The sequence below is a fragment of the Trichosurus vulpecula genome, chromosome 2 (assembly GCF_011100635.1).
Source record: "Trichosurus vulpecula isolate mTriVul1 chromosome 2, mTriVul1.pri, whole genome shotgun sequence".
Taxonomy (NCBI): Eukaryota; Metazoa; Chordata; class Mammalia; order Diprotodontia; family Phalangeridae; genus Trichosurus; species Trichosurus vulpecula.
Genome location: NC_050574.1, coordinates 163,372,941 through 163,436,271, shown reverse-complemented (window position 1 = coordinate 163,436,271; position 63,331 = coordinate 163,372,941). Strand labels below are relative to the sequence as shown.

Below are 63,331 nucleotides of genomic sequence, written 5' to 3'. Positions count from 1 at the left end.
ATGGTAGAGAGGACATTCCAGGTATAGAGAACAGCATGCAGAAGACACAGAAAAAGGGAAAGCACCTGGCATATATGAAGTTAGTCAACAGTCAGACATTGAGGATTTAGCACTGGGTCTACAAAGAAAGGCAAAAGATAGTCCCTGCTTTCAAGGAACTCACAGTCCAATGGGGAAGACAACATGCAAATAACTATGTACAGACAAGCTATACAGGATAAATTGGAAATAATCAACAGAAGGAACACACTAGTTTTTAAGGAGGATTGAGAAAGGCTTCTTATGAAAGGTGAGGTTTTAGCCAGGATTTAAAGGAAACCAGGGAAGTCAGGAGGCAAAGAATTTTTGCTGGAGTCACCTGATCAGTGTTTTGTGTGAGGAACAGCAAGGAGACCAGTTTCACTGAACTGAGTTTGTGGGAAAGAGTAAAGTATAAGACTGGAAAGGTAGGAGGGGGTCAAGCTATAAAGAGCTGTGAATATCAAATAGCTGATTTTTATATTTTATCCTAAAGATAAAAAGGAGCCACTGGAGCTTATTGAATAGGGAGTGCCATAGACTTGCACTGTAGGAGTCAGGAGGGAGTGGCATAGTCAGACGTGCACTATAGGAAGGTCAGTTTGACAGCTGAGTGGAGGATGTATTGGAGTGGAGAGGTTTGAGGCAGACCAAAAGACTATATAAATAGCCCAGATATGAAGTGATACGGGCTTAGAATAGGGTAGTGATAGAGTCAGAGGGGATAAGGGGATGTATATGAAAAACATTACAAAGGTAGAATTGATAGGACTTGGCGACTGGATATAGAGAGGTGAGAATGCAGAATCTAGGAGGATACCCAGGTTGTTAACCATGGTGACTAAGAAGATGATAGTACACTCAACAGTAACAGAAGAATTAGGAAGAGGGAGGGAAGGATCATAGATAGTCTGGATTTGCTGACATGTAGAGTATATGAAAGAAGTAACAATAGAGAAGACAGGAAAGGTAGGGTAGTGCCAGATTGTGGAGTTTGAATACCAGACAAAGGAATTTGTCCTTTTTTCGGTAGGGAGCAGAGCTCCATTGCAGAAATTTGTATACAAGAGTAGCAGGATGATCAGATTTTTGCTTAAGTCAGGTTAATACATCATCCAGTGAAATTTGGATTGGAGGGAGCTAGATGGTGGAGAGATCACTTAAGAGGTGGTCCAGGTGGGTGGCAAGTAGTTCCTTTAATAGGGTGATAGAAAGAAAGAAATGAAAAGGAGGTAATATTGCAGTGAAAAGGCCTGCAGTTTGGCAACTTATTAGATAAAAGAGGTGAGGACAGGGGAAGAGTCAAAAATAACACAAAAGTTTTCTTCCTTTAGTGACTGAATAAATGGTGGTAGAAACATTGATAGAAACAGGAAAGTTAAAAAGGAGAATGCATTTTGTGAAAAAAATGAGAGAAAGAAGAACCCAAGAGTGGCATATGAGAACAAACAATGAATTTGGAGTCAGAGGACCAGGTTTCAAATCCTACCTCTGTCACTAACTGCCAGTATGACTTTGGGTGTCATATAACACCCCTGAGCCTCATCTGCAAAGTCAAGGAGTTGGATTAGATGGCCTGTAATGCTCTTCCCAGCTCTAATCTATGGTCCTATCCTAACTACTAAGGCAGAAGGCAGAACCTTGGGTAATACCAATATTAGGGGTTTAGGAAAAGGAAGGAGAGACAGAGAAATGATGATTAGAACAGTAGAATAAAATTGGTTGGTTGGTTGTCCTTCATGCTAGAAGAGGACCAAAATGACATTACTATGTCGGGGTCAAGGTACAGTGTGTCCAACTGGCTAATCAGACCAATATGAGCTCTGAAGGCTCTACTACAGGTCGGGCACAAATAGTCCATATGAATATCTGGAGTGGAAATATCTCTAAATTTTCACATCTCACATTTCTTTTGAGTTACTGCAATAAGCACAGCACCTTCTTTGATGTGGGCACATCATGCTGGGTGGTCCTGTGGCAGCATCTCCCATGTCAAAAAATCCATCCCAAAGTTCTTCAGAGAGACCTTGAGTGTCCTTGTATCACTTCTGCTCACCATGTGAGTGCCTTCCTTGCATGAGTTCTTTGTAAAAGAGTCTTTTAGGCAAACGTACATTTGGCATTTGAACAACAGGGCCAGCCTCTTGGAGTCATACTCTCTTCCCTGAACATACCCTCCACCCCAATAGAATAAGAACCAGGGAATTCAAGGGAGAAGAGAGTTTTGAGAAAAATGGAGTGGCCAAAAGTATCATGACATAGAGACATCTAGGAGTATACAGAATGGGAGGGCTTTTAGGGTTTAGAAACAAGAAAATCATAGGTGAGCCTTGAGCAGTTTCTGTAGAATGATGGGGGATGGAAGAAGTTATATTGGAAGGAGGTTGCAAAGAGTGGGGTAATGAGAGGCAGGATTTTGTAGTCAAGAAAGGAATCTAGGAGTTTGGGATCTCAAAGGTTTTAAGTACTGATGAGAAAGTAGATGCAGCAAGTATAGATTATACTTTTTCAAGAATTTTGGTTTTTGACAGATGAGCTGGTAGCTCTGGGTAGAAAGGTCAGTTTAAGAGGATGTGTGTGTGTGGAAAGAATGAATAAAGCCAAAATTTTGAAGTGCGAAGGTGGGAATTTAAGGGACCTGTCTTTGTGGTGGAATATGAGGCATGGTTCTCTAAATTTGGGTGGTGGGGCTTGAAAGAAGGAAACGAGTCCCTGCCTGGGAAGAACTGGATGGGAAATCTTTAAGTACTATAAGATGAAGATGAACAGATTTAGAGGAGAGAAATGAATAGGACTGAGGAGCATCAATGAAGGTTGTGTTGCATAATTTCATAATAGAATCATAATTTTGTGATTCTCTCCTGTGAGACTTCAAGCCCTGAACAGGAGCAGAGAATTCTGATGGTAATGGTTATTACTATAAATTGAGGATTAGTAGGTACTATTGAAAAATTTTTTTGAAGGGCAGGAGGTGGGGGAGGGGAGGGGAAGGGATTTTAAGGTTATGGCAAGTGAATCACTGAACTAGCTGATCCTTTATAGCATCAACATTGGGTTAGGGAGCAAGAGAAGCTGGAGTGGGGGAAAGAGATTCAGAAAAGAGGGAAGGTTTGGGGAACCCAAGAGCATGCCGAGGACGAAGAACAAATTTAGAGGAGTGAATTGAAGGTGGGTTGTGGTCAGAGAGAAGAATTTTGGAATTCAGGACCTTTTAGGGGTAGGATTTTGGGTCATAATGAAGTTGGAAGTGGAGCCATGCAGTTATGTTGTCTTGAGCTGGGATAGAGATGGAGGCTTACTGGAGTTGAGAAACTTAAGGAGCTGTGAGGATAGTTCATTAACATGAATGCTGAGTACACAGGAATGATGGCAGATTGTCAGGAGGAAAGGAATTTTGTGAACCAACTTAAAGTCATTGAAGAAGGTGTAAATAGGACCTGGAAGTCACTAGATATTAGCAATGTGGAAGATGAGAGAAGGTGATTTAAGGAGAAGCCTTTAGACTATTGGCTAGTGTTACCACTTCTTTTATCTTGTATGTCTGGACTTCTAAAAAAATACCACAAAAGAGTATCTCGTCCTTAAATACTTGGACTATGAGATTCTTTTTCTATATTTTCTACTTAGTGAACAAAGACACCTTGCCCAAGATGTGAAATGAAAAAAATAGTGGTTTTATACTGTTTTGAAGAAAAGGAACTGAAACAAAAGGAAACAAACCACTTACCATATGAACTAGGTATGTGGTCAAAAGATCATAGCTTACTAGAACTCTGTCTAGGTCTTCCAGATAGTTGTTAAAGTTAAGTGGCTTTCCACTTTGAAGTTAGCCAAGTTTAGTGATCTTACCTGCAAAGTTTTGGTTTATGTGGTGAAAACTTCTTGAATCACTTCCTCTCAATGACTCCAGCATCTTCTATGGAGAAATGGCCCAACTCCAATACTCTCAATGGGAGGTGCAAATACGGTAAGATTTATAATCCTCCTTGTCATTTTACACCATTGAAAACCAAGTGACAGGCAGTTGTAGATTAGGGATTCTGTTTTCCAGTCTGGTGAATTTTTCTATTGCCTTGACCTTTAGCCTTTTTCTTTTAAATTTAAATAAGTATAGACTTCCCAGTGGCTAAGGATAAGTTTGAAATAGGCTAACTTCCATTTGTGATGAAAGCAGCTGGAAGGAGGGGTGATATGTGTGTGTAGAATGACCTGTTTTCTGATATGTCCTGACAGGGCTTACTAGCGTACAACATGGACACAAGCATCCTGGAACATGTTAATTATAGCATTTCTTCTTAAGCATGGTTTCTAAGCTATACTATTAATCCTAAAGCTACAGGAAAATTAAATTACATTATTACGAGGAATATCACACGATATCCCTACTTAAAATAACAGTGCCCCTCATCTCTAATCTTCCTTCTTCCCTAAAGCTTAGTAGTTACTCAACTAGGGAAGGGGAAGTGTGTGTGTGTGTGTGTGTGTGTGTGTTTAGGTATGAGGCAGAATGTGGGGTTCAAAACAGTTATCCGTGATGAAAATCATCAGATCATTTGTTATCAGTCACAGACCATTCTATAGCAACCAACTGTGTGTTAGCATTCACCTTTGAACTAATGGAACTGAGGATGTAGAGGAAGGGAGGCTGTCTGGAAAAGGCCTTGGGTATGAAATCTATTCATATATGTTTAGATTAGAACAATGTAGGAAGGGTGGCATATTGTTACTATGAGCTTATACATTCTTAAAAGCAAAGAATTAAATGAAAATATTTGGTCCTCATTGAAATCAAAAAGGTAGGGTGACGGGGGAAGTTACTAAGCACAAGAACCAGTGTTTAGAAAGATTTTAGAAATATGAGACTGATTGTGATTTATCAAAAAAACTAATGAACCAACATATGAAATTGACATCGGCTTTTATCAACTATCTCATTCTAATTCAACAATTCACAGCCCAGTTTTTTTGCATGTTATTTAAAATAATTTTATGAACTGCAGGGTGGCTCCCTTCACGTGATATTCAAGGCATATAACATTTTCAAAACAAAAATTTGATTCATTTTAATTTGAAAAATAAATGTTCTATATACCATACTACACTATGAGGTTGAGGGCAACTCCCCAATACTTGGAAATCACCTCGTCAAAGGAATAGAATTTTAGGGGTTGGAAAGCTCTTAGAGGTCTACCCTAAACCCCTCAGTTTACAGAGAAGGAAACTAAGGTAATTTGTTCAAAGTCACAGATCAAATTGATGGCAGACTTGGGGCTAGAACCCAGTTTTCCTTTTCTATCCATTGCTCTTTCCACTAAAAACCTGCCTCAGATAAGAAGAGAAATGTACTATACAAGAACTAAAAAAAGTTATGATTTTAGCAGTGTGGGGACTCTGCAGAGTCCCAGCCTATGCATCTTGTTAAAGTAGCTGACAGCCTGGACACCAAGGGTAAATACAAAAACATCTTTAATGATAGGCAGCAAGAGGAAGGGGAGGTAATGGAAAAGACCTCTCTTTTCCTTATGCAGATTTTGCCTTATGTAGCACTTGTTATGGGTTAGCAAAAAGGTTATTTGAGGTACTTTGGGAGGATGTGCTCCTAGGATGTGGTATCAGATGTATGTGGTGGGAGTGTCAGCTCTTGATGGAATGAAATAAGGAAGGCACAAGCTGTGGGATTGATTTAACTCAAATCTGGGAACTAGATGAGCATGCTTACAGGTTTTTAACTGTAGAAAGTGGAGCTTGAAGAATACACAAATCTTAAAAGGATATTGCTTTTATGTTGATGATTAGTATGCATAAAATTTAATTCACCCCCTAGTTGGACCTGTATTTCCTGGGCTTTTGTGTATTGGACTCATACTTTGCAAGGCTGCTTCTTTACTGCACTTGCTTCCAAAAGTTTTTCACCTGCACACACTTTACAGTCAAGTACTCACATCACAAAATTCCTGGGGCTTCATGGCTTGTCTGGTGTTTTGCATGGTTGTTCTTGGCACTTTGACAGCGCACTAGCCATTTGGCCTGGCATCCTGTCAAGACCAGAACGACATGCCAGAGAGGGAATTAGGCATGATGGGGAAAGAATGAGGCTGTGGTCACCACTAGAAAATGAAACCCAGGAGTCATGGTTCCTCTCTTGCTCCCTTAAGCTGGTGAGATGCTGTGCACTTAGTAAACTCTTAATAAATATTTGTTGCTTTAGTCTTAACATCTGTGGTGCCCTAGCGTCCTGGCACCCAGAAGGCAGGAGTGAACAGCGGTGAAACGAGTTACCTTAAGCTCCCTGTCCAATGTGACTTCTGACTTTATCTTCAGCCTAGTCTTGTACTGCAAACAGCACATCCCGGTCCCCCTCCCCTGCGCCCCAGTCCCTCCACCCCCTTAGGCCAGAGAAGAAACAGATGTCAGTGTATTTCATTTGGGCAGTGGTGGTCGAAGTCCTGCGCGCTACGGTCTGCCTAAGCATTACCAAAGAGGTTCTTGGTCTGGTAGACCGAGCGTGTTTTGTTTCCTGTGAATTTTAATTAAATTCTCAGCAAACAAGAGTAAGCAGTCTTGAGCATTAAAGGATCAAACCAGGCCTTGAGCCATGCACCGCAGGGGAGGATAATTGAGGGGCTACGTACTTTCCCCGCATTCCGCACTGTATATCCAGGGCTGCAAGCCATTCACTTCGAAAGGGAGGGTCTAAAAGGACCAGAACACCTGGTTTTCGTTCTCAGCTTTTTGAGCTGCTTTAGGTCAACCTAGAATCAGAGGAGCATTCAGGAATATTTCATGCTTTGAGATCCGTGGGCACTAGGTCCTGTGCCTAGCTAGCATTCTTATTCTCGATTTCTTCCCTCTCCGCCTAGGTGAGAACAAAGCAAATCAGAGTATATGCTATACTTTCCCTCCTACTCGGGTGGGGAGTGCTACTCTGGGGACAACATAGCCTGGAGTATTCCTGTCAGAGATTTCTTGATTTTCGATGCTTTTTGACCAGGGAAAGAAGGCAGGGTTCAGCCACTACACAGACCTACTCTCCCAGTGGTAGCCCCGCCCCTTGCCCCCAGGAAACTGTTGGGGGCGGGGAAGGGGGCGGTGCTGAATAACCTGTGCCCAAGGCTGACTGCGTCTTTGGGCTTTTGCGGCTGCTCTGACCGTGCTAACTAAGAAGACCCAGGCTGCTAGTGACGCCCACTGGCTCTACTTGAGAAGGACCTCCTTCTGGAAGTCCTGCCTAAGGAGGCGGGAGGGGCATTTTTTTAGTTCAGGGTCCGGTTCCACTACTTATGTATTTATAGAAAGCAGCAGCTCTCTACATAGCACCCACCACCACCATTATGACTTGGCGGGGGAATCCTAAGGACCAGGTTCCGCCCGTTGAATTATTGACCTGTTCTCAATTCTTTCTCTCTTTCTGATCTCTTTCTTTGCTCGAAGTCTGCCGCCCCCTCCCCAAACCCCCGTTCTCAAGACTCCGACAAACTCCTGAAGTACTGGCGAAGGAGGACCAGGAGTAAATATTTCAGCAACTCAGGACCCTTTCCCAGGGCGACACCTCCTTGGTGTCAAGGATGTCACCACCCACTTGCCCTCTCTATTTGTTTTTACCCTCGAGAGACCATGGGCTTCGCATCGTTGAAGAACGAAGGAGCGCCACTTCGTGGCTGATCTAGCCACTCGAACCCTCGAACCGTGACCTCTCCGCCCCTTCGAAGGCCCCGCCCCTAAGCACCCTCCCTCCTCACTCCCCGAAGTCCAAGGGACCCGAATCTGAGCCACCGCCCACAGCGTCATTTAGTGTCTGTAGCCTTGGCTGGTATTCTGGCTCCCGCGCTAGCGCAAACGCAACACCTGTCTTAGGACTCTGAGACACTGAATGCTTTGGAGATTGGGAGTGCCATGGTCCCCCCGCCTGGTCCTCCATGGTCCCTCCAGCTTTTTCTCCTGGGGATGACCACCTTCGGTGAGTTCGACCTTGTGGGAGCCCCTGGCTTGGAAGGAAAAGTGTGGTTTCAGTGGACATTGTGGTGGGGAGAGGAAGGTTTCCTTTACTTTGGACGTTGATGTGGGAGGGAGATGAAACTTTTGAGTCTATTCTCATGTGAAAGAGAGAAAGAGGAGGTACCTTTAGCCCTTCCATGGCATGACAGTTAGGACAGCCTTGGACAGGAGAGTGAAAGAGCCCAGTTGGGGCAGTCAGAGGGATGGGGGTGGGGTGGGGGTGGGGGTGGATGGGAGGGCGTGGTGGGGGGAAGAGGGAGGGAAAAGGTAGTACATCTAGATACTCTCAAGGGTTAGTAACCCCATTCCTCCACTCCACCCCACTTCATCTTCAGTTATGAGTCTGATGAGCTGAGCTGATCTGCTTTGAGCTCCAGGATGAGAAACCAACTATAAAGAGCTTAAGGGCTTAACCGCACCCTCACCCACCCCGTCGGAGAAGGCAGGAGCTGGGGGGAAAATACCCCCCCCCAAACCCCGAGAATTATGTCTTTTGGAGTTTCATGCTAAAGTACTTCACCATCCTAGCGACCCCTTCCTTGGGCCTCCTCCTCTTCTTCCCCCACCCCACGCTGCTTCCTGCCCAGAGAACCAGAGGTTGCACCCTCGGGAGCGTGGCAGTGAGGTTATTTGGGACACAGGAAGTGTGTGTGGGGGGGGGGGGGCTGTTCATAGCGGATAATGGGGCTGTGCAGCTTGCTACCCTAAGAGGTTCCTCACTCTGATCTCTGAAGGGATAAAGCCGTCGGGTTTGAAGGGAGGAGGGAGCAGTGGAAAACGAGAGATACTCCTTGGGAGTAAATGCTTGAAGATCCTTCCTGCTCGATCTACTTTTTGGGAAGGGTGGCGTAACAGAACTCGTTCTCGCAGCTACGTCTGAAGGAGGATGGAAAGCTTCCAGACCCGTTATTCAACGTACCTTATCTCCTGACGCTCTTTCCCTCTCCGGGCTGATTATTTTTGGAGGGGTGGAGCAGATGGCAACCTCTGGTGTTGAACTGGAGTGTGAGCGAGCCAGAGCAAGTTTAGGGTCCAGGTCAGTTTCCCCATCATTATTATTCCTTATCACACTGGTCTCCTTTAAGGGAGGTTCAAGGAATAAGAAACAAAAACAAAAAATGCTGTGGTTGAAAGTCCAAATGCTCTCAAAACTTTTGAGGGCAAGAAGTATTGGGATGGGGGAGCTTCCCTTCCATTACGTTCTAGTTTGGTGCGGTTCCTGAGTGTCGGAGCATTTGATTTTCGGGCTCCCTTGGTGCGGTTCAAAGAGCACTTTACTCATATACTCACATCAACAAAAGACCCCGCCTAGTCTTTGAGTGAGTTTGGGTCTTTAGGAAACAGTAGTTGCTACTGATGTGGATCGTCGGGCTTTCTCAATTTCTCTTTGTTTCTCCCCCAATTTCCTTTTGGGCTACTCAGACAGAAAGGAAAAGCTGCCTCCGGCCTAGATAAAGGGGAGTGAGGAGAGGGCGGCTGGATAGCAGAACGGGGTTCATACTCTGCTGTCCTACTGCTACCCCTTTCCAATCCTCACCTTTCTATCCCTGCACTACATGTTACCTACTTGACCTTGAGGGGATTTGCCCATCCCAAACTGGCAAGGGGCTGGTTAACAAGCCCCTTGGCAGATGGTGCTCAACTCCTCTGGTCCAGGCCCAGCTCTACTTGTTCGTTTTGTTCTCCATGACTCTGTATCGCTGCCCTTGGGGCGTGAGAAGCCAGCAGGGGGAGGTTCCCAGAGAAGGAGGGAGACTAAAAATAGCCAGGGGATGGTGGAGGCTAGGGCCTGGGCTGCCTGCTCCCCCATCCTTTCTTCGTTCCAGAAAAGAGCTCCCCTGCCCTGGTAGGGTCCTTACTTTGGCCTGATCCCAATGTTCCCTCTACCCTGATAATAACCCCTCGACACTCCAATTAACATCTGGCCAATGCAGGGCCATTAGAGTGGAGGAGTCAGAAAAAAAAAACTGCAAAAACAGGCTATCTGGGTAATTTTATTTTTTCCTCTAGATAGATTCTTAGGGGCAGGAGGTGGAATGAAAAGGATGAGTAAGTGATGGGCCATATCTTCTTAGAGACCCTGGAAGAGTGTGCAAACACTCCCATTCTCTCCAGACCCCTTAAGACCTCATCACTTTTGAAAACTTTGAAGTTGTGAATCCAAGCTCTGGAGAAGGATCATACATCAGGATTGCTGCTGTGATTGGGTTGCTCTCTAGGGACTGGGGGTAGGGAGGGTAGACAGGAGAATGAGGGCCCTGCTGCTCCCCTTCCAACACATACACAAAGAAATAGAGGCCAGTGATGGTTCTGCTGTCTCAGTTCCAGAGTTAAGAGCTTCCTCTGGGAGGGAAGAAGTTTAAGGCTCTCCCAAAGTACCGAAGTTAGGGATTCCAACTTTCTCTTTACCCCCAAGCAAAGAATTGGGGGTATATAGAAAGCTTTTTGATAAGCCTTCCACCCAGCCACAGCTATGTCTTTCTACCCCTTCCCAGCTAGGGATAATTCTGGAAAAGTATAGTCTCTTTCCTCTACCTTTCACCTCCCGATAGCAAAGAAAGGACAGTAGGGAGAGATACCAAAGGCACGCAAGTGGAAGGGACCAGCCCAGTAAAGGGAGAGGAGGTTTAGCTACTTGGCCGGATAATTTTGGGGTGGGGTGTCTCCGGTTTTGTCCCCCCCTTCATTGTTTCCCTACTTATCTCTAAGGCCTTTGTTTCCTGTCCAGCTTGTGGAGACATTGCCAGGAAACAGGGGGGGTTGGTGGTGGGAACACTGGAAATCCAAAGAAAAGAGGTGGGTGAGGAAGGGGACCTACAAACAAATAGGTGGGGGAAGGGTGCATCCTGCACTATAGTCACTTCCTCCCTATCTCAAGGGAATATTCAGCGCATTTTAGAGGGTGGTTATGGTTAATCCTAGATCCTAAAGCTTGTTGCCTATGGCTATGTTCTAAGCCCTCTTTGTCTTCCAAGTTTTGTTGATTTTGGCCTTCTTGCGGTCCCTCCAACTTGGTACTCCTCTGAACTTTGTGCCTTTTTACTGACTGACCCCCAGGCCTAGAACACTTTCCCCCCTCACTTCCTTCCTAGCTTCCTTGGCTTCAAGACTGCTAAAATCTCACATACTCCTACTGGAGGCCTTTTTCTGTCTTGGCCATGCTAGGGCCTTCCTTCCAAGACTACCTGCCACCTACACTATATCCATCTGGTTTGTTCATAGTTGTTTGCATTTTGTTTCATCCATTAGATTTTGTATTCTGCGTGGATGAGGAATTTAAATGCTTAATAAATGCTTGTTTTACTAAATTACTTGATTTACTAAACCCAAAATAGGCTAAGGATTAGGAAATGTAAATCAGACCAAGGCCAAAAAGTAGCTGTGGGGTTGTAGAAAGAGTACTGGACTATCACGTCTGAAGCCTTGACCTTTCTTCCAGCTTTGCCATTCACTAGCTCTCTGAACCTATTTCTATACGTGTAAAGAGTGTTTGACCTGTAGTCAGGAGAGGCCTGGACTGGATGACCATGGGCAAGTCACCTGACCTCTCTAAGCCTCAGTTTCCTTATAGGGAGAAAAATAGCACCTACCTCATAGAGTTGTCGAGATAAAATAGGATATTATATGGAAAGTTCTTTTTAAATCATGAAGCCCTCTATGAATGTCAGCTACTATCATTAAGTCACAGACATGTGATTTCATCTGTGTGAAAATGATTACTATCTATAGAGACAGATAAATGGCATTGTGCAGTAATATGGTAGTATTGGACTTGGGGTTAGGAAGACCTGAATTCAAATCCTGTCTTAGTCACTTGCTAGTTTTGTGATTCTGGGAAATTCATTTAACCTCTTTCTGTCTCAGGTTCCTCCTCTTTAAGTGGGGATAATATTAGCACCCACATCCCAGGGTAGTTGTGAGGATTAAAAGTAATAACATGTAAAGCACTTTGAAAACCTTGAAGAGATTTATAAATGCTAGTTATTATAATCCATAGTCTCAGAATTGCCTGAGGCTTAGAGGTTTTAAGTGACTTCTCTCTACTTCGGTGTCAGAAGGGAGCCTTGCAATTTGAAGACTTGAGTTCGAGCCCAGTACCCTATCCATCCTGTCATAATGCCTTTCAGCTATAGAATGGGAGAAGGAAGTTGGTGAGGACTACTTCTAAGAAGACTCTTGTCTCTAAAGTTCAAAGATTCAATATTTAAAACCCAGGCAAATGGCTAGAGCAGATTCCAGGGATGACAGGCTGTATACTACCTGAAGTTTTCAGAGAGCTCAAGCAATTTCTGCTTACTCTTACCTTCCCCCACCATTCAAAATCCTGAGACTTAACCATACATAGGGCTATGTCAACACAGCCCAGTTTGGGAATGCAACTGGGATAAAGTTCTGCACCTGGTTTCAAGAACCTGAGGTTTTTCTAATTTCTGCGTTCAGACACTGGGCAAGTCAATCTCTTGAAGCTTCAGTTTTCTCATCTGTAAAATGCAGCTAATAAGAGCAACTGCTATATTGTAGAAAGGGTCAAACAACATAAATTAAGGACAGCTCTTAGCAAACCTCAATTTCTATATAAATGTGAGCTATTTCTGTTGTCTCCTCCAGTTCCTCAGGCTGAGGTTCCCATAACAGATACCCCCAGTTCAAAGGACAGAGAATTTCTGAAGCTGTTCGAGGTAGTTCCAGCCCCAGAAGGGTTTGATCTGAATCCTCAAGTCTCCACTTTTGAGGGGAGAAAGATCCAGTCTCCATGATGGGGAAGGCAAGGGCTCAGACCCAACAGGTGCCAGGCACTGGAGTCACACTTTCCTTTCCCACCTGAGAACTTCAGAAAGAGCCGCTGAGTTAATGGGTAACTGGAGCACCCCCACCTACGTGGCCTTTCCCTAAGTACAGAGCCGGTAGAGAGGAGAGCAGCAGTAACCCAAGTGATGGTGACTGGTCAAACTCCCTCACCTAACTCGGGTAACCTGCCTGTTACTTTGGTAGGGGAGCAAGTGGCCTAGGTCTGAGCACTTTAGTAGTGCAGCATGGGAAGAAGCTGCAAGGGCAAATACCCCATTCCTACAAGTGAGTGGGAAGGGGAAGTGTAGGGAAGGTGTAGAAGCAAGGGATAAGAGGATGGTAAGTACTGCTCATTTTTGCTCTGAAAACAAGAGGGAATCGAGGCCTAGTAATTCTCTTTCCCTCCCTCCCTGCCAAAGAGCTTTGAAATACCTCTTCTTAGACCCAACTGATGCAAGGCCAGCAGAGAGAGGTTCTCAGAGCTTAACCCATTCACTTTTGCAAGCACGAGCGTCATCCCGTCTCTCTATAGAGATCTATACTCAGCGATGCGTGGGGCAGGGAGGGTGGGCAGGAGAAATGATATTTTCCCCCTTACTCTTTCTCCTTGCCCCTGCCTAGCTCCTCAGTGATGTCCCTCTATTCCCTCCCACAGTGTCTGTCTCCGGAGAAGCCCAGCTGGAGTTTCACGTGGGATCTCCCAGGGTAGAAGCAGTGGAAGGGGCAGAGGTGGTGCTCCCTGCATGGTACACGCTGAACAGGATGATGTCTTCTCCTAAGCCTGAGGCCTCCTATGTGCTATGGTTCCTGGACCAAAGTGGGAAGGAAATGGTGCAGGTGAAGAAGAGGGGTGTCCCAAGAGAGGGGGCAGGGATTCATTTAGGAGAGACTTTGTCGGGGAGCTGAGACAGTGATGAGACTACTGGGTTGGGTGGGTACTTACTCCAGGACTCACACATTATTAGAGCTATCAAGGACCTTAAAGACTGTTTAGTCCAACCCCCTTATTTTACAGTGAAGTTGTTTGTCAAACGAGGAAGATTGAGCTAGTAAGATTGGTGGGGTATTAGTATATTAGCTACTTGGGGTAGAGCGGAGAGTCATAATTGGGACAAGGCAATTAAGCACTTAGTTCAGGGCACCAAAATGTAACATTCGTACCAGTAGCACATAAACCAATATAAAAATTATCCCCCCCAACTGAATTTGTTTTCATTGTTTCTTGCATTATTTTAACATAATGAATTAAAAGCTTAATTTGAAGGCTGCTGGCCTGATGGGCTCCTTGAGTGCTCAGTAATGGGGCCTTGTGATCTCTCTACCTTTCTAGGTGCTGTCCTATATTGAAGGAAGGTTATTAAGTGAACCCCGAATATCCCTAGTACACACCATGCCCTCCAGAAACGTATCTCTGAAGCTAGTCCAGCTCCAAGAGCAGGACTCTGGGCACTACAGATGCTCTGTAAATGTGCAGGACCAAGGAACTCCTATGTCAGGTGTTGGCAGCTTGGAACTTGACGTTCTGGGTAAGTGAATAGCGCTCCTAACCCCTTGAGTCTATCTCCCTCTACCCCAAAATGCATGAGAGAGATATCCCCCAATGTAAAGTACTATGTAGATTTCAACTACTGTTGCTATTGATATGCAATCCCATTTTCATCCCACCCTCACTTCTCTCCTCTCCTGTATTACCCTTACAATTTGCTCTCTCCCAAAAGTGCCTAAGAGAACTATGGATTTAGGGAAGGTGGGACAGCATCACTAATCTTTTCCTATCATAAGTAATTGGTCTTAGTCTCTCACCTGATTCTTTATCTCCTCAGTGTCCCCAGCTGCTCCATCATGTCATCTCCATGGTGTTCCAAGAATAGGGGCCAATGTGACCCTGACCTGCCTGACCCCAAGAAGTAAACCAGCTGCCCAGTACAGGTGGGAGCGGCTCCCCCCACGGGTCCAGTTCTTCTTCTCACCTGCAGTAGGTGAGAAAATTTGGGAGAACTGGGGAGTTGAGGTGCTGGAAATAAATATTGAGATAGACTGAGGGCAAAAAAGGGAAATGGTCTAGGCACTGTCAGAGTGAGAAAGATTGGAATCGAGCCTTTCCTGATTCCTTTAAAAATTTCTTGTATCATTTTGTTTGACCATACTCTAAAGTATATTTTATGTATTTATGTACATGTCTTACAGACCACACCAGATTATAAATACCTTCAGGGTCAGAATGTGTCCTCTTTTTGTCCTTTTAACTCCAACACCTAGCCCATGAACAATACTTGCTTGTTGTTTGTTGAAGAGGGGCAAGAGGACTTGAAAGGAGGGGGAAGAAGAAAAGAGCTCAGGAGATAAGGGGGATGATGGAGGTATTCTGGGAGTAAATTGATAAAGGTGTAAGGTAAATTGAGAGGAGAGTGTCACTACTTTAGTCTCCTTCCCCTGAACCAACATTGTGGGTATACATGTTCATGGTGGTGAGATGACAGATGGGAAGTTAGGAATGAATCTGAGAAAAGTAAGGCATAACAGGTGGAGTCCTGAAAGTATAAACATTGGAAGCAGAACCTAGGAGGTTCTAGGTGCTATATTCCCTAGTACTCTCATGGGAAGTGGACATTGAATCCAAAGGAAATGGACAATTCTTTGGGAAGAGGTATTTATGGGCTGACCACTTGAATTATGCCTGCAGATAGCACCCGTGGGTCTCTATTCCTCACCAACCTCTCAGCCTCCATGTCTGGAGTCTATGTCTGCAGAGCCAGCAACAAGGTGGGCAGTGCCCAGTGCAATGTGACCCTAGAGGTAACTTCAGGTCAGTAGGGATGATGTGGTGGCTACTAAAAGGGTGGTCAGTGTTGGATGACAGCAAGGAAAGGGGGAAGTATAGGGGAGAAGGTCAAGGAGCATGATTCTGGGATGAGTAATCGAAGCCTTTACTTTTATCCAAAATACTGAAGTGCCAATCACTGAGTGCATATATCCTAATCAATGCCTTCTTCCACTCTTCTTCCTATTAGGGCAGACTATATGCTGGGGTGGTGGTGGTGGTGGTGGTGGTGGTGGTGGAGGAGGAGGAGGAGGAGGATGTTTCAGGAAAGGCCAATTTTATGGAGAAGTGTTGATTGGATATCCAGCTCTGACTCCTAGATTTTTCTAGGGCCAAAGGCAGCAGTGGTAGCTGGAGCTGTGGCGGTCACCCTGTTGGTCCTGGTGGTGTTGGCTGCACTGGTCCTCCTATACTGTCACCGGGAAAAAATGCAAGAGGAACCAGCCAATGATATCAAGTAAGTGTCTTCTGGCTCTTGCAACAAACCTTTGATCTCTTTGCAATTCCAATGGAGCCTGGGAATCCAGCCAACTCTGGAAGAAGAGGAGTAGAGTCAATGGCTGTGATCCCATTTACGTCTTATGGCCAAAGGTGTAAATTTCTTTTGGGAAAGTTTTGAAGAGGTTGTAGTAGGAGGATCAAATGATGGGGAAAGTTACAGAAGTAAGAGCCAGTCCCCAGAGTCCCTGATCTTTCTGACCTGTGATTATGCCTCCTTTTAAACTCAGGGAGGATGCTGTTGCCCCCCGGACACTGCCCTGGCCTAAGAGTTCAGACACCATCTCCAAGAATGGGACCCTTTCTTCTGTGACTTCAGCTCGTGCTCTCAGACCATCCCATGGATCTACCCGACCTGGTGCACTGACCCCTACACCCAGTCTCTCTAGTCAGGCCCTGCCTTCCCCAGGGCTACCCAGGACAAACAGGACTCACCCTCCCACAGCATCACCTACTCTTGGAGGGGTATCTTCTTCTGCTCTCAGTCGGATGGGTGCTGTGCCAGTCATGGTGCCTGCCCAGAACCAGGCAGGCTCTCTGGTATAATTGCCCACCCTTATCTTGACTGAGCTATCTACTGGTTTGCCCTTTCTACTAGCACCTCAAGGGTGATTGCCTGTGCTGGGGGTTAGAATGCTTTAAAGACAACCGTACTACAGGCATGTAGCCTCCTTCTCTCCCCACCTCTGATTTTCATCTCCTCCTTTTGGTCTGGACCTGTGATTTCATTGGTACAGGGAACTTCCACTGTGGAAACTCCCTCCTCTGATGCAAATAGATAACTCATCTAAAACTTATCATTTTAGAGTTGACTGGGGCCACTGAAAGGTTAAGTGACTTCCCCAGAGTCACACAGTTGATATGTATCAGAAGTAGGACCTCAATCCCTGTTGTCCTGACTCTAAGGCTTGCCTTCTATCTATTGTCCTAAGATACCTCTCTGACTCCTAGTTATTGCGGAGAAAGCCTGTTTTCAATAGGTCTCATCATTATTCATTCAGAGAACTGGTTCTAGGCAGTAGAAAGCCTTAGGAAGTGAGCCTGGGTTCAGGGGTGGTTTAGACCTCACATATTACTCCAGAGTCAACCCCTCAGCCTGGTGACTGGAGCTGAAATGCTGTCAAGATGGGCTTATGAGGGCAACAATGTGATGGGGCTTATCTGTGATCACTCCACCTTCCCAAGATCCTTCTGCTTATATCCTCCCTGTGATCTTACCTCAGACTCAACTGAATTAATAACCTTTCTTGGTTGGATTTTCATGGGGGAAAGGGTGGGGTGGGAGGAGTGTAATTTTTAGAAACTACTTTGTACTGACCTTTTTTTTGTAAATGTCAATAAAGATAACTTTTATTTGTATGGAAAGCGAGAGTCACATGCAATTTTCAAAGTGGCTGCCTGTAATTGGAGCTTAAGGAAAGAATTGGTAGGATACTGTTCAATCACTCCTATGCAGGTCTCATTCTTATAGCATCTATAGACTATTAGAGCTCATGGAACCATGGAAATTTAACCCAGCCTTTCATTTTATAGAGGAGGAAATAGACCCAGAGAAGGGATGTGCCTTCCTGAGGATCATACAGTTAGCTAGAGGAAGAGACTTTTAGTTAGAATAGAACCCAAGGTCTTCTACAGTTCAGTCAAATATCTTTCCATGGTAGTGACACTATGGCCGCCTCTCTTATCTCTTCCCCATCTTTTCCCTTTCAGCCTTCTTGTCATCCCAGGATGGCATCAGCCACCCCCAAAAGAAAAAAAATTTGCATAAGCAGGGCACAGAGGCAATCTGGATCCCTTACTTCTTAATGTTCTTCAGCAAGAAGCCAAAATGGATATTCCTCCTTCTGGAGGTCATCAAGAGAGAGTGGCGTTGGAAACACCATTCCAAACTCCTGTTTCAAATGGAGCAGGTTGAGGAACCTAGTTCAAACTCCCCTCCTCTTGTCCCTCTAGTCTTTCTTTGTCTGTGATACCCTATTCCAGTGCTATACAATGACAATTTAAACATTTGAGGCATGGGATGGACAAGGTGAAGGATCAGCTAGGTTCACACAGGAGTGGAAGTAGACCATGTGGCTCTAGGAGACATTCAGTAACCTGTTTGTCCTTTCCTCCGCCTTTCTCCTTCCCTTTATTCCTGCCTTTGTCTATAGGGAATGGCCCTGTCAGCCCTAAAGGTTGGCTTTTTTTCCTCAACATCTTGGATCAAATGACCTCTAGGTTTCAGTTTCTCACCGTCATAGGATTATAGATCTTGAGCTAGAAAGGAAGTCTTTAAAGCCTATCTAGTCCAGCTATATCATTTTATAGATGAGGAATCTTAGGCCCAAGACCACACAGATTATAAGCTTCAGAGGCAGAATTTGAATCCAAACCCCCTTACTCCAAAGACAATGCTTTTTAAAAAAATTTCCGTGGAGATATTTATCCATATTGCATATGTATTTCGAAAATGAGTCAGGAGGAGAAAGAAACTGTCTTTTATGGCAGCAGGGGTCACTAAAGGTCTGGGGAGGGCCCAGTGGCTATCTATGCAACAAACAGTGCCAAACTGGCACTATGTCTGTCACATATTACCTCCACCAAGATAGTAGTTCAAGAATGGAAAATGTTCATTTGTGTATTAATTTGCATGTAACAGTGTTATTATTTCTCAGTGTCAGAATGAATAGGAACCTCCTGAATCTTTCCTCTGGTTTCAGCTCCTGCCCCAGCCTCCAGTCCTTTACTCCTCATTGTCCTTTATACCTGTTGTTTTGTAGCATGTTGACATTGGGCTTCTTTTTTTGTGGACCCAGCCTGGCCTGAGGCTGATCCCAAGTTTGGACTTCCCAAGGTTTTTCTGCTCTCCCCAACGCCTTTCTTTCCAGGTAAGGCACCATTTCCTGAAGGTGCCAGGGCCTCTCCCCCTTGTTTGCTCTTTGTGTTAGTCAGTCCGGCTTACCTCTGGTTACAGTCCTCCTTGGTATTCTCCTCCCACAAAGCTACACAGAGAAGGACAGCCCAAGGCAGCCATGGCTTGGCTCCCTGAATCCCTAGTGTTTTGGACAATGCTGACCCTTATCTGCTTGATCGGTGAGGAGCTGGGGGCTGTTGGCTGGTAATGTGTGTTGGAGGCAGTGATTAGAAGGGAAGAGAGAGAGCAGATTCTGTTAGCTCAACTTCTACAGTTCGGCATCACCCCCATGACACTTCCCTTCCCTCATCTGCCTCAGAAGTTGAATAGCTAGAGGGTCCCAGAACTGGGGAAGGATAGTGGCTAAACCAAGGCAATTTTTAAAGGGGGAGGATTGAAGTAGGATGGGGACAGGTCTCCTGAAAACTGAGGTTAAATGACGAGTGGGTGAAAGTGAGTGGACTGTTGAAGCCCTGAAGGTAGGAGAGACATTTGACAAGACTATGAAGGACTGTGGGATAACAAACACACCTTCATACCTGGCCCAGGCTTGATCTCTTTTACCCACAGAGCCCTCCCTTCCTCCCAGAAACCTTTACCTTAGGTTTCAAGGAGTTGTGTGTACGTGCCAACGGGGGAGGGGGGGAGGGGGGATGGGGGGGGGTAGGGTGGGGGTGGGAATGACCCAAATCGCTTGTGCTGGAGGGGAGTGGGGAGCAGAATATTCTGAGAGGTTCTAAATACCAGTCTAGACACCAGATTTACACTGCTTTTGGAAGAGGGGTGGGGAGTTTGGATGGAGTATAGGGGTTTGTTTGCCCTGGTCTTCCCTTCCCGCTTCCATCCGCCTTGGCTAGGATCTGAAGTCTCTCCCTGCTCCCCTTGGGGTTCCCCCAGCCCCAGGATGTCCTGTGGAAGTGAAAGTGCCGATTGAACCCCTGAGCAAACCTGCTGGTGAAGCTGCAGAGCTGACCTGTAACTATTACACATCGGTGGGAGAAAACTTTGCGCTGAAATGGAGCTTTGTCAAGCCTGGTAATCCCATCTCTTCAGCTGAGACTGTGAGTGTGAACTGGGAGGTCTAAAGTCTCCTCCAATCAGATGGGGGTGGAGGGAAGAAGGCAGAGGAAGGCAAGTATCCAGTGTAGAGGCAGCGTCACAATAACCATTGGCGGAGGGATGTGGGGATGTAACTCCTTTGAATCTGCTTAGGTAAAGGCAGAAAATAGCCTCTAGATAGAGAGAACCTGCAGGTCCTCAAATGTTGCCCTTTGACTGAATCCAAACTTCACAGAACAAATCCCCTTAATAAAAGGCTGTGTTCTGTAAAACTTGGACTCAGTCAAAAAGCCACACCCAAGGACCCAGAAGGCCACATGTGGCCTCTAAGCTATAGGTTCTAGAATATGTGGTCTTCCCACCCTGATAAGACAATTTCCTGTCTGGAAAGGAGTCACAAGGAAGAGACTCCAGGAGACCAAACCATAAATGCTGCTGGAAACCCCCTCATCTGCTCCTCCCCCTCAAAAAAAAGTTCTGAGAATTCCCTTCCCCTCTTACCAACCCTTACCTGTGACCTAAGGGCACATCTTTTGCCTTTCCCCTACTTTGAGAGAGGTAATCAAGGCGGTCCCCCCAAGCCCCACTCCACTTACTCTAGCATTAATCTACAGCCTACAAACCTCTCCCAACATCCAAAGATAATAGAAATCTAGGAATCCTGCAGCTTCTGTGAGGGGACATGTTGGCTGCAAAGTCTCTCATGTTAGTTCCTATTACAGCTCCCATGATAAGGGCAGGGCCACTCTACACAAAATTGATAAGTAGAAGTTTATCTCTATAACTATTCACCTTTCCTTTCATAGCCTTTCCCCTGATTGGCTCCATTGCCTCTTACCTACCCTTTCTACCCTAGACATAGCTCATGCTGCCCCAAGCTCCTCCTGTCCCAGAGAAAAGTGAGTCAATGGAATAATTTAACCAAGCTGTTAGTGACTTAGAAGTCAGGTATCCGATTTCTATGTTTATCAGGAGCATATCCATTTTAAGACTTCACCTAGAAAGAGAAATCCTTAAGACATTTAATAGCAAAATTTTAGGCACTATGGGAGGGAGAGAGTCCTGGTTCCTGACTTTTGGAAAGGGGTCACAGAAGTGATAGCCACAAAAAAGCCATGTGTAATCTCCCTTTCTCCACCACTTCCCAAGATCCTCTATTTCACCAATAAGGAGCTATATCTGACGGGTCCCCAGTCGAAGAGGGCCACTCTGCTTCAGGATCCCCCCACAGGAGGGATAGCCACACTTCAACTGACAAATATTGAATCTTCAGACACTGGAACCTACCTCTGCCAGGTCAACAACCCACCAGACTTCCATAATAATGGCCTGGGGCTGGTCAATCTCACAGTGCTGGGTAAGGATAGGCCATGATCTAGCAGGCCTATACATACATATATACACATACACATACACTAAAGGACAGTTCTCTTCCACTTCCTGCTTCCTCCACTATGTCCTCAAGGATGAGGAGGCAGAACTTGAATCCAGGGCTTCTGATTCTTAGCATGGCTCTTTGTCCACTATTTCATAGGCACCACAAACTCAATTCACTGTAAATAAATCATTAACTTCATCATCCCACCTTTCCCCTCTCCTACCCAATCACCCTGTTTCCTATTTCTGTGAAGAGAACTATTATTGGTTTAGTCACCTAGTTTTGAACCTTGAGGGTCCTCCTTGATCTGTACTCTCCCTCCACCTCCCCTTTCCTCTACTTGCCAAGTTGTGTTGATTTTTACCTCCACACCAACCCTAGAATTCATTTCCGTCTTACTAGTCATACCATAACCACACTACTTCACCTTTCACTATTTCAATACTATCTCTAATTCCTGTCCCTGCCTCCATTTTTTTCTTTTCATCAATCCATCTTCCACAGAAGTACCAAATCAATACTTCTAGAACAGATCTTACCGTGTCACTTCCCTGGTCAAAGGCTTCTAGGGACTGACTACCTACTGCCTCTGTGACAAAATATAAACTCCTGTGTTTGTCATTTAAACTTCTTCACAATCTGGCACTCACCTACGTTTCCAGATTTATTACACATTACACCCCTTCAGGTACTCTACAATCTAGCCAAAGAGGCCTATTTAGTGTTTTTCATACAAGACATTCCTTCTATTTCTGTTGCCTCCTCTGGGTGGAATATTCTCCATTCTTCTATCCACCTCTTAGGATTCTTAGACTCCTTCAAAAGTCAGCTCAAGCACCACCCCCTATATGAAAAATTTCCTGATTCTTCCTAGCTCCTATTTGTCTCTACCTTCCTCTCCACCCTCCCACAATTATCTTGAATTTGATTATATGTATGTTATTTCTCTGTTAGTGCCAGGAGAGAATGTAAATTTCCTGAGGGCAGGGACTGACTTGTTTCCATATATAGCAGGTGCTTAATAAATGCCCAGTTGATTAACTCTCACTTAAAACACTTCCTCTGCAGTACCCCCAACCAAGCCCACATGTGGACAAAGTGGGCAGATCTCAGTAGGAGGGGGTGCTGCATTGACCTGCAGTTCTTCAGGGGGTGCCCCCCGTCCTGTATACACCTGGGTTCGGTTGGGTTCTGCTCCTACACCAGCTCCAGGCAGCTCGGTGCAAGGTAAGTATTTGGGTGGGGTGGGGGTGGGGGGGGAGGTGGAGGGAGGAAAGGAGAGTGGGGTTGTGGGAAATCAACCTTGGGATATTGGGGTACTGAGAACCTAGAATGGCAAGGTCTATCCATAGGATCACCAGAGAAATCCAGGAATCTATGTGGCCAAGTGTTCTGGCCCCTTTCTTGGGCTCCAGCACCTTGGAAAATCTCTGATAACCCTTTTATTTGCTACCCTATGCCAGGGGTGGGGAACCTGCGACCTTGAGGCCACATGTGGCCCTCTAGGTCCTCAAGTGTCTCCCTTTGACTGAATCCAAATTTCACAGAACCCCTGCCCTATGTTCTGTTAAGAGGCAGCATAAACAGGACATTGGACTTTGAGTCAGAAAGACCTAGAGTCAACTCCTTGTTTTAGATGCTTACTAGCCATGTGATCCCAGACACTTAACCCCTCTGTGCTTCTTATTTTTCTCATTTTTAAAATGAGAGGGTTGGGATTGACAGCCGATAAGGACCCTTCTAACCCTGAATCTACGATCTTATGACTGTTAATGGAGGTGGGGAAAAAGTAGCAGCAGTTGGGAAAGGCTGTGGCAGGGCTAGGAATATAAGGGATCAGTAGCACAGTAGAAGATGATAGAGCAGACAGCCCCTGTAGCTTATACCGATGAATTGCATTCTGCCCTTGAATGCCCCATACCACCCAGTTTTTCTGCATCCTATGGATGTAGCTGCTCCATCACTTCTCCCCTCTGTTTTTCCTAGATGAAGTCTCTGGTCGGCTCATCCTCACCAACCTTTCTCTCACTTCCTCCGGAGTCTATCGATGTGTGGCTGCCAATCAGTTAGGCAGTGCTTTCTGCGAACTGACCCTTGCAGTGGCTGGTATGGGGATAGGGCTCTGACTTTTTCATCTTGAAAGATACAGGACTGGAGTGGGGAGGCTTGGGCTGAGGAATACTGTTAACAGTTATTCAAGATGGCTAACAACCAAGGTCTTTCTTTGAGTGTCCTGTGGGTTTTGTGTCTTCTCAGACCCTTCCAAGGGCAGGATTGCAGGGGCTGTCATAGGTGTCCTCCTGGGATTGCTGTTCTTGGTGGTAGGTGTATTCTGCCTACTGAAGTTCCAGAAGCAGAGGATTAAGAAGCCAAGGGAGATGTATGGGGGCAATGACCTTAGGTGAGGAAGCTGGAGGTGGGAAGAGGAAGGGAAAGGGTGGTGTCAGGTTAGGGTACACCAGAGGCAACATCCCTACCACATATTACCCTCCCACAGGATTTTTAAGGACTGGTAAGAGTCAAGAAAGGCATCTGAGCTGGATATTTAGCCCAGGAAAATTGAAGGGAGACAATAGGCTTGAATCTGGGTCAGGGAATTGTGGTGTGGATCCCAAACCCGGGGCATTTTCGAACTGGGGAATTGGTCCTGGGGTCATATATCCATATATTGAAGGTAGGGGGCTGAAAGGGGAAAGTTTAGATGAAGTTGAGGTAAGAACTCTCTCCTTTAGCAAGAGGTGTTAATTCCAAGGGTTCAAAGGGAGGGCTGGAAAACAGAAAGGATGATGATCTCTGGTTTTATTTGAGGATTTGTTGCTCTTCCATCAGAGAGGATGCCAAGGCCCCAGGGGTTTATGACTCACCTCCCCAGAGAGGCAATTCAGATGTTGGTCTGCTGGAGAGGTCCCCTTCTGCCAGCACTGTAACCACCACCAAGTCCAAGCTCCCCATGGTTGTTTGACAACCTTCTATACTCTACTGACTCTATCCCCAGGGACTTGAATTTATAATTAAAATCCTAGTTTTCAGGACCTATCTCTGGCTTTTTTCTTTAAGGTGTAGATGAATGTATGACTCCTCTAGGGGATGGAATGGGCCTAACTTCTAAGGAGCCTTGTAGCCAGGGAGTAACTATCTACAGAGGGTGCATGAAGAGCGTGCTCAGGGAGTCAGCCAAATCTGTCTGGATCATTAGGTGGATCCCTCCCGCACCTTTTTGGTAGAGGTTTCCAGACACATTTTGGTATCCAGGCCATGCCACTTACAAACTGTTGGGCTGTGTCACTTAAACCTTTCTGACTTTCAGTTTCCTCCTCTGTAAAATGTGGACACTTGTACTACCTATCTTGCAGGGCTGTCAGTAAAGTTCTTTGAATTTTTTAAAGTTCTAAATCCGACTGGGGCTAGTCCAGTCCAGGGCTTTGCCTTTCTGTAAACCCATCCCAATCCCTTACCGAGGGTAGCCCGGAACACTTGGACATTCCTCTTTATTGTTCACATTCCAACCCAGAGCGGTCACATGCACACACGAAAATTTAAAAACCCTTCTGCCACAGCCCCAGGAGCCCGGCTGGGGGCTGGGCGGTCAGGGCAGGGCAGGGCAGGGGGCGGGGCAGCTTCTGACTCCCCCCACACCGCCTCTCAAACACCTCGGCCTAGGAGTTTGCATAACAAGAAGATAGTTGGAGAGGTGGTCCCGGGATGCGCAGCAGTCGAGGCAAGGGGCATAGGATTGTAGAACGGGCTCAGGATAGGGAGATAACAGGCAGGGCAGGTGTGAGACTGGGCGTGCAATCACCGTCACTTTAGGGGACCTCTGGAACGGGAACCCCCTTCTCCCCCCACCAACCAGAATAGGATCGCGCCCACAAGGAAAGGGTTCCAGCACCCCCAAAAGCCTCCCCTCACCCCGAGTGTGTAAACTGGGGACTGCTTGTGGAGGAGCAGAAGGCCCAAAGTCTTGGAGCTTGGGTGGGCTAGGTGGGGATGGTTACAGCAGCACAGTGAGAAGGGGTGGGGCAGGCGTACCCCTCGGCTTCCCGCAGAAACAAACAGGATTTCCTTAGTAGGAGCACACACAGAGAGGGACTACTTGGGGGCGCCCTCAGCAATCCGCAGAAGAGAAATCGAAGAGGAGCTTAGCAAAGTTGGTGGTGAGTTCATGCAGGGCGGGTGCGCTGCGGAGGTGGAGCGGGTTAGGCAAAACGAGGAGGTGGAGGAAAGGAGGACAGACAGAGAGGAGAGGATAAAGAAGATAGGGAAATCAGGTCCTTTTTCAGACTGGCGAACAGGTAGAGTGACTCCGGAACGGAGCCGGCCGGAGGGGGAGGGGTCTCCCGGTGGCTTGTGGGCTCCTGAGGCTGGCAGGAGAGGTGGGGGAAGGAGTCACAAACATTGCAGGGAAGTCTTGTCACTGCGAAGGGGACATGGCATCCATCTCACCTAGGGAGCTGCGGAGGGGAGAAGCTCTGAACATCATCTCCTTCTCTTGCCTCCCCTTGTCCCCACCCTTAACCCCAGCTGGGGTCAGAAACCAGCGCTTTCTCTCCCCTCTCCCTTCGCCCCCGCTAAGATGCCAAGTTGATTGGCCTCGGAGGAGGGTGCCTGGGACTTCCACTTATCTAGAAATTAGAAACTGCTCCCCGCCCCGCCCCCTCCCAGTCACTGAACTGAAATGACCTCCCCAAGGGTGTCTATGTACGAAAGAAATTGCGTATGTTTGAATCGCTGTGTATGCCTGTGGCTCCCTCCATGTGTAACTCGGTTTGTACATGTTTGTACAGGTGTGCATGCTGTCCCCGGCTCTGGGTCACCGACTCAGTTTTACCGAGGAAGGATTCCCTTCCCCCAACCATCGCCTCCCCCTTCCCACCCCCCACCTCCCCAAGCCCCGGCAGCCGCAGGTGGTGTCTCCTAGCCTTGGAATTGGAGAGAAGGGAGAGAAGGATTTGACACCTCCCACGGACAGACACGCCCCCTCCCGACAAAGATACTAATACACCCGGGATGATACTAGCGCAACTCCTGCCCCTCCCGAGTAATACAATAATTACCTTAGAAAACAGTCAGTTCACCTTCAGTCGGGGGGCAAGCAAGGGTTGAGAGGCAGAGAAGGAAAAACGCGTGAGCTTACCGAATCCACAGGTCCTTCCCCCACCCCCTGCCCTCTGATGCGGAAGGTCACCTGGGCTAGGGTTTTCGCTCCCCAGTCTCTCCCCCCACCCCGCCTCCAGCACAATTAACCGCTCTTAGGACCTCTGGAGTGAAAGGGTCCCCGGAAGGAGACTTCCTAATACTCGGAGGACTGAGGTGGGGGTCGAGGGAATATTCATGCTGGGAAAATTAGGAAAGGGATCTGGGGATAGATGGTGACACTTAGCCCTTACCTGGATTAGTCTCCGCTGGGGCCGCCTCCCGCGCCCCCCCGGGCGCCCCCAGAGCCGCCCGCCCCCCCAGGGCCTGGGCCTTTTCTTGCTCGCTCCCCACTTTTGATCTTCTTCCGAGCCATGTGGCCCCGGAAACTCGCCTGGATTTTGGCAGCTGCCGCGTTGGCGCCAGGATCGTCCAAAGGGATGTCCAAGATGTCATCGTCCGGCTTGGAACAAGCGCTCTCCTGGGGGATTGGGGAGGAAAAGAGGATTGTGCTTGGGTGGGGTGTGGTTGTGGGTTATAGAAATGAGGAGAGACTCCAGGAAACAGAGGGTTTTGGGTGACAGAGCCTCGTAGAGACCTGAGAAGGGACATTCTTGGGGTCAACTAAGTCAAGGTATTTGGGGAGGTTGTACTGCAGACAAAAATAGATGGGGAGGAAAGAGGCTAGCGTAGGAAAGAGGGTAGCTGTGTACCGGGGATAAGAACCTGGGGACAGGAAACCTGGATGGAGAAGAGTCCTTAAGAGACCGGAGAGGGCCCTGAGCCTCACTGACCACAGCCACACCCTAGCAGGAAAGGAAACTCAAGACTCGGGGCTGGAAAAACTGCCAGGAGGAATTAGGAGATGGGGGAGGAGCTGGACAGCCAGCCAGAACGTGGAGAAGCAGAAACAACAGGAAACGGAGGCAGGGAACATAGCTCCCCCTCCCGGTTCTGGTCCCCCCAAAATCCACTTGATCAGAGACTAGATCTAGATCAGAGCAATCCGCATCCACCCAGAACACCCAACTTTAACGCTTCTCTGGGGCTATACTTTTATTAGCTGTAAGACAGAAGGGTTGGACTATATGATATCTGAGATATCTTCCAGCTAGAAGGGTTAGAGAATCCGGGACCGCAGAGAAGAATCAGCAACATTTTCCTTATTTGGAGGCTAGATGTGATGGGGGGGGGGGGTCTTGTCAGAGGAGCCATTTTAAAGAAACATTTTGTTCTACTAGGTCAAATGCTTCTATAGCAGCAACAATAATAAATGGGAGCTGGATTCTCTACACCTTTCAGTCAATTATGTCACTGTAAAAATGGAATCTGCTGTGGAATACTCTGGAAAATTTGCCATTTCTTTTCTCATACTTTCATCAACAATGCTTTCCATGCTGATGTAGATTATTTTTGTAAAAATTTTGTAGAGATGTGAAAGTAGGCATATGGGTCAATTTTTATTGGTGAGAGTAGGCTGCAAGTATTACTAATGAATTTTGAAGGAGAAATTGCTTAGAGACTGTCCACAGAGAGACATATGACCAGGTAAAAAGGTGGGCTGGTTCATTAGCAAGATCAAGGGATAACTGAAAGACAGCCCACACACTCCAGTGGGCATAGATAGAATGTCAAGAGAGCTAGAGAAAAACCTCTAACATAGTGGTTGAACTCCTTCCCCTTTCCTCTTCCTCCTCATGGAAAATTAATAGGACATGGACAACAGCAACACAGAATGAGAAGAGGAGATAGGATGCCATCTGCTCTAATGGAGGGAGTACACAACTGATGAGATTATAAATTGACTGAAGTAGTGAATTAAGGGGATTGTTTGGGCTCACACAGATTTAAATACTAGATTTAGGGCCAAAGACAACAGGCTCATAGAACCTCAATGAATTTTGAGTATTTCAGATATAGCCATCAGTATTGGGACCCCTAGATTTAGAGTTTCCTTCTACTATCCTCTTTTCCTACACAGACGGCTCCTCCTCCAGGAAAGGCTCAGAGACAAAAACGAGAGGAGACAGTTTATAAGTCCAGATGGGAAAAGAAGCAGAGGAAAAGACTCATTTCCACCTACTAAGGGGAAGCAGGAAATACAAACTGAAGCAGAAAGGCCTTTCTATGGTGTGTGTATGGAAGAATGAATCAGGGACAACATAAAATGTGAATAAACGGAACCACAATGCTAGATGAAGCAAATTTAAAAAGAGGTTCTTAACCTGGAATCTGAGGATAGATTTCAGGAAGTCCATGAACTCGGTTGGAGAAAAAAAAAATTACATCCTTATTTTCGCTAATTTTTTGTTTGCTTGGTAATCTTATGTATTTTAATTTATTCATTTAAAAACATTCTGAGGAGTCCAGAGGCTTTGACAAGACTGCCAAAGGGATCCATGACAAAAAAAAGATCAATTTCCCCAAGTCTAAGGCTCCTCTGACCTCCAAAGGCAGGTGGATACCACATAGACTCATGGCCTTTCTGAAAGCTGCACTTAGGCATAGCTGGGACTGGGGGAGGTGAGAGAATGGTATTAATCACATTCTTAGTTTGAGATCCAGAACAGATTCGAGGTTCATGGGGCTTGTGTACTCTCTGCTTTTCTTCCTTCCCTCTCAGAATTAGTTTTATTTTGAAGTATGTAAGTTAGGTTCTGATCCTCATTTCTAGCAACCTTCTTCCAGTTTCTTAGAGACTTCCAATGGTGCCTTTTTTTTCTCCTACTGTTTTTGTGTAATGTGGGAGGGTAGAGGTAGGGGGAAGTTGTTGGACACATGACCACTGGAACCACTTTCACCCCATTGCCAGTCCTGAGGGTACTAGTTATCAAGTTCCCCTCTGTTATGTTATATTTGTCCCAAGTCTTCTGGGAACAGGTAAAAAGAAACCCCAGGCAGAACTTAGGCAATTGGATTTGAACACTGCCTTCCTATGGTTCCTCTTCTTAGAAAAGGGAATAGGGTGTATGTATTTGAGACTGAAGGGTGGAGAATGATCCCCCTGGAGCAGAAGAGAAACAAATAAGACACGGTACTCGGGGAAAGGAGGGGATAAAATAGGCATGAGCCTATTCCTTCTCTGGAGTTTCAGTTGACCACTTTCTTAGGGCCTGGTTAACCTGGTTGTTAGGGATTTGGGCAATACCAGCTTAAATTCTGTATACTTGAGTCTAATTTAGCAAAAAGAAAAGATCAATATTAACTCTTACTTCTGAAATATACTTATCATGCTCCTACCCTCATCCTTAGCCCCTTTTCTGGGCCTCCAACTATCTTGGAGTCTTTTTAAATGGTACATAAGTTTTCCCCTCATTCATTATCTCAATGAAGTGTCCCTGGCTTTATTAAAAAGCTACAGTGGTGACACTGTCCTCCTATCTTGTCTGGCCTAGAACATTCTCTGCTTTCTAAGCTTACCCTTCTCCTTTTTCTTCCTTAGATCCCTAGGACCCAGGTTCCCCCCCCAACTCTCAAGTGGTTTTTCTGCTCCAGAGTTGGACACACACTGATCACCACTAGTTTGACTCTCCAGAACCCCAGCAGCTAAGGGAATAAGGTTGGGAGTGGGGGGAGAGAGAAGTATCTTTTTCCAGAAGGACTGATGCCAAACCTGAATCTACCATGGCTGGATTCAGATTGAAAACATGCAACAAGCAAAAGCTCTCCCCCTACCTCACCTACTCCTAGCACCTCCTTTCAGTCTTTAGGGACCAGCTAGCCCTGTAGAAGAGAAAGGAAAGAAGGAAAGGGAGGGTCTCAATTCCAGGGTTGGTTCAGGGACTTGATTCTGTGCCTTCATTTGGGCCACCTCAGTTTTACATAGGAGGAGCTAGGGAAAGAGGGAGGAAGTTGGAAGGGGAAAAAGGTAGGAGCTGGGGGGTATTCTGCACATTTTCATGTAAAATGAATAGTAAGCAAAACAGAAAACTTTGGAAATTAATACCTGTAATACTTGCATCAACAGAAAAGGCACTTCCCCCTCTACCTTCTTTCCCTTTGCAGGTCTGCCCAATCTTTCCTCACATCTTTTTGTTCCCATCTAAAGTAGGGCTGGGCCTTGTCTCAAATTCTACAGTCAGAATCAGTAGGAAATTGTGCAAGTAACGTAGAACAGGGAGAGAAGAAGAAGGACGAGGTGGCATAAAACTCAGGTTGAGATTGAATAGAATTTAGGGATTTTAGAGACCTTTTGGCCCAATTTTCTCATTTTACAGATGAGAAATGTGGGCCCAGAGAAGTCCTGTGACTTACCCATGGTCAGAAACCTAGTTAGTAGCAGACCCAAGTATCCTAATTCCCATTCTATTCACACGCTGCTTAGTCTTAAATGCCCAAGATGTCCTGTATGGCTTCTCTTGCCTGTTCAAGTTCCTATATGGGATTCAACAGTGATCCCTAACAACTAAATCTTCTGTGCATCTTACTAAGGAGTTTTCTGAAGAATGAGTGACAGGACAGAAATTAACCACCATATATTTGCTCTACAATTCAACCATGCTTGCAGCCTTCAGCCCCCGTCTCTTTCCCTGCCCCACCCCGTGACCCTGTGTCCATACTTCCCTTTCCCAGAGCAGTAGCAAGGCTAACTCACCACTCACAATCTTGTAACCTCATTTACTCATCCTGTTTGCTGGACAAACCCAGGAGAATAGAGGGTACAAAGAGGAACCCAGAGAAGGGGAATCTCCCTGATGTAGGGGTATGTATGTGTGTATATGGGAAGGGGGAAGGGTGAGGGGAGGAGGTGATTCAGCTCTGGAGCCTTCTTAAATTTCCAAGGCATTGGGCTATAGGAATGACTGCAGTGTTGAGGAGAGTCCCAAATTTCTCTCATCGAACTCCTCTTGCCTTCATTAAAATTCTTTCCAGGAAGGGCTCTATTCTTGGTTGGACTCCTCTGTCTATGGGGAGCAATTTAGGTAGGATCCCCTGGATCCCACTTGCTGAGAAGATAAAGCAAAATCTCTAGTTACCCAGAGCAGTAAGGTTAAATGGGAGCGAGGTTCATTTAGACAATGGATAAAAGTGTTTGCTCCTGGAATCATGAAGATTTGATTTAAAATCCTGCCTCAGATACTTCTTAGCTGTGCAAATCACTCTAATTTCTCTCAGCCTCAGTTTCCTTATCTGTAAAGGGGGATAATAGCGCCTATATCACAGTGTTGTTGCGAGGACCAATAAAAAACACATGTAAAAGCACTTCGTAAACCATAAAAATACTGTGTAAACTCTAAATATTATTATATTCCTCTTCCAGGACTAAAATTCTTCTTCCGTTCTGGCATCTGTACTCTTTGTTCTCATCTTTCAGCTCATTTTATTGTTCAGGAAGTCTTAATCTTTTCCTCAAACCTTTCCCTCCCTCTCTTCTCCACTCCTTTTAGCTCCCAGCACTACTCCTAACTGGTGGGCAGTGGGGCTTGCCATTTGTTAGTGGCAGAGTCTTTTTATACGATAAACACCCAGAGGGTTAGAAAGCCATCTTCTGGGCAACCAATATCTATTCACCTCTCAGCGTTTCTTCCTTTCCTCCTCCAAATCCTACCTCACCTAAAAACTCTTCCCTCCTTTCTTCAATTTCCTTCTCTCCTTCTCCTGGTGATCTCACCGAATTGGACCATTCCTCCCACATTGAACCTTTTCTCTCCCCACTGCCTGATCTCTGTCTTGAGTGACTGAGGCCCTGAGCCCATTATCTTCCCGAGGGAGCAATTTTACTGATTTAGACTAATGAAAAGGTGTGAATAAAGTAAGATTACCCAAACCGTTCCTAGGGCAGCTAGACAAATTTTTATTTGCTACGTTATGATTTCTTATGTGAGTGGGTGATAAATTACAGATATTTTCCTTCCCTCGCCTGCAGAGACCTCTGGAGGTCATCTCATCCAATCCCCACACCTTTCCTGAAGCAGAAGAGGAAGAGGGGAAAGGAGATAAGAACTCTCATCCAGATTGCTTCTTGTCCAAGATCAGTATTAACCAATTAACTGATTACTCCCACCTTGGGCATTGTTGGACTCTTAAGACATTGGCAGTAGGCGGAGACTGGACTTGAGCCTACAAATTCCCAGGGAGAGAGCCACCACAACCTTCTTGTTCTTGCTGTCTCCTACCCTTCTTTATCGGCAAGTGCCTCCTAGCAGTCTAACCTCTGTCCTGCCGCTGCTTCACCCTGCAAAGTCTACTGTCTGTTCCGGCCAGCTCAACCTCCAACAATGAAACGACCAAAAAGGTTCGTGTTCTAACCACAACCGCTGTCTTCGGGGATTCGTTCCTAGGATTCAGAAGCCTAGAGAGGACGCCCCGCCGCCCCCACCTCCCCATTTTTTTTTCTCCAAGCAGCTACTCTTTTCCCCTAGCTGCCGTCCCAATTCCCTCCCTGGGTTTGCCCACCCCTCATCTCCCACATTCGCGGGTCTTAGGATGCTTCGAGGGTCCCCTGGCTCGACTGACCCACTAGCACCCTTAGACCCCGTCTCTGGTGGTCCTTGTATTTACCGTGCAGCAGTCCATCCCGACCGCAGGGCTGGGCTGGGCGGGGCTGGGGGCGGGGGCAGGGGCAGTGAGCTGTCCGACGCGATTCAGAGACTCCGGTTTCCCGGCTCAGAGTGCAAAATCCGCTCCCGACTCTATTCCTCTCTCTCCCGCGCTCCGGGCTGCTCTGGGATGTAACCTGAAGCCCACAGTAGGGTAGCCAATCAGGAGGAGTCTTAGCTTGAGTGGGCGGAGGAGAGGAGAGGCTACGCTCTGAGGCTCCGCCCCTTTTGTGCCCTCTTTTCCCCCCTCCCTACCACCCCCACCAGTGGCAGCCGCAGCCCCTCCACCTACACACCTTCCTCTATTCCTCCTACACACCTGCAGACTCCCAAACTCCCACGGAACAATCCCCACCATCTCCGCTCCCCAATATTGCACAGAGTGACAGACAAGGAGTAAGGGAAACCGAAGAACACCCCCGACCTCTCAGAGACACACACCCTTCCATATGGACACATATATCTTATTACAGTTACCTGAGGCTCCAGCTCTTAGAGATTACCCCCCCTTTTGCTTTTCCCCACTTCCTCCCCTAATCCTTTCTTCCATCTTCCCCACTCTCACTCGAATCTCCAAAGTAAACATATACACACAGACAGCACCGAAATACGGGAAGATTGTCTCCTCTTCACATCCAGTACCACGAAGATACATTCATCCAGCAAATTATGAAGGCCAGAGATGGGCACATAATTATACACAAATACACAGGAATTCAGATACCCCACAGAGAGCTGTACACCCACACATTGCTATACTCTACATAGATTAGCTCAAATACACATGGGCACCCTTCCCCCAACACACACACACCCCTTGCTCACAAAGACATATATGCAACTGCAACCTGCAAACCTGTGATACACAGATTACTGAGTACTGCAAAATACACTTTACATATACACATGATGTATACATATTTGTAAGAAAGGAATCTTCAAAAACCATCACCCCATTATCCCTTGCATCTCCCTAGAGAGCTGTCCTAGAATCTGTTCGGTGTCTCCTACCCCTTGCTGTGGGATAAATTCCTTCAAGGTCTGAGGAACCCTCGGCTCTCAGATACACACCTGCCCCTGCCCTCCTCTGTTCATATGGAGAAGAAAACCATCTAACCTCAAGCACAATGAATCACCAGGATTCTGGTTTTCTCTCTGGGGTCATGGAAGTGTTAGGGGAGAGGATTCAGGTATCCTGAAAGGGGAGGGGAGTTGTGGGGAAATCCACATAGGAAGGAAGATCTCATATTTTGGACCTTAAGCTGTCTCTTTCAGAGATGTACAGCTGGTAATGGTGCAGGATGTTATATGAGTAAGGGTAGAGTATTTATGAGAAAAATGGAAAATTCAAAATCAAGAACCTAGGGCAGGGAAAGAGAATTGCTGATAGGGCAGTTCAGGGAAGAAAGAAGATGGGCGATGGAGCTCTGGAGATGCCTTGTAATTAAGCCCATATGGGGCTCAGGTGAAGGGTGAGCTTATGGAAAGCAGAGGTTGGTTCCCTTATCTGAAAGGGTAGTACAGAAGTTCTTGGGACCAAAGGGGAAAACAGGAAAATCTAATTGTTAGCAAGGGTGGGGATAAAGTTAACTAGCTTGGTTCTCCAGAGCTGAATTGATGCTGGGTCTCCAAAGTTTTAGGGTCATGGGAGTCTCTCCCTTCCCCCAATTTATTGAAGGGCCACCCATGTTAGTGACTCTAATAACTTGTGTCAGTGGCTCAAGCCTCTTACCTAGTTGATTGGGAGTATTCATGGCCTTAGGCTGGGTAACTCCCCTGATGGACTCTATTGCTAGGGTCCTGTGGGGATGGATGGGGAAGTGGGAAGGTGGTATCAGGCCCAGTCTCTGTGCTTCTCTCTTCCTAATTTAGAACTGAGGAGTTTTGGGATTTGGTGAGTTTGCAGTAAAGTCTCCCAAGTTGCTAGGCAACCTCCCTCTGCAGGCTGTGCTGCCTCCTGGTCCTTCCTCCTGCTGGTCAGAGATGGTGAGGGGGTGTCTTTGCAGTGAATCCCCCGCCCCCAACTCCAATACCTGTAACACTATCCCTTCTCCCTTCATAAATATTGTGGTGTCTGGGATGGGGGGAGTAGTCTCTCGAGAAGGTCCCAAGCCTACAGGAGAGTGGATATTGTGGCAGCTGCTAGTCTCAGTGACACAACCAACACCACAGCAACAGCCCACTTCAAGTACCCACGCTATACTGGCCATGGTTCCTGCCCTGGGGGATGGAATGTCTCTAAGATGGGACTAGACAGGGCAGAAGATATACATATGCAGAGAGATAGACACAGAGATATCCATTCTCCCACACCCACGGACACGTATACATAGATGCAGAGTCACAGGCAGACACAGACCATTGTATGCATGAAGACAACCATGGACACTGCAATTATATTAACACATTCACAGAGGCAGAGACACAAAGTGGACTCATGTATACTTGGTGTCTCATATACACTCCTGCTGTAATCAAACACTTCCTCTGCAAAGGGGGTCCTTCTCTTAACTAGATGAGCAGAATCTATAATTAAATAAAATAAGCATTTATTAGATACCTACTATGTGCCAAGCATTGTACTAGGCACCAAGAATTCAGAGACAAAAATAAAACCATTTCTGTCCTGGAAGTCTTCATGGTCTAATGGGAATGAGGGTAGGGTGGAGAGAGGGACACATGTACACAGATAGATACATTTTAAAAAATACAAAGTGATTTGGGGGATCAGGAAAAGCCTCATATAGGAAATAGCACTTGATCTGTGGCCTGAAGAGAGAGGAAGGATGTCAAGAGAGAGAAGCAAAGAAGGACAATATTCCAGACATAGGGGAAAGGTATGAAGGTGGGAGCCGGAATGTTATGTTCAACGGGGAGCAAGTTGGCCAGGTTGGCTGGAATATAGAATTCGTGAGGGGGAATGATGTGAAATAATTCTATAAAAGTGTGTTGGAGCTAGATTGGGAAGGGCTTTAAAAAGCCAGACAAAGGGAAGGGGCAGGGAAAGAAACAAGTATTAAATACCTACTGTATGCAAGGTGCTATGCTAAGCGCTTTACAAATATTACCTAATTTGATCTTCCTAACAGTTCTAGGAGGCAGATGACCCCCATTTTACAGATGAAAAAACTGAGGTAGATAGAGGTTAAGTGACTTGTCCTGGGTCACACAGCTAGTAAGTGTATAAGACTGAATTTGAACTCAGGTGTTCCTGACTCCACTCCTAACACTCTTTCCACAGAAGGGCTTATCTTTTTTATTAGAGATAATAGGTGTCATTGAAGCTTCTTGAGTGGGTGAGTGGCATGGTCACCCTTGTGCTTTAGTAATGCCAATTTGGCAGCTGTGTGGAAGATGGAGCAGAAAGAGGAGATGGGGATGCAAATTAGGAGGCTATTATAATAGTTCAGGTGAGAGGTGATGAGGGCTGGAACCAAGGTGGTTGAGATACAGTTGGAGAGAAGGGGATAAACGCTAGAGATTTGGCAGTAGAATTAGTAATATTTGGCAACTGGTTGGATATGATAGAGTGAGGAAGGATGAAGGATGATACTAAGTTTGAGCACTGGAGTGATTGGCAAGATAGGGGTTCCCTTAACAGAAACAGGAAATTAGGAAGGGGGAGGATTTTGAGGGGGAAAATAATGAGTTCTATTCAGGACATGTGGAGTTTGAGATGCCTACAATACGTCCAGGTGGAAATGTCTAACAGGCAGTTGGGGATGTGGGCCAAGAGTTTAGGAGACAGATGAAGTCTAGATACGTAGATTTGGGAATCATCAGTATATAGGTGACAATTGGACTCATGGAAATCAATGATATCATCAAGGGAAAAATGTAGAGAGAATAAAAGAGATCCTTAGAAGGAACCCTGGGATACATAAGGGATGTGTCTTCCTTTGTGACAAAGGAGACCAAGAGGTCAGACAGATATGAAGAGAGCTGTGGAAGAAGAATAGTCATCAAAACTTAGGGAGCGTTGAGCAATCAGGAGAAGGTGATGATCACCAGTGTCAAATGATACAGAGAGATCAAGAAAAATGAACGCTGAGAAAAGGTCACCAGATTTAGCAATTAAGAAAATGTTGGTGATGTGATAGTGAGAGTTAAGAGAAAGTGTGTGGTGGGGTTGGAAGCCAGATTGCAAGGTGATATGTAAGTGAGACGTGAGAAAAGAGAGGCGACTAGTGTAGACAGCATTTTTCTAGGAGTTTGGTGACAAGGAGGCAAGATATAGGACTATAATTTCAGGGAATGTGTGAGGTTTTTTGGGGTCTGTATTGTGATTTTAAGCTCCCTGGTAAAGAAAATCTCTTTCTCAATTCTGTAATTTATAATTTTAGAGAGTTGCCTAAGGAACTAAGAGGCAATGATTTGCCCAGGGTCACACAGCTGGTATGTGTCAGAGGTAGACTGGAGCCAAAGGATTCTAACTCTGAGGCTTGTTCTCTTCCCATTATTCCAAATTGCCCTTTTTTTTGTTAAGGAGTGGAGAGATTGGGTCATTTCTGTGCACAGCAGGCAAAGAGCCAGTGAATAAAGAAAGACTGAAGATTAGAAAGGAAGAGATGCTTAAAGAGCCAAGTTCCTTGAGAAAAGGATGACAAGGACACAAGCCATAAGAGCAAGGAGAAGGGCAAACTGAGACTGGAGCAAAGGAGGAATGAGTAGAAGAATGATATTGAGGGGAACTGAGGTACAGAATTGGGGGAGAAGAAGGGGCTCATGATGGATATCCTTAATTTTCTCAGGAAAGAAAGGCAAAACTGCTGAGAGGGAAGAGAGGAAAAGGGTAGTGTAGGATGCTTGAGAAATGAGAAGGTTTGGAACAGATTCTGGGGGATCGTGATCAGGAGTAATTAAGGAAAAATAAAAGGATGGATGTGCACTAGTGAGGTATTACAGAGATTAGATGACAGAAATTTGTGGTGGACCTTTTTAGAATGATGAAGTGACTTCCTCCATTTGTGTTCAGGAGCACTTGGGTAGGAGCAGAGAAGACCAATGGTGGGGGTGAAACAGGGTCTGGAAAGCAATGTGTGGGAATAGAACAAGGAGGCAAGGGTAGAGAACAGTGCAAACTTGAACTGCCTAATAGTCAAGATATCTTTAAACATGGTATTCAATTTAATCCCTATTATTAAACAAAAAGGGTTCGAAATGTCTCACTCTTTTGCTAAACAAGCAGTCACCCTGCAATTGCTTACACTAGTAGCTCATATTTCTACCTCACTTTTGCTTTAAGTACTTTAGCTCATTCAATCCTCACAACAACCCTGTGAGGTAGGTGAATCCAGGCGAGTGACTTGTGCAGGATCACCCAGTTACTAAGTGTTTGACATGAGTCAACATTTATTAAGTGCCTACAGTGTGCCAGGCACTGTGCTAAGTGCTGGACTCAAACCCCAATCTTCCTACTTTTAAGTCCAGTGTTGATCCACTATGCTCTGGTACCTCTGCAATCTTGAAAATGGCCAATAGAATACCAACCGTATACATAGGTCATAGTGTTGTGGATGGTAAGTCAGTAAAAGGGTGCATTTGTCGTTTAGCGACTCCAAAAAGAGAGAAATTAAGGTCTTTCTTTTCTGTCACAAGCCCATTAAGATGAATTAAATCAGCATGTCTTCATGGTGCACATATTCTCCAAAGTCAGCTTGGTGAAACATGACAATTGCCATGTGGTCCACCTTCCTGCAGTCCTGTATAGACTTTGCTGCCACCTCAAAATCCAAAGGCACGTCTTTCATGGTGTACACCACCAGGCTCTGAAACTATTAGTATTTTCTGTGATTCTGTCCAGGCCAATCTACAACACATGTTGTTGTTCAGTTGTTTTCAGTCATGTCAAACTCTTCGTGACCCCATTTGGGTTTTCTTGGCGAAGATACTAGAGTGGTTTGCCATTTCCTTCTCCAGCTTATTTTACAGATGAGGAAACTGAAGCAAACAGGGTTAAGTGACTTACCCAGGATCACACAGCTAGGAAGTGCCTGAGGCCAGATTTGAACTCAGGAAAATGAGTCTTCCTGACTTCAGGCCAGGCACTCTATCTACTGTGCCAACTCCCTGCCCTTTAACATATGATTCCCATATAAGAATGACTGCTCTGTTCCAGGTTTCACCCATACTTTATGCTTTGCATAAGGTTCTAGGTAATTCAGGGTAGTAATGTGCAATCTGAACTTCTAGTTCTTAGTGAATTTCTCAAATCAGGTCCCCAGAGACCCCAGCTTCTCCAGTTCTTAAACTGCCAGTTTAAGAATCTTCTCACGTTATAGATTCAGTCTTTGTGGAGCTGGAAACAGTAGGTGCTATTGGGTCAGTCTACAAGCAACTGCATACTTTCTCCAATATATTTCAAGAGCTTCTGGAACAAGGTGCAAGCCTCTTCTTTGGTCAGGGGTTGCATCTTGCCAATAGTCAAAATTTTTAAGGGATCATAGTGAGGCTAGAACAAAGGTTATAGACTAGAAAGGAAGAGAGAGATAGAGTGACTGGAGATTAGGATAATGAGAGAAATGATTATGAAATAACCAATTATTGGGGAGATCCGGGATTTTTTTTCTTTTTAAGGAGATCTCTAACCTTGTCCAAAAATTTATCTAGGTGTAGTTGTTGCCCCACCCCACTAGAAAAACTTTATAAATAATTTAATTGGAATGAATTTTGGCCCATTGTATTCTACTCAGGCTTGGGTGGGGTGTGTGGGGTAGATCCTTTGTCTAGATTGCCCATTTCTGGAGGTAGTCTGAGAGTAAGGTAATCAAAGTTACATTCCCAGCCCCTCATTAGAATAGGTCCACCCTTCATTATAACATTCATTCTCTTTGTTAACCTATCAGAGTTGATTGCCATCTGTAAGGAATGCCCACTCTTCCCAGGGCACATAAGGTTTAAGAAGTCATCATGATTCCTCTTTGCTCATGAAGAGGAACAGATGAGCCCATTTTATAGACTATTTGCTAGCTGTAATTAATAAAATTGATTAAAATTTACTCAGAAACTCTGCCTCAAAAACTTTCATTTGCCGCAATTAGGACAAATAATTTATTTAAGAAGGGTGAGGATGGAAGCATAGGTCATAGTAAGATGAAGTAATTTTATAGTTCTAATATGGAGGTGGAACACATGGCAATGAGATTAAGGGTAGCTGAGGTGGAGTGTGTGGTACAGGTCATGGGAGTTGAGGAGGCTAATGAACTATTTCAGGATGCAAATATAAGGACAAGAGGTTGGAATGATCCATGACTCATAGTACTGAACTCCTTGAGAAAGCAGGGAGAATGATCTGAGGGCCAGTAGATAACTTCCACCAAGATCTGGAAGTCATGGTAAATCTAGATGGAGTGAAGCTATAAAAGAGGAGATTGCTGAGTGATGGTGGCAGGGAGATGGCCTGGAGGTGGCAGGTAAAGAGCACTGGTAAGCCTACTTCTCTTTCTGGCCCAATGTATTGGTGAGCACAAGAAGAGTCATATCTGAGAATGAAGAGGGCAACTAGAGGGCCAGTGGCTTTGGGGAGGAGCCAAGTTTTTATGAATGAGACAAAATGGATTGTGAGAAAAAGAAGCATATAATAGGAAGGGCAGTTTGCTACCAATAGAAAGAAGGCACAGTGAAAGGAGAGAAAAGCACTGAATAGAGAGTCAGGAGTAGGGCTGAAGTGATCTGGGATGAGGGAGCAAGGAGTAGCAGCAGGAGAAGAGAGCTTTCACTTGGGCAGGCTAGATTCAGAAACCCAACCATTTGGAGAAGATAAGGAGAGAGTTTGCTGGCATAGGACAATAGATGCTTATGACCTTACAGTGCCCTAGGCTCCAGCTAAGCTGGTGATTTGGTTTTCTTGGGTGTGTAGAAGGATGTTGAGGCTCTATACCTGGGGATGATCTAGGTGGCCCAAGAAGTCTGGCTGTGTAGGTTGGTCAGGATGGTCAGAAGTGGAGAGGCCTTGGTTGTATAGTGACTGATTTATTCATCCTCCTTTATCAGCAGAGACAACTTTGTTCTGCCTGGATTTTTTTTCTGACTCCTAGTTCTCTTCTTATCAGTCTAAATCTTCTTTGCTGGCTCATCATCGATATCATGCTCCTTAACTGTGGGTGTCCCTCAAGTCACTGTCCTGGGCCTTCTTTTCTTCTTTTTCTATATACTTCCTCAAAGACTCTATTAAGCATAATATCTATCTATCTATCTATCTATCTATCTATATCTCAGAGATCTATATATCCCAGTCTCTTGTTTTGAACATCAGTTCTGGATGCCAGTTACTAACTGGACATTTCAGATGGATGTACCAGAGACATCTTAAAAATCCACTTGTCTAAAGCAGAACTCATTTTTCCTCCCCAATATAACTCTCTTTCAAACTTCCCTACTTATTTCAAAAGCACCATTGTTCTTCCAATATCCCAAGTTCATACTTTGGTGTCATCCTCTATTCTTCCCTTACCTCACATATACAATCAGTTGCTAAATCTAGACCTTTCTACCTCCACAGCCATTCTTTATATTCACAAGGCTATTTTAGTTCAGGCCATCATCCCCTTTCACCTAGATTATTGCAAAAGACTTGGTCTTCTTGCCTTAAATCTCTCCCCACTTCAGTCTATCCTCCACACTGCTGCCTAACTGATTTTCCTTAAGTGTAGAACTGCCATGTCACTCCCCTATTTGGTAAACCCTAGAGGATCCTTATTGCCTTCTACATGTCACCTTTGGCTTAAGGAGTCATATGCATAAGACTCTCCTCATTGGTGGAGATGGATTACTCTGCTCCATGCCTAGGTGAGAGGCAGAGTTGGTGAGAGATGAAAAGAAAGGAAATCTTTGTCTTCTGGTTTCTAGCTTCCAGAGAGAATTCTCTTTAGGTCCCTGAAGGTAGAGGAAGACTGTGTCAAAGCAGATGGGTAGAGAAGCTTTCAGCTTTTATCACTCAGGCTTCATATAAGCCTAGAGCATTGAGTAATGAATCTCCACTATGGAGGAGAGGTTCATGCAAATGGCCCTTTGAGCCAAGGGTTATGTAAGTTAAGATACATCACTCCCCTTTTTGAATTTTGAGATGCAGCCAAACTGGCCTTCTCTTTGTTTCTTGTAGACCACATTCCATCTCCCTTCTTCAGGGCGTTTGCACCAACCATCTTATGTGTCTGGAATGTACGCCTAATTACTGTCTCATAGAAGGCCTCTCCTCCTTCAGACTCAGCTCATTGACACTACACTAACTTCTTCACAAAGCTTTTTGGAAACAACAGTAGGAACAACCACCTCCCAAACTACCCTGTATTTACTTTGTGTTTATTCTAAATGCTATTCTTTATTTTTTTGGAGGGGGGAAGGCAGGGCAATTGGGGTTAAGTAATTTGCCCAAGGTCAGACAGCTAGTAAATGTGTCACGTGTCTGAGGTCGGATTTGAACTCAGGTCCTCCTGACTCCAGGGCCGGTGCTTTGCTCACTGCCACCACCTAGCTGCCCCATCGGTGCTATTCTTTATGCTATACTGGTCCCCTTCTCCCCTTGGTAAGCTCCTTCCAGGGCCTCCATTTTAGGAAGGAACTCTGGCCAACCTTCATTCCCCTCCTTATTGTGTTTATGACTTTCCCTGTCTCCAAACCACAATCCCTATGCTGGGTGCCTTCATTCTCTCCTTTTATCCCTTTCGAGCTCTCTTTTGTATGTTCCCCAAAGCTTCTTGAGGGCAGAGGTTGCCTTTATTTTTGCTTGTTTTTGTGTCCCTAGGACTTAGCACAGTTCAGGGCATATAGTAACATTTAGTCAAGGATCTTTCTTTTTTTCTTTATATTTGTTCTGTACATGCACGCGCACGTGCGCGTGCACACACACACACACACACACACTCACCATTAGAATTTAAGTTCCTAGAAAATAAGGTTATGTATTTGTATCCTTAGTACCAGGCACTATACCTGGCACATTGTAGGCTATTAATAAATGCAACAAGCATTTATTAACTTATTTATTAATATTCAATTTATCAACATTTATTTATTATTTCTCCTTTTCTTATTTGTATCACCTTGCACTTAGTCCAATGCCTGGCATATAGTGAGCACTTCAAAAGTTTATAGCTTGATTCATTGATAGATATTTATTGGTGGCTTAGCTGATTTCTCAGTCCTCAGTTTTTTCATCTGTAAAATATAGTAGTTGAACTTGATGTCTAAGGTCCATTCCAACTCTAAGTATATGATCCTAGGAGGCCAAGACAAGAAAATTGGGGCATTCTTACTTATGATAGTTGAACCAAGGAACAAGCGAGGAGAAGTCTAAGGACTAGGTTATGCCATGGCAAGCTTGGGACTGTTGATCCTGACCCTATAAATAATTCACGGTGCTTTGTGGTTTGTAAATGACTTTTCTCACAATAACTTTATGTGGTAGGTGGTGGTAGGTGGCCCAAAGATTATTATTCCCAAACTATGAACCTCTACAAAGTCTATTCCCATAACTCACTGTGGCAGGAAAATAATTCTGGATTCTCAAAGGCTATTCTAGAGGAGTATAAATTCTGTTAATTTCTACCATGCCAAAATGGATCATAAGATCATAGGTTTAGAACTGAGAGGGAGCTTAGAAGTCATTGAGCTCAATCTCCTAATTTTACAGATTAGGAAAATGATGCCCTGAGCGGTCAAAGGACTTGCCCAGAGTGAGGCAATGAGTGTCTGAGGTAGGATTTGAACCCAGGTGTTCCTGATTTCAGGTCCAGCATTCTACTTACTATACCAGTCCCTGCAACAGTGGGCCCATCTACCTAAGTACAGAGAGACTCATCACTAGTAAGTTGCCCACTTTGGGATGACTTATTTGGCCATGGTAATCCAGAAAGCAAAGAAAAATACAAAATAGTCTTCAGTCTTGTGCTGCCCTGTATTAGGAGGGCAGAGTTTATAATCTCAAAGAGGATCATAAACATGTCTGAAAGGTTCGGAACCGCCGGATATAAGAAACTCTCAAAGTAGAAGGCAGAAGAATCAAAACATTTATTTAGGCTCCACAGTAACCAACCCATGAACCAGCAACCCCATTTTGATATATTGATCAAAAGCTTCCAGGCCCAATAAGTACGCCTTGAAAGAGTAACCAGGAGGCTACAGAGAAGCATGATTGCGTAAAGCAAAATCATGCTTCCCCCTCTATGGTAATAAGATTACCCACTGGCCTGAAGTCTTTGTTCAGCTTCCTCCCGTAGGTCAGCTCTGCTACTGGCAGCTCCTGCTTCAGCTGTGGCTGTGGCTGTAACTGTAGCTGTAACTGTCGCTGTAACTGTCGCTGTAACTGTCGCTGTAACTGTCTCTGGCTCCAACCGGAAAAGGAAAAGAGGATCTTCAAGCTGTCCTCTCCCCTCTTATAGAGTTTTTGACATCATCAAGCACCGCCTGAACGACCAGGGCCGATTGGTTCTTGACTTGGCCCCTCCCCCTAGCGTAGCCGTTAACACCTCCCCTCAGCCAGCCCCATGACTCATCACACAGGAAGTTGTCTGCTTCCTGGAATGCTCTTTGGGCTTCCTGCCCCGGAAGAGCAAGCCACAGTGTCCAGAGGCTCAATGAGGTAAGCTGAGTCATTCAAAGAAAACAAAGGCCATTCTGGCTACACTCCACCCCTCACAATGTTCTAGGATGCACAATCCAATCATAATTCAAATTAAATTATATATCCTAGAACATTGTGATTCAATTATGCAGGAAACTAAAACATATCATTCACAATAAAGCAAAACATATCATTTGGTGACATTCCTAAATATTGGTTTACGATTCAAATATGATCCACCCCTAGGTCCCAGCAAGATAATCTCTTCAATCAATCATCCCCAAAATAGTTATTAATAATTCAAATGTCCACCCCTAAATCCTTGTATCCATTACATAGGATCAATAATATCATAACAATAAAACAACACAGCAAGGATAACACAAAATAAGTAAACAGAACACTATCATCATTTCCACCCCCCTTGAACGATTGGGGCTCAAAATCTTGGGGTGAGGGGTGAAGGTCTCATTTTCCATAGCTTCTTCATGCTGAAATTGGATGTAGAGATGGCCCTGCCCCCAAAAAGTCCCATTCCAGAGGTCATTTCTTTAACGAGCTGGCAGGAATTCCAAGAATGCTACATGCTTAGGCAGTCACCGGAAAGTGCAGGGTGCTTAAGCCTGAAGGAAACAAAACTAGCAACAAGGTTAGCCAAAACAAAGGACAAAAAGAATAGACAAGTATGGACTATAATTCTTCAAATAAAATCATCTCAAGTTTGGTTGAGATTTCAGTTATGCAAAGATCCAACATCAGAGCCAAACTCAGGTGGGAAATGTTTCTTTTCAAAAGGAACATAATGAGGAAGCCAAGAGGATCCCACCCTAGATAGAGACTAAGATTGTCCTCTCAGCCTTTCCCCAGATGTACAAGTTTTCATCCGTTAATCACACAAGGTCACCTTCACTCTGAGTGGCTTGTGGGCTTGCAGGAGCAGTTCTTATTTCCCTATTTCTCCTGTTATCAAGTCCTTTATCTCTATACATTCTATATAATTCATTGGTTGGAATTCCATCTATCATTTCAAAACCTACCCCTGCTCTCAATAAAGCAGTAAACATTTCTTTCCTTGTTACTCTCCTTTGGCGCCAAGTTTGCTGGTTATTCACCCTTCTCTCTCGAGGAGATCTATCCCTTCCCCAGTCACCTAAGTCATGTAACTGTAAAATCTTATTTATCACTGTTGTAAGACGGCTCCCTACTTCTCCAAGTAATAAATTCAAAATTAGTTGTTTATAAGCAGGGGGAGCTGTCCTAATTATTAAATTCCTATGAGGCAGTCCCATTGGATCATTGTAATATTTGTCTGCAGTTCCTATCATAATGGCAGTCTTCATTACCTCCTCCTTTAGTCTCATGATACAATCTCTAAGTGAATACCAGGGTCTGTGCTCAGTGGGCCACATAGAATCAGTAGCATATCTCTTATTGCATCCCACAGCGGCTAATGCCAACAGAGTAGTCCTGCTATCACCATCTCCTTGCTGATGATGTTCCCTAAAAGCTTGTTGAACTAGAGGATCATGGCTGATACCTATGAATCTCATGCAGTCTGTCCTATCTACTGATATTCCACTGGCCCCTTGATCACTGAGTCTTACCATCCAAGATATCAATGGTTCTCCTATTCTTTGGCTGAATCTACTCAAAATATCTGTGACCTCTTGCGGTGAGAAATCTTCCTGAATTTCCCTTGTAACTGAATCTTCACCTCGGGTTTCTGTCTTCCTCCTTTGTATGGGTCGAGCCCTTGTCTGATCATTTAACCATCTCCTATTCTCTGTGTGAGGCACATCCTGAACCCCAGTAGTGTTTTGTGCCTCAGCCCCTAACATTGTCTCATTCTCCCCCCACTCACTTCCTCTGCCACCATGGCTAGGACGAAGCAGGCAGTCAGGCTCTTTCTGGGCTGGGTTGAAATGCACTCTGGGCTTTTTTGGTCTCCTGTTGCTCTTAGCCACATTAATAGAAAAGTTCTCATTTGAGTCAGTTTGGTCTCCTGCTATCTGAGATTCCCCTTCTTCCTGTGGGGTAGGAGTGCCCCCATGTCTTTCACTTAATCTCAATCTTTCGTATACTAGCCGGTAGGCTGATAACACTATCCAGCTTTGCCTAGATAGTGATGCCCCTGACTGAATCCCAACTTCTCGTAAACACTTTTCCAAATCCCTAGGATCTCCTCTCCGTAGCCTTGGTTCCCAGTTTTCACAGGGTCCAGCTTTTTTAGCCAATTCTTTTGCTAGGGAGGAATAAAATGGATCCTCCCATCCTGGGATATTCATCTCTTCCTCTGGAATTGTTCTGCTTCTAAATAGAGATCTTATACCTAGCGATCCCATCCTCGTCGCCAAATGTATTAGGAGGGCAGAGTTTATAATCTCAAAGAGGATCATAAACATGTCTGAAAGGTTCGGAACCGCCGGATATAAGAAACTCTCAAAGTAGAAGGCAGAAGAATCAAAACATTTATTTAGGCTCCACAGTAACCAACCCATGAACCAGCAACCCCATTTTGATATATTGATCAAAAGCTTCCAGGCCCAATAAGTACGCCTTGAAAGAGTAACCAGGAGGCTACAGAGAAGCATGATTGCGTAAAGCAAAATCATGCTTCCCCCTCTATGGTAATAAGATTACCCACTGGCCTGAAGTCTTTGTTCAGCTTCCTCCCGTAGGTCAGCTCTGCTACTGGCAGCTCCTGCTTCAGCTGTGGCTGTGGCTGTAACTGTAGCTGTAACTGTCGCTGTAACTGTCGCTGTAACTGTCGCTGTAACTGTCGCTGTAACTGTCTCTGGCTCCAACCGGAAAAGGAAAAGAGGATCTTCAAGCTGTCCTCTCCCCTCTTATAGAGTTTTTGACATCATCAAGCACCGCCTGAACGACCAGGGCCGATTGGTTCTTGACTTGGCCCCTCCCCCTAGCGTAGCCGTTAACACCTCCCCTCAGCCAGCCCCATGACTCATCACACAGGAAGTTGTCTGCTTCCTGGAATGCTCTTTGGGCTTCCTGCCCCGGAAGAGCAAGCCACAGTGTCCAGAGGCTCAATGAGGTAAGCTGAGTCATTCAAAGAAAACAAAGGCCATTCTGGCTACATGCCCCTTCCCACACTGGCAGCCACATTAGCAGGTACAAAAAAGGAAGCTGAGGATGGTAAAGGTCATTTGGCTTTTAGATGTTCTATGAACATTAATTTGGCTTTTGGTATTCTAAATATAAGAGCTTATATTTAACACCAAGTGGGCAAATTACTAGAAGAAACAAATGTATCAATCAACCAACAAATATTTATAGAGTGCCTACACAATGTGCCAGGTACTGTGCACAAAAAGAGGCTAAAGATAGTTCTTGACCTCAGAGAGTTTTGTAATGTTAATGGAATAATAAGATCTTCCCCACCTATTAATAGGCCTCATGGAGAGCCCATTGAGGGAGGAACTTGCCTAAGGAGGAGCTTGCTTAGGAGCTAGGCTTCTTTCACACCTTTTGCTAATTTCTAATTGGGCACTGAGTCCCAAGGGTTGTTATGCCCTCTGGCTCTGAGACCTGGTCAAGACTCTGAGAAGCCATATGTTCAGAGCTTCCCAACTGCTCAGATGTAAAGGCTCTCTAGATCCAGTGTTGTATGTAAAGTGTATAGCAATATTGCTTTGATTCAGGAAGTCAGAGCCCTGTCTGTTGGTCTTTATGCTAATTTCTCTGCTTGTATTTTCTGTTTCTATTTTCTCTGCTTGTATTTTCTCTGACCTTCAGGTGGCTGACTTTTCCCCTGAGCTAGTGAATGTAATTAAAGAGGATTGTTGACCCCTTTAAAGTTTCTTTCCTTTAAAAGCAGACCTAAGAACCTATGCTAGCAGGCCATCCTGGGTATGCTAGGGTGCTTGCTGCTACAAGTTTGCAATCTAATTAATTGTTATATTCTTATAGATGAAACCAGAAGACAAAAGAAAGTTGTGGCTAAATGAAAGGATGGTTCACATATTCTCCTTGGAGAGGCAGATAAAGAAGTTGTTAAGAGTTCATTTAGTTGTGTGTCCATGTGTGTTCATTTCAGAGAATATTTGGTCATCTCATGTTGTCCTTGGCCCACAATAATGATTTTCCTCTTTTAAAAATTATTGATATCGTTTGTTTTTACATCATAATTTGCATAATTCTGAAATATATCTTTCCTCTTTCCCCTACCCAGTGACTGAGCCCTTATAATAAAGAATAAAAAAGTGAACGAAAAAATAGTTCAGTAAAACCAACACATCAACCATATCTGATAGTGTATGCAATGATCTGTACCCATAGTCCCCCACTTCTACAAGGAAGGGAGGGAGGTTAATTTTTGAATCTCTCATCTATTGATTGCTGCCTACAAGTGCTTTGCTAGAGCATCAGAGTGTCCTGAGAAAGAACTAGGAAGGCAGCATGTGCCTCCTCTCAAACTCAGGTGAATCTAGCCCAGGATTCCGTGCGAAAGAATAGCAGTAGCCCTGATACTACAAAGCCATCACTGGTGTATGTTGGGGGACCCCTTTGTGTCAGGCATTTCTGACACTGCTATCACCAAACCAACTGCTGAACAATTGCCAATCATGGGAAGGTAAGTCCAAGAGCTGCAGGAGTAGCAACACCTCCAAGACCACTGGACTTAATTTTTATCAACTCCTGTTATCACATCCAGGGGAGATGACAACATGGCAACTGCCTTTGCAGGTGCTTCAGTCCCTGCCTCCTCAGCAAGCCACAACTGCTGGAGACCAGAAAAGAAAGTTCTTACCATTAGGGTCCTTGGGAGGGTATAAATATTTATAGAGTGTCTACTGTGTGCCAGGCACTAAGTACTTTACAAATATTATTTCATTTGCTCCTCACAAAAACCCTGGGAGGCAGGTGCTATTAGGATCCCGATTTTACAGTTGAGGAAAATGAGGCAAGTAGAGATTAAGTGGCTTGCTCAGGGTGATATAACTAGTAAGTATCTGAGGCTGGATTTGAACTCGTCTTCCTCACTCTATCCTCACTGACTCACCTTGGCCAATGACTCAATGTAAGAAACAGATGTGGTTTTATTAATGTAAATGACTCAAAAGCAGATGTATTCTCATTAGCTTTGTCACTGCACCCTAAGGACCTGGTCTTTCTCTCTGAGTGGAAACTGGAAACTTCTGTATGTATGATGTACCTCTATTAGAATGTGAGTTCTCTGAGAACAGAGACTGTCTTGCTTTTTTGTATTCCCAATGTTTTGCCCATGGTAAGTACTTAATAAATACTTTTTAATTGTTCATTTAGTCTCCAAAGTCAAATTTGGTCACTATAATTACATAGCATTCAGCTTCCTGTTTTTGTTGTTTGGCTCTTAATCTTTAGTCACTGAATACATTAATTTTTCTGGTTCTACTTAGTGCACTCCACACATTTATAGTCTTCCTATATCTGTATTCAATTAGTATACTTGTTGTAAGCCCCTTGAGCAGGAATTTTTTTCCCCTTCTTTGTAATCCTAGTGCTTAGTATGATGCTTGACATATAGTAGATGCTTAATGCATGCTTGTTGACTTGACTTACAGCATAGTAATATTCTATCACATTTGTATACCAATTTATTTAGTCAATCCCTTGTTGATTAGTTTTTACTTTGTTTCAAATTTCTTGCTTTTACAAAAGTGCTCTTATTAATATTTTGGCATGTATGAGATCTTTCTATTACTTCTTTCCGGTATAGCAGGATCCCATAGCATCTCTCTCTCTCTCTCTCTCTCTCTCTCTCTGTCTCATAATTCCAAGTTGTTTTCTAGAATGGTACAGACTAGTTTACAGATCCTCCAAACAGTGTATTAGTGTTTCTGTTTTTTTGCAGCGTCCTCCAACATTGATTTTCCATCTCTTATCCTTTTTGCTTGGCTACTGGTTGTAAAGTGAAATCTTAGATTTGTTTTGATTTACAGCACTGCTTTTATAAATGATAAGATTTTACAAAAAGGCCACCCCAAAGATACAACTATTGACACCAAAAATGGGAAATGGATAAAAGAACAGATATTGACAAAGACTATCATAATTTCCTACTGATACAATCAATGGATAAGATAAAGAAAAAAAAATAGAAGAGAAAAGCATAGAAAAGATATCAGTCAGCATACAATGGATTTCCTTGCTAAATAGAGAAATATGGCAACTAAAGGCAATACCTATTTAGAATATAAAATGGTTTGTAAAATTTTATGATTGAAGATGGTGGAAGATCATGAGTAGCATCATCTTATAAAAACAAAGGGAAAACAAATAAACAACAACTACAACTTGATGAAAGATTTAATTAAGCCGGATCCTCTTAAGGACATTTAACATTGAAGCTGGAAGGAAAACAACAAACAAGTCAAAAATGAGAAGGGTTTATATTGGTTTTAAATTTTATACCAAATTATTTTTTCTATGAATGACAATTGATTCACAATACTTGGGTTTTTAAAATTACAGCCCTTGCTGTGCTGCATGAAGAAGTAGAAATGACACTAAAGGAAAAATAAAAGGGAAATATAGCTTTCAAATACATAGAAGTTAACTGTTGTTCAGTCATTTTCAGTTGTGTCTGATTCTTTGTGACCCCATTTGGGGTTTTCTTGTCAAAGATACTGGAATGGTTTGCTATTTCCTTCTCCAGCTTATTTTACAGATGAAGAAACTGAGGCAAATGGGGTTAAGTGACTTGCCCAGGCTTTGAATTCAGGAAGATTCTATCCACTGCGCCACCTAGCTGCCCTATCTGCGCTAGAGATGATAACAATTTTGAAAGCATTGAGGTATTGATTTTCAAGATACCTGAGACTAGGATAGATACCTCTTCTCTTTCAGAGGAAAAAGAATCACAGATGTTATCGAGAAAAAGTGATAATGGTATGATAGATATACTCTGCTTATGTGTTTCATGGGTAATCCATATTACATGGCTGTAGTAGTTGTGGCAACTCAAAATGTCAATTTATTAATCACCACGTGATGGCAAGTCATATTTAAATATTCCACAAGGTGGTGCTATACTCAAATCACATACCAAATATTTTCCTTGGAGTTTCTGGTGTGCATGAGCAAGCTTCCCATCCCTTCAAGTCACATAGCTATTGTGGTTTGGGGGGAGGGGAGGAAGAGGGGAAAGGGAGAATTAAAAACCTACGCTGACAAAATTCTGAATCTATATTAAGGAATAATGAAATTTAGGTCAGAACTTTTTGGAAAATTATAGAAAAATTTGGGGTTTCCACCTCTGAACCTTCCTTTGTCAATCAATGGCCCTCATTTATAGCATATAGTCAATATGGCTGCATGTTTTATTAGACAAAGCAAAACTAAAACAAAACAAAACCAATAAACAAGTCTGCAGCCTGGCCCACCCCTTCTGAGAGGTGAGGAACCAGTAAAAGTAGGGTGCCTATGCCAGCCAGTAAGTAAAAGGGGTGAGATTTGGACTCATACCCTCTGACTCCAAATCCAGTGCTTTTTTCCTTTCTCCCAGACAACCTTTACAAAAATATCTAATGGGTCTGATCTGAAAATTCTTTAGATTTTCAAGGGAAATCTAGCCAGAGTACACCCCGTGGAATATGTATGGGGATTGTTCTGTAGGGGACATCTCATAGAGCATGCCCCATCCCCTGGCAGCTTCCAGAAACATGTGTGGCTCAGTGATTAAGGGTTTGGTCCTTTGGGATGATGCAACAAATGCTAGGTTGTCCCTTGGCTCCCCACCTCACTCTTTGATGGCTGCCAGGGTAGAGAGGAGGCTTGTTTCAAAACTGGTTCAGGGATAATAATAAAAATAATAATATGCGAAATTTAAGGTTTATAAACTGCCATTCCCTCTCCTCTCCTCTCCTCTCCTCTCCTCTCCTCTCCTCTCCTCTCCTCTCCTCCTCTCCTCTCCTCCTCTCCTCTCCTCATGCTTCCCCCACCCTAGGATCTCCTAAACAAGCTAGAACTCTTCAAGTCTCTCCCTGGACTTCCAATGAGGCAGACATGGCTAATTTCTCACACTTGGCAGTCAGCGCATGTACTAGATCTCAAAGCCTTGGCTGCAGTTTCTGATTTATGTTTCTTTTCTGAGCACAAGTGATAAAACAGTGATCTTCAGATGGACATTTTCAATCTTGGAAGCAACCTTGTGACTTTAGAGGGGTTGGACATTCCTGGATTACTCAGTTGGTGTGGCTGCACTAAATTTCTGTTTTAAACCTTGTGCATGAGGTGGTGCCCCTTATATCTATAGCATTTCTTAGATCCTGCCTTGCCAGAAGACCCACAAATATTCTTATTGAATGTCCTTTCTACATAATATAGTTATATAAGTAAATCTCCTTTTCTTAACTGTTGAATAACCTCTACAATGCCTCATTTTAACCCAACATTGAACCTGAACTAGAAGGGTATCCACTTGAGTCAGGTCTCCCCCAGAACCCTCTTTTTCTTCAAGGACCTTGAGACAGTGCAGTCAAGATGGATGAGAAATGTGAGTCTGGCAGTCCTACAAAATGTTTTGTGCTTTGATGTTTATCAACCTCTAGGGAGAATATAATAGTTCTAAGTTCATTTACACACACGTACACACATATGAGTAATTTGTGTTTTTAGTATTTTTTTTGTATGTGTGTGTGTGTGTATGTAGGAGATAAATAGTTGTCTTATACTTGATTTACACTTGTACGTTGAATACCTTTCTATTCCCCCTACCATAGGCGGACATGAGCCAAATGCAAACTTTGTGTGATTCTCCCTGGGGCTCCTGGATGGGAGTATAAAAAGACAGAGAGTTTGAAAAAAGGAGCCCAAACCCTCTTCAGAGCATAACTCTGCCATGACTGAAAATGGTCTATGCATATGGGTCCGGACCTGAGAGGGAGAAGTCAATTTCTCCAGCCCTCCTAGACCCAATAGTGATTTTGTGTGTTATTTATTACATATGGATATACAGTAAAGTGGGCTCAGCATTGAATTGAAGGAGGAGAAAGAGAAGGAGGTGCTAGGGCAGGCCTGACTCAAGTGGGAACCCCATTAGTTCAGGTTCAGTATTGGGATAAAATGAGGCATTGTAGAGGTTATTCAACAGTTAACAAAAGGAGGTTTACTTACATAACTATAGTATATAGAAAGGATATTCCAGCACTGAGTTTGGGTAGACACAGTTCCTCTTATCTCCATATGGAAATGTGTCTGTTCCGCATGGCAGGGTGTGGTGACTCACTCAATCTTGGAACATCCTCCAAGTCTGAAGGGCCTAGGCTTCCCATGAGTGAGCCTCTTTATAACTTAGGTGACTAGGAAGCCACTTAAATATGACCCGAGGCTACCAGAAAGCTGTCTCATGGTGTATCTTGTGCCTTGGCCCTATAGGCTGATCAAGTCCCTGGAGATGGCTTTTTCCCCTTTTAGGGGAAAAAAACCAAACAAACAAGCAAAAAACTTCACTAACCCATATTGTGGGTATAGGTATGGATGGGGAGACCCTTGGTAGATAGTTGTCCTATCACAGGGGCTTAGATTGCTTTCTTCCAGAAAAAGTCCTATCTTTTAAATATTAGTGTTATTTTGGTGATGCTGCATTGCCATGCATAATGGAATGTTAGTCTTCAAAGAATTGAAGTTGTGTCTAATTCAGAGGGGTAATATAGAGGTTAATGGTAGCCATGAGTAGATGGCAATGTTACTAATGAAAAATTACATAGGAGAATTGGCATAAAGTATATCATCAGGTATGTGTAGGAAAAGAGGTGGGTTGGTTATGTAGATAGAATAAGGGAAAATCAAAGAAAAACCTACATGCTGTATTGGTATCCGGAAAGCATCAAGAGACATCAGGAAAGGTGCCTAGCACATTAAGTGGCACTCCTGTTGTGGATTTATAGAAGGACATAGACAAGAATACAGTAGCATAGGTTTAAAAGGCATTGGCTCATTGTCATTCTTCAATGACTATAAATATGTAAATATTGATACATATTTATGCTTTGAGAGTTTAAAACTGCACAAGACTTTTGGAATACCATGTAAACACATGTATGTATGTATTATTGTTTGTCCTTGTTCTTGAAGAGAACCAGTGACATCAGGAAGGTGATGTCTTGACTTGCAAGTGAATTGGATTTAAGTAAGGCAGAGCTGTGTAAAGTCACCAGCCTCATTCTCTCCTCTGGAGCCATCTGGATCCAGTGGCAACATATAGATCAGGACGATGGAGAAGGCCCTGGATACAGTGGGAGACCTTGGCCTTTTTAAGCTAAGGTCTTATCCAGGTCTCCCTTTGTCTGAGGCAACACTCATTCAGTGATTAAGATTAGGTAAGAAAGGAGGCAAAAAAATTACCTTTTTTACCTAGTCTAAAAAAAAAATCAATCTGAGAGGGATACATGCTTAGGGTTTTTGGCTAAAACAGAAACAATTGTTATTTATACTCACCTGAGCCATCAAAACCCAAACAATGACCAAGTGAGGCTTGGGCTAGGACCTATTTTTGGCTAATTAGTGAGAGCCAGAATGATTTGGGTTTGAGGCATGGTCAAGTAGTTCCATTTGAATCCCAATGGGCTTTATCAAAGCCTGGGTTTCCAATGCCGTCTTTGAAGAAATCATAAAGGAAACTATGTGGAGCAAAAGCGTTAATTGTCCCAGTTTTTTTTTAAATGATAGAATAAGTTAGTAGGGAAGACAAAAAAAGACATCTACCCCATAAACCCCAAGATAACTTGTGGAGTTTCAGCGATCAGAATTTCTATTCCTTTGGGCAGAATACCCGCAGGTAAGGGTATATATATATATGTATATATATGTATATATGTATATATATGTATATATATATGTATGTATAAATGTGCATATTCACAATACATATACACACAAACTCAGACTATATCAATGGGTTCCTTTTTCCACCTATAAAGCATAATTCTGGCATGGATTTTTTTCTTTAAGTGTTTTATTGATTATTATTATTAACATTACTATCACTTCCAGATTACTCTAACCATTCTGGAAAACCACACCAGACAGGTGAGTTGGACCAGTTTATAGCTCCACCAACGGTGCATTATTAGTATGTCTGTCTTCTCAAATATATTTCAACATTTACTATCTTTTGCTATTTTTGCCAATCTGATGGGTATGAAGGGAAAACTTAGAGTTGCTTTAATTTGCATTTCTCCTGTTATTAGTGATTTTAAACATTCTTTCATGATGTTAATAGTTTACATTTTTTATTTTGAAAACATCTGGTTCATATCATAGCCTTTATCTACTTATCTGCTGGAGAATCTCTTTTTCTTATATATTTGTATCAATTCCCTATGTATCTTGGATATTAGACCCTTACCAGATATTTCTTGTGAAAAAATTCCTAGTTAAACCACTTTTTGTTCTTCAATTCAGTTTATTATTTTTGTTTTCAAGGAACAAGTATTTTAAAAAGGAATCTATCCCTCATAGTACCCCCTCCTCCCACTGAACAAATAAAAAAAATACTAACAAAAACCAACCTCTCTGAAAACCAAATCCCCCCATACATGCATATTTAGTCTAGCAAAACAAATTCCTACATTAACAATTCCAAAAACGTGCATCTTCTTTTGTGTTTTATATTCAGCACCTCTCTGTCAAGCAGTATTTCATCTTCATTCCTTTCAGATTCATTTTTTTTTCATTGCCTTGGTCAGAGTTCCACAGTCTTTCAAACTTTTTTTTCTCTATAATGTTATCATTGTGTACATTCTTCTCTTAGTTCTCTTCACTTCACTCTGCATCAGTTCATAAAAGTCTTCCTAGTTTCCTTTGAAATTTTCAATTCCATCATTTCTTAAGGCACAATAAATATTCAATTACATCTATATACCATAATTTGCTTAGCCATTCCCCAATAGGACAACCTCTTAGTTTAAAATTTTTGGCTACTGAGAAAAGAATTGCCCTAAATATTTTTGTATATGTAGATTCTTTTCATCTCTGTGGATTTTTTGGGGGGTAGAGGCCTAGTCATCATGTAGCTGGGCCAAAGGGTATGCAAAGTTTTATAAATTTCTGGGCATAGTTCAAAATTGCTTTCTAGAATGGCTGGACCAATTCACAGAACTTGTATTCATATTTTCTCCAGTCTTTCCTATATTTGTCATTTTTCTCTTTTGTCATCTTTGCTGGTCTGATGGGTATAAAGTATAACCCTGAAGTTGCTTTAATTTGCATTTCTCTAATTTTCTTGTGATTTAGCATATTTTTTCGTATGATTATTCCAGTTAACTGGTTCTCCTCTAATTCTAGTTGTATTTGATGTTGTTTGTGCAAAAGTCTTCCAATTTGACCTAATGAGAATCATTTTATAATCATTTCTATGCCTTGTTTAGTTAAAAAATGCTCCCCCCTGCAGAGTCATGTAAGGTATTGCTTGGTTTGTGTTTTTTCCTATGTGGATTATTACTAGGTCTCCCTCTTCTGAGCAAGCTTGGGTTCCAGTGAGGAGGTCTCAGTAGTCTTAGAGCTTGATGCAATCTGAACAATTTGAAAAACAATTACATCTGACTAGAGATGTCATGAGTTGTCTCCTTCAAGAGTGAGTTCTCTGACACCGGAAGGGTTCCAAAAGCATTATGATTAGACAACAGTTCACATCAAAAGGGCCTGGAGGCTTTAGTACACTTCTACTTCCACATAAATCATTCGACTTGACATAGTCAAAAAAGCTCATACAATCTTAAGAAGATCATATAATGGAATATTATTCCACTGAACTCTGTGCTGGTCAGACCACATCTGAAATCATGTGTTCCATTTGGGGCATATTGTCAAGCTATCAAAAAATAGGTGTGGAAAGTTAGGGTCAGAAGGATTGAGACTTGGCTTAGTAAGGATCAGAACTGGGAATCAAAACTATTTCTATTTGATTCTAAATATGGTACTCTTCCCTTTATACCACACTGCCTCTAATACAAGATCCAGGTTTCCAATAGACAAGTGTCAGGAAATACATTTTAGTGAGAAGGCATCACAAAAGCCGAAGAAAGAGCTGCTCTACCTGTCTCGTTGCCCCACTAGTTCCAAGAACCATATGACAATATTTAGGAATTACCGCAGTGAACATTTGGAATTGTGTCTTCAGCTCTTCCCCAAGGACCTATTCCAATTTAGATATTCTTGCTCCTTGCCTAGCTCCCGAGGGAGCCAGGCTTGCAGGTATACACATAAAAAATCTGTGTGGGGATGGATAATATGGTGGAAGGCAGTAAGTTGAGGAATGGAGTGGAGAAGAAGCAGAAGCATTAATTGGCGTGGGGATTGGGTCTGTAGGTGGAAAATAGATGAGGAGTTGAGCAGAAGCTAGGATAAGGGGAGTTATTAACTCACAGAACTTCAGAATTAGAAGAGATCTTAGAAGTCATCTAATTCTGAGAGTAGCCTGTTACTTGGTCTGCTGAATACCAATCACCCTAATCTCATCATATTCATTCCTTAGCTGAGTAGTATCAGAGAAAGGACAGCATAGAGATGATGATGAGGATAGGTTGGTTGGTGGTAGCAGGAGAGCAATGGGTTGATGGGAAGGGAAGGTTCTGGATTCTAGGCCAGATCCTGACAGAGACAGATGGAGAAGAATCTGGGTGGAGATGGTCTTGGAAGGCAATGGAAATAGTGTGGCATGTGGCGCTTTTATTGCCAATGCTTATTTACTCCTACCTGGGAGAATGGGCATTTTTTGGATATAGTACTGGAGAATGGGCATTCTTTGGATATACTACCTTAACTCAGACCCATTCAACTCAGAGACTAACCAATAAGAAGGGAAAGTAGAGAGAGGGAGGCCCTTTGTGTTCTGGAGGGATAATGTCTGGGGGGCTTCTTGGGCCAGGCTTCTGCCATAAGGGGGGAGCAGTAGAGACAGTTCTCTCTGAAAATATTTCAGCTTTTCACTGTGGTGATATTTTTAGCAACCTGCTGGCAGAGGTGGAGCTTTGGTACATATTTAAACGGGCTTCTGCCAAGCTGGAGTCTTCCCACCTCTTCCCCACTCCATGTCCCACAGAGGAAAGGGGGAGAAATTTCATGTTCTAATCAATAGCACTCTGGAGATAGAGTTCATGTTATTAGGTTAATGAGTAACCTTAGGCAGAGCAGGTCCTCTCTGTGATTTAGCTTCCCACCTTTCAGCACTATTAGAACCATCGTCATTGTCACCAAAAACAATTTTATTGCTCTCTACTATGTAGGGATAGGGTGCCCTGCCTGGAGTCCAGAAGCCCTGAGTTCAAATTTGGCCTCAGTCACTTAACTAGTTGTATGACCCTGGGCAAGTCACTTAACTCTGTTTCCCTCAGTTTCCTCATCTGTAAAATGAGCTGGAGAAGGAAATGGCAAATCACTCCAGTATCTTTGCCAAGAAAAACCCAAATGGGGTCACAAAGGGTCAGACACAATTGAAACAATTAGACAACAAGGAACACGTAGGAGATACCATGCTAGGTGCTGGGATACAAAGTCAAATCATCCCAAATTTAAGAAGTTTATATTTTCCTGGGGGGACATGAAAAAAAATGTCCCTCCACTTAAGGACCTTACTTAGATTTCACCTGTGTGTTAAAATACATGGTTCCTGTCCTCAAGGACCTTGTGATTTCCCAGAAGGAGACATGAGATCTGTCTACATATCCATAAAAATCATCAATCAGTAAATTAACAAGCAATGATTGCATGCCAGGCACTGCACTAAGGGGTGGGGATACAAATAACAGAATGAAACACTCTTTGCCCTCAAGGAGCTTACATTCTAATGGGGAGACATCTATCCTAAAAGTCTTAGTGCAGTTTTAAGCTTTAATAATTTAAATTTGGCTTTTGGGGCCTCTCCATGTAAGTGTATAAAAATAAATATGAAGAGGATAAATGCAAATCAGTAAACATTTATTAAGCACCTACTAAATGCTGGAGATACAAAAGGAGGCAAAAGACAGTTCCTGCCCTTAAGGAGCTTACAACTTAATATATGTGAAACAAAGTAGTTAAATAAAAGGTACTTTGAGAGGGGGAGCACTAGTGGTTGTGGGGTGTGTGGAGATGAGGAAGAACTCATAAAAGGTAAAAAGAGGTGCTTGAGCTGCATCTTGAAGGAAGGGAGGGACTCTGTGTGGCAGAAGAGAGGATAAAATTTATCCCAAGCGTCGGGCAGCCAGTGCAAAGGCCCAGATATTCAAGGAGTGTTGTACATAAAGAATAGAGAAATGCCTAGTTTGGCTGGGTTGGAGAATGAGGGAAGGGGAGTAATGTACATAAGGAAGCTGGAAAGATAGGCTGGCACCAGGTTGTGAAGGGCTTCAAAGCTAAACAGGGACATTTGTATTTTATCTAGAGGCAAATATGGAGCTACTGGTTTTTAGTTGAGTAGAGGAGTAGCATAGTTAGATCTGTACTTAAGAAAGATCCTTTGGGCAGGAGGGTAGAGGATGGACTAAAGGGAAGAGGGACTTGAGGTAGGGAGACTAACTAGGAGACAGTGGTATAATCCAGGTGAGAAGTGATGAGAGCCTGAACTAAGCTAAGAGCTGTGAGTAGAGAGAAGGGGGTGGATGTGAAAGATGTGGAGGTAGAAGGGGTAAGATTTGGCAACTGATTATATATGTGGGATGAGGAAGAGTGAGAAGTCAAGGATAATGCCAAGGTTAGGAACCTGGGAAGAATGATGGTGACTTTGACAGAAATAGGAAAATTTTGGGAGAAAGATAATGGGACCTTTTTGGGACATGTGGAGTTTAAGACGTCACTGTGACATCCACTTTGAAATGTCCAATAGGCAAATGCAAAACAGATGCTCAAGGGAGCTAATGGGGCTGGATATATAGATCTCTGAGTTATCTGCACAAAGATGATAATTACATGTATTGGAGCTGATAGGGTAATTAACATAGAGTAGAGACAATGAAGAGAGCCCAGGACACAACCTTGGGGGATACCCACAGTTGGGGCCGTGATAGGGATGACGAGTCAGTAAAGGGCAACAGATATAGAGTGGGGTGGGGGAGGGATGGAAGTAAGGACTTCTATAGTCCCTACTATGCGCCAGTGCCAGGCATTGTTCTAAGTGTTTTTTACAGATATTATCTCATTTGAGTCTCACAACAATTGTGCAAGGTAAGTGCTATAATTAGTCCCATTTTATAGGAAATTAGTAGAGGATATTACTACCTCCATTTTACAGAAGAAATGGAGGCAAATGGAGGTTAAATAACTTGTCCAGGGTCACACAGTTAGGAAATGTCTGAGGCTAAATTTGGCCTCAGGTCTTCTTAACTCCAGGTCCACTGCTTTATCCACTGTGCCCTCGAGCTTCCTCAAAGTATGGTTTGATGGGTAGGAGAACTTGGAGAGAGCATCGTGAGGCTAAGGTAGTCAACAGTGTCAAGTATAGCATATAAGTCAAGAAGGACCAGGACTGAAAAAAAGACCAACAGATTGGCCAAGTGAAACATTCTGTTAATTTTGGAGAGTGCAGTTTCAATTGAGTGGTAAGATCAGAAGCCAAATTCCAAAGGGTTGCAGGGTGACTAATAGAAAGCAACAAGTGTAGGAGTTCAGCTGAGAAGGGGAGAAGGGATACAAGATGAAAGCTTGAGGGAATGGTAGGGCCTAGTTAAGATGTTTTGTTTTTTATGAATAGAAGAGACTTGGTCATGTTTGAAGGTAGTAAGAAAGGAACTGTAGATAGGAAGACATAGAAGATCGAGGGAGAGGATGATTGAGGTTACAATGTGTTGGAGAAGATGAGAGGGAGAAGGAGAAGGCAAGATGAGAGTGATTGGCGTTGGCAAGGGGAAGGGCCATCTTATTGTCAGAGACTGAGGGAAAGGAAGAGAGAGTAAGGGGTGAAGTCAAGGGGCTTGAGGATAAAGAGAAGGAAAGATGGTTGTGCTCTTGTCAAATGATTTCAATTTTCTAAGTAAGGGGCAAAATCTTCAGCTGAGAAAGAGAGGAGAAGGTGGAGATATAGGAAGCCTAAGAGAAGAGAAAGTTTGGAATTGCTTCTGTGGGGAGTGAGATAGAGAGTGAATTAAGGAGGAATAAAAGGATTGTTTTGATTCAGCGAGTGTCCATTTGATGTTGGAAAACACAAGATTTATCATATTCCCAAACAACACAGTTGTGTGATTTCCTCCAGCTCTGTTCAACCTCTCCAAACTCTGTTTATGAGCAAAAGGATGGAGATAGCTGATGGGATAAATCCAGGGTTGAGGAATGAGCAGCAATAGTCATCTAGTTAGTTAGGAAGTCAATAAACACTTATTAAGCACCTGTTTTGCACCAAGCACTTTGCTAAGAACTAGGGATACAAAAAAAGGGCAAAAGATAATTCTCACTCTTCAAGAGCTCATAGTCTAATGGGAAGACATGAAAAACAACTGCATACAAAAAAGATATATATATATATATATATGCATATATATATATATATATATATGATAAATTGGAGATAATCAACATGGAGAAGGCAGGTGCTGAACCTCTAGAAAAAGAATTTCTCTGTATGTTTGTTTGTTCTTTTCTGTCTCTGTCTTTCTTCTTATCAGTTCCCATGGCTTTCATTATCATCTCTATGCTGATGGCTTACAGATGTATATATCCAGGCCCAGTTTCTCCCCTGAGCGTTAGTTTCATATCATCAGATATATTCTGGCCATTCCAAACTGTATATCTAGGAGACAGCTTAAACTTATATTCAGAATGACCTAGGGCTGATACATAACAGCCAGCATGATGTGGATGGGGTGGAAATTTTTAACTGAGTGAACTTCAAAGGAGATGTTGCTGAGTGATGGTGATAAAGGTAGAGTCTGGAAGTGGCAGGAGAGAGTAAAGGTGTATTTTGACTCTTTCTGTAGGACTAGTGTGCCAAGGGGTGAGAGAAGTGCAGCCAGTGATGGATTTGATGACTAGGGATATTGTGTCACCTGGGGGAAGCCAGGTCTTAGTGAGGGCTAGCAAATAAAAGGAAAGCAAGAGAAAGAGGTCCAGAATGAAGGAAAAATTTGTTTCCTGTGGAATGGGAATTCTAAAAGTAGGTTTGAGGAGGATTGGGATAAGAGAATAAGAGGTAGAGGTGGGGGTAGATTTTTTAAAAAGATAAATAACAGTACAAAGTAACAGATGGCAAAGCGCCAATTAAGTGGTATAGACAATGTCACAGGAATTCAGAGGAGTGGTCAAGGATGAATTAGACATAGAAAGGAAGAACTTAGAGGAATGGGGAGGATATTCCGTGTTGGCGAATGTCCATTTATGTAGGAGGCGAGGGGAGAATAAAATTTGATTAATAAGTGTCAATAGGATCATAGAATTAGAAGGTAACTTAGAAGAAATCTAACTCAAAGCCCTATTTTATAGATGAGGAAATTAGGGCTAGAGAGATAAAGTGATTTGCCCAAGGTCACACAGATGATAAATGGCAGAGCTGGGATTAGAACCCAGATTTCATGACTATAAATCCAGAATTCTTTTCATTGAGCCACAGATTGAACTAAATTAAAAATTAGGTAGTGACCAGATTATTGAGAGTCTAAGGAGTTTGGAGTCGCCCATGGTACCTAATGCAGTACTTATAAATAAAAGCTTCTAGACATATATTTATTGAATTAAATTATCC

General features: G+C 43.9%; 3 protein-coding genes and 1 pseudogene across 6 annotated transcripts; 2 read left to right on the top strand and 2 right to left on the bottom strand.

Annotated features, from left to right (window-relative positions):
* Nucleotides 1-7,306: 7,306 nt before the first annotated feature.
* Nucleotides 7,307-17,482, top strand: ESAM (endothelial cell adhesion molecule). 2 transcript variants are annotated; one of them, XM_036747915.1, is made up of 7 exons: nt 7,307-7,975; nt 13,457-13,638; nt 14,132-14,327; nt 14,625-14,780; nt 15,485-15,607; nt 15,953-16,079; nt 16,351-17,482. In XM_036747915.1, exons 1-7 carry the CDS (start codon nt 7,912-7,914, stop codon nt 16,664-16,666), a joined length of 1,164 nt encoding a protein of 387 aa, XP_036603810.1. In that variant the 5' UTR covers nt 7,307-7,911; the 3' UTR covers nt 16,667-17,482. The 2 variants fall into 2 exon arrangements, with proteins under 2 accessions (XP_036603810.1, XP_036603811.1); XM_036747916.1 differs by lacking the exon at nt 7,307-7,975 and adding an exon at nt 8,729-9,049.
* Nucleotides 17,483-19,119: 1,637 nt separating this feature from the next.
* On the top strand, nt 19,120-24,442 carry VSIG2 (V-set and immunoglobulin domain containing 2). Its single transcript, XM_036747806.1, has 7 exons — nt 19,120-19,195; nt 19,914-20,077; nt 21,225-21,432; nt 22,522-22,680; nt 23,440-23,559; nt 23,710-23,854; nt 24,283-24,442. The coding sequence occupies exons 1-7, from the start codon at nt 19,135-19,137 to the stop codon at nt 24,413-24,415; spliced, it is 990 nt and encodes a 329-aa protein (XP_036603701.1). The 5' UTR covers nt 19,120-19,134; the 3' UTR covers nt 24,416-24,442.
* Nucleotides 24,443-24,922: 480 nt separating this feature from the next.
* NRGN (neurogranin) lies at nt 24,923-33,249 on the bottom strand. Of its 3 annotated transcripts, XM_036747808.1 has the most exons (4): nt 33,088-33,249; nt 26,841-27,067; nt 26,508-26,528; nt 24,923-25,904 (listed from the first exon to the last, which is right to left on the bottom strand). In XM_036747808.1, exons 1-2 carry the CDS (start codon nt 33,100-33,102, stop codon nt 26,846-26,848), a joined length of 237 nt encoding a protein of 78 aa, XP_036603703.1. In that variant the 5' UTR covers nt 33,103-33,249; the 3' UTR covers nt 24,923-25,904; nt 26,508-26,528; nt 26,841-26,845. The 3 variants fall into 3 exon arrangements, with proteins under 3 accessions (XP_036603703.1, XP_036603702.1, XP_036603704.1); XM_036747807.1 differs by lacking the exon at nt 26,508-26,528; XM_036747809.1 differs by lacking the exon at nt 26,508-26,528 and having other exon boundaries at nt 24,923-25,896.
* Nucleotides 33,250-38,737: 5,488 nt separating this feature from the next.
* On the bottom strand, nt 38,738-39,537 carry LOC118835436 (annotated as a pseudogene).
* Nucleotides 39,538-63,331: the final 23,794 nt, after the last annotated feature.

Bases quoted from the DNA above. Each gene is read 5' to 3' on its own strand.
- ESAM (XM_036747915.1), top strand. From the start codon at position 7,912: ATGGTCCCCCCGCCTGGTCCTCCATGGTCCCTCCAGCTTTTTCTCCTG. The intron at 14,328-14,624 runs GTAAGTGAATAG...TTATCTCCTCAG, and splicing joins CTTGGAACTTGACGTTCTGG to TGTCCCCAGCTGCTCCATCA. The intron at 15,608-15,952 runs GTCAGTAGGGAT...AGATTTTTCTAG, and splicing joins GACCCTAGAGGTAACTTCAG to GGCCAAAGGCAGCAGTGGTA.
- VSIG2 (XM_036747806.1), top strand. From the start codon at position 19,135: ATGGCTTGGCTCCCTGAATCCCTAGTGTTTTGGACAATGCTGACCCTT. The intron at 20,078-21,224 runs GTGAGTGTGAAC...CCACTTCCCAAG, and splicing joins CCATCTCTTCAGCTGAGACT to ATCCTCTATTTCACCAATAA. The intron at 21,433-22,521 runs GTAAGGATAGGC...CTTCCTCTGCAG, and splicing joins GGTCAATCTCACAGTGCTGG to TACCCCCAACCAAGCCCACA.